This window comes from Rhinoderma darwinii, chromosome 1 (assembly GCF_050947455.1).
Source record: "Rhinoderma darwinii isolate aRhiDar2 chromosome 1, aRhiDar2.hap1, whole genome shotgun sequence".
NCBI lineage: Eukaryota > Metazoa > Chordata > Amphibia > Anura > Rhinodermatidae > Rhinoderma > Rhinoderma darwinii.
This window is the reverse complement of record NC_134687.1, coordinates 84,278,448-84,350,536: the sequence shown is the minus strand read 5'-3', so window position 1 is coordinate 84,350,536 and position 72,089 is coordinate 84,278,448. Positions and strand designations below refer to the sequence as shown.

Here is a 72,089-nt window from a genome sequence, read left to right as displayed (position 1 = left end):
ACAGACTCTCTATGGGAGGTCACTATATACAGGGGGCTATGGGGGCACTATCTACAGGAGGCACGGAGTGTGTGTGTGTGTGTGTGTGTGTGTGTGTGTGTGTGTGTGTGTGTGTGTTTGTGTGTGACAGTGTATGATACTATTATAATCATGGACACAGTGTATGGCGCTGTTATAGTTAGAGGTGCAGTGTATGGTGCTTTATTATATTTAGAGGTGTTGAGAATTTTAACTTCGTTTATAGGTGCATATATGTTTTAAAAGTGAGCAGCTGAAGACATCTGAGCGGAAAACTGCAGAAATGGGTCATGGCTGGTAGAAATTCATCATAGATGTCTGGACCGGAGGGAGAAGAAAATAACCAGAATCTGAGATGTCACCGGTGAGTCACTTAATGTAAATGTTTATTCTGCCTCTAATCAGTATTGTAGTCACTGTGGGATCTGCAAGGAGATGATGGGTGGTATGATTTTTTTTTCAGAAACAGCATCTCCCAGCATATCCTCGCCATTGTTTGGGCCATGCTGGGAGCTGTAGTTTTACGCCATACAAACCTATATGGCAGGGGGTGCACTAAATTGAGCTGTATTGGTGTTGTATATATGTACTGATCTTGGTTCTGATGCAGTATGTAAGTACTGAGCTTGGTTCTGGTGCTGTATATACGTATGAGATTGGTTTTGGTGCTGTGTATATAATATGTAATGAGTTTGGTTCTGGTGCTGTATATATGTACTGAGCATGGTTGTAGTGCTGTATTTATGTTATGAGGTTTGTTCTGGTGCTGTATTTATGTACTGAGGTTGGTTCTGGTGCTGTATATATGTATGGGCTTGGTTCTAGTGCTATATATGTACTGAGCTTTGTTCTGGTGCTGTATATATGTCAGAGCTTGGTTCTAGTGCTGTATTTATGTACTGAGTTTGGTTCTGGTGTTGTATATATGTACTTAGCCTGGTTCTAGCGCTGTATTTATGTACTGTGCTTGATTGTGGTACTGTATGTATATCAGAGCTTGCTTCTGGATCTGTAGTTATATAGGATATAGTTATAATAACAAAATTGCAGGGCAGATGGAATTGTTCTCAATTCATTGTATATTTAATAGGAACCTGTCTGGTAATTTTAACCCTTTGAACCGCCACCATGCGGTGATACATGACCTGACAATATTTCCAAACATTCCCTTGTAAAATCCACTTTTAAAAAGGCGCACTTTCTACTAAGGGGGCTGTGTGGCACTATATACAAGGGAGGAGGGCTGTGTGGCACTATATACAGTGGGAGCTGTATAGTGCTATATACAGTGGGGGCTTTATGGCGATATGTACAGGGGGCTGTATGGCACTATCTACCAGGGGGAGGTGGGGGCGCTATTTACAAATGGGGTGTGACACTGTCTATAGGCGGGGCTATATAGCACTGTCTACAGGGGGGCTGTATGGCACATTCTACAGGGGCACTATTTATAAGGGGGGCTGCTTGTGGCACCCGGTCAAGAGTTTGCTATAGGGCCCAGTCTTTCCTAGTTACGCCCCTGATTAAAACTCTTCAACTGAAAATACAGCTAGAGTATAGCTGTGATCCTCCTTCATTCTCTGACTTCCTTTAGGGATATTTATAAAATTAATCTTTCCATTCTTTAATCATTCATTCTTTGACAATAAAACAATCCTGGGATATATTATTCTGTAATAGACACACCATCTTTTAAAATTCCGGTTCCTGGAAGCAGCAAAGAACTGCCAAAAAGTAATGTTTCATTCCAATTATAACTTCACTACAAACAATGAGTAAAAGGACAAGGAAGGTGAGAAGCTGCATACCAAAATGACAGCGCAAATGTTATTTATCTTTATTATAGTGCAGAATATCCCTTGCTTGTGCTGCTGGTTGTAAATAATTTATAACCTCCAGCCAGAACACCTGTATGTTGCCTTGGAACAGCTATAAACTTCCATCTTAAGAGTCTAAAATGTGCGTTATTTGAAGCATCATTGTATTTTGTTTATTATTACAAAACAGATGTAGGACATCTTGAATAAAAAAATCAACTTTTTCCCATGTTTATGGTGTTGTAAAATAAATTTGAGATTTTACCAAATTGTAAACTTGAAGGCATTTTTGTATTGCTGAAATGTTCTTATTGTCAAAGATATGTAGGTGAACAAACACTGAAGAAAACAATTAAATCTACACTTTATATAGTCTGCAGGTCAAATAATAAATCAATACCTCAAGACCGCATTGTACAAACAGCAGCGACTCCACAGACTGAACTGACTTTGTGTTTGAACATACATAGAGTTTTAGTGACGCATAAAAACAACATAAATAGGGATAAAATAGAGTAATAATAATAGACAACTTAAAAAGTACTATTGGAAATCAATTGATAGAGCTGGATCCGTCACTTACAAACATTTTGTTGCCGTGGAAACCAAGTACATTTAATGGTACAGAAAACATAAATTACATACCATTGTCAACATGAGCAACCTGACCTGGTGATTTATGTTATTGACTTGAACGGAAAATATATTGTTAGGTGAGAATGCAGTATGTGTCATTTTGTGGTCTCTTGAGATTTGTTTAGATGAGATAAACTTTCAGCTGGACTTTTCGATTGATACGTCAATAAACTTTCATCTTTGAACTAATAAAATCTCTTTTAATCATGTCCCATGTGTACTCCATTGCGTGTAGAGCATTGATTTCTAACTATAGGCTGCAATGGCAAGCCTTTTGCAACAAACTGGCAAACGTATTTATTTTATAAAGATAACGGGCAGTTAAACGGGCCAACATGTTAAAGGACAGCCATAAATAATAGCATCTAACAAGCGAAGTGGGACCAAGCACCACTATAGATGTAGCATAATGACAATATAAACTGTATACTGACAGTCCATATCATATCATGTTAGGTGATAAGTAAGCAATAGTGGGAGTAACTAGCAGGTAAGTCTTTCTGGATTATTTCTAATTCTAATATATGTAATTTCACAAAACGCATGCAAAGGCTGGTGAGTTTTTTAAAAGCTTATGCCAACAAGTTTTATTAATTAATTTTTTCCAGTTTTAGGACCCACTCATAACACATTGTAGCCTTCCTTCTGAGGTATATGTTGGGAGGACGTCGTACACCTATGACCTGCATACTCCACTCTCTTCCTCCTGCTATAAACAGGCGCTTTGTCTTGTTTCCCCATCGTTTTCCCCCACCGTCGCTGCACGAAAGCGTCACCTTACCGTCGTCTGTCTCCTGATAACCTCCGCAGCATTCAATCAGAAGCCGGGTTTTAGGAGGAATGTCACCAGCCTACTACGCTATTCCATAACTCTTATTTGTCAATATACTGACATATACCAATCAGACAGAGGTCGAAAGGATACTCTTTTGGCCTCCGTCTACCAATGGAAGCTTATGGACATGTTTAGCGTGTACACTGGGAGCTTTCCTGGCTTACACGCTAAACTTTCATGAAAAACATGCTGTGAACAGGGTCTAAATGAATGGAGGCCTAAAAGAGAAAAGATTGGAAACTTTGAATAGCAGGTAAGCACTAGCCAAAAGGAAAGTAACCCAAATATTCTATACTTTTTAAGACCAAACGTAAACTTCCTCTTTTAATTCAGATAGAAGATGTATACAAGGACTATGTTACTAATACATCATTTCTAATCATGAAAGCCTACTGCCAACCCGAAAAACTGCGTTATTTTGACCTGCATTTGAATACCAAATTGTGGTGGCCTGAAGATAAAGCTCGTCTTAAAGCTCATTGCATGAAGAGATGCAATATTTTATCGTTTTTCCTTTCCATCCAGATGCCTAAAACTGCCTTTATGCAACAGTTGCGGAGGAAAAAACAATAAAATTGAACAAAACCCAAGGAGTGATCCTAGTGTATTGCTGCCATTTAACCCCTTAATGGGCAGAACTTTTTGCGCGTTATTGACCAAGGATTATTTTTTGTTTTTCCACGGTCGCATTCCAAGAGTCGTAACTTTTTTTTTATTCCGACGATATAGCCGTATAAGGGCTTGTTTTTTTTGTGAGAGGATTTGTATTTTTTAACTGCACCATTTTTAGATGCTTATAATATATCGATTAACTTTTATTAACTTTATTTTAGGAAAGAATTAAAAATAAGCAGCTATTCCAGTATTCATTTGCACGTTATAAATTTATGCCGTTTACTATGCAGCGTAAATAACATGTTAGCTTTATTCTATGGGTCGGCACGATTACGGGGATACCAATTATGTAAAGGTTTTATGTTTTCCTACGTTTGCACAATAAAAACCCTTTTAAAAAAATTTCTTGTTTTGGCATCGTCGCATTCCAAATGCTGTAACTTTTTTATTTTTCCGTCGATGTAGCTGTATATGGGCTTGATTTTTGCTGGGCAGGTGTAGTTTTCATTGGTACTATTTTGGGGTACATGGAACTTATTGATTAACTTTTATTTATTTTTTTATGGGGGGAATGGGAGAAAAATGCAATTTTGCTGTGTAAAACTGACAGGCAATCTATTAGGCCATGCCTCTGGCAGTTGCTGAAGGAGGACCTGGGGGCCTTTGCAAGGGTGTCATTGCCGTGCCAGAGGGAGCTCCCTGTGTCAAACACATTAGATGCCGCTGTCGCTATCTAATATCTAATAATAATATCTGTCGGCATCTAATGGGTTAAAATGCCAGAATCGGAGAGCGCTTTGATTCTGGTGGTCGGGGCAGGAGCCAGGCTGTGTATAACTGCCATGCTCCTGCCGCTGTTCACGGGGGTACACTGGCAGTGCCCGCGTGATCAGGGGATGGATATATCTGTCCTTATGCGGGAACTAGCTTCTATATGTATATCCATCCTTCGTCGTAAGGAGGATAAAGAAAGGCTTTATGTAATCTAGTTGGCAAAAAATCGTAACATTTAGTGTTGTACTATCGGTACAACACGATATTTCAGTAATCTCAACTTGTGTGAATCCTTTATTGCCATGAAGCGATAACAGGTTTCAAGGTGCACTCACCCCTTCTTCAGATCAACATGACATAGACAAACTCTGAGACATAATGGAGTATATATACATCCTCTTAAGGCCAGAGGGCAAAGGGTAAAATTAAGGGGTTATCATAATCAGATAAAAACATACAATTGTCAGTAATAAACATACTCAGATACAATTATAGACCACAACAAACATATATCTACAATTTTCACATTTAGATACAAGTTAGAATCGCTCCAGTCCCCCATGAAGGGCTATCGATCCTCTCCATCTATATGACGGGACAAAGCATGTCCCATTTCCATAGTGAAACCACGGTTCTATTTGCCATGCCGGAATTAACGTTCCGTTCTATTTAGATGCTGTCATGGAAACAGGGACTTTCTGGACCTGAACTTACGTACTGGTCCTAGCCTTCATGACTGAACGCCACATAGTTTTGAAGTTTGTTTCCATAGCAATGGTAATGCTAATTTATTGACTGGCTTATATGCTAAAAAGGACAATAATATAAAAGACAATATTATAAAACTAGGTTTACTACTAGGTGGATAGTAAACACTATATCCTAAATCAACCAGATAAAAAAAATATACAAAAAATATGTATAAAATATATATAGATATTGCTGGGGTTTATAATCATATCTATTTTTTTTAATCTTTCTAAATAATATCACATGTTATACAGATGTAGCCAAGTTTATCTTGACTTTAAGGGTATGTTCACACGGCAACGCCAATTACAGGCGAAAACAGCTCCTGAATTTCAGACGTTTTGACAAGTGCACGCGTTTTTCACGGCGTCTTTTACGTACGTAATTGGAGCTGGTTTTCATTGGAGTCAATGAAAAATGGCTCCAATTACGTCCCAAGAAGTGACATGCACTTCTTTGAGGCGGGCGTCTTTTTACGCACCGTCTTTTGACAGCGGCGCGTTAAAAAAAAGCCCGTCTGCACAGAACACTGTAAGACCCATTGAATTCAATAGGCAGAGGTTTGCAGACGGTTTGGAGCCGGTTTTTTTGGGCGTAATTCGAGGCATAAAACGCCTGAATTACGTCCGTAAATAGGGCGTGTGAACATACCCTAACTTGCTGCGGCGTGATATGACACAATAAAAGCCATTGAAAAAGTCAAGTTAAAATTTCTTGCCACTGTGTATTTAATGCATAAAGAGTCAAGATAAAGATTGCTACATTTTCAAATGCGTATATTTGTATTAATAATTACTATATATCTATAAAGAACCTCATAGCTGCCTACGGTTTATATGAGTGCATCAATAAATATTATCTATGCACTCATTCAAGCCATTAGGGGTCAGAGTTTCTGATTTATAAATCAAATAGGACTCTTTGCGTCTTAAAGCGTGAAACCTGTTCTCAATACTCACTGGTAAATGGACAATTGGTGTTACATGAAAGTCAGAGAAACTACACTGGTGGATGACTACTGCATGTCTCGAGACACTATTTTTCGTGTATCCTATTCCATCATTGTTTCTACGGATGTAGCCATCTTTAACTTGACTACGATAACTTGCTGCAGCGTGATATCACACAACAAAAGCCATTGAAAAGTCATTGAAAAGTCAAGATAAAGGATCTTGCCACTGTTTATTTAATGCGTTAAAAGTCAAAGTAAAGGGGCGTGGCTTGGATGCAGACCGAGACGGACGCTTCTGAGTGAGCTCCGTCTTAAAACCTCAAGCGACTGACTATTAAAGCTTACCCGAGGCCAGGGTTCGACTGTTCTTCGACGCCTAGTCTGGTGGCAACGATGATGACACGGAAGAGGGGGAATAAGTCCGGCCCGAAGCGGCTAACGGACTTCTTTTCCACCCACAGCACGAGGAAGGAGGACTCCCAAGGTGGCGCCGGCTGCAGCTTCTCTGGAGAGACGTGCGACAGAGGATCGGGACTGGCGTCGCCCTCGGATTCTCCCGGTGAGTCTGCACACTCCCCGGAATGCCCGATGGTGGCCGGCCCGAGACGCAGGGACAACCAGCTGCTCTTTTCCCCTAGCTCCCCACTGACACCGGCGGGACGCCACGTGCACATGGCGGCTGGGAGACAGCAACAAGAGGAGGACGATCTCCCCCCTGATAACCAGGTTTCCCAAAGGGACCAGCTCTCATCTGGCATTTCCTTGCAAGAGGATATTTTACTTGCGCAGGGTGACCCGATTTCTAGCCTCCCCACTACAGATCGGAATACGGCATCGGAATCTTTTATTAAAGGCCTAGTGATGGCCCTCAGGGGGTCCCTGAAAAAGGATTTAGCAAAGATTACTGCTACACTACACACTAACATAGAGGAGTTAGGCTCCAGAGTGGATCATGTGGAAAGGAAAATGGGGGACTTCACTCAGGCACATAATGATCTAGTGGATGCACACTATACTTTAGAAGAAGAGGTGGAAAGTATGAAATCTAAGATGGCGGATATGGAGGATAGGAACAGGAGGAACAACGTTTCATTTCAGGGCATTCCTGAATCCGTGTCTCCGGCTGACCTCCCATTGTTCTTGCAAAAGCTGATTAAATCTCTCCTACCACATTCTTCGCCTCAGGATCTGATCACAGACCGGGCACACCGTTTGCCTAAACCTAAAGCTTTACCATCAGAAGTAACAAGAGATGTACTTTCTCGCATACATTTTTTCCATGTCAAGGAAGCCTTAATGTTTGCAGCGCGAAAAGCCCAGAAACTCCCAGACCCATATGAAGGGGTACATCTTTATGCGGATCTCTCACAAGTCACACTTCAAGCTAGAAGGAATTTCCTGCCTGTTACCCTCTCGCTACGGAACAACAAGATACCGTATAAGTGGGGGTTCCCTACGAAGCTTTTGGTCCGGAGAGAGGATCGTACGCATGTTCTTCATAAGCCTGCAGATGGTATTCAATTGCTGAAGGAAAGGGGGGTCCCGATGTCCGACCTACCTGTGAAACCCTCACCTAGAGGCCCGTCCAAAATTTTTCCGGATTGGCGGGGTCAGGCTGACTCTCGCTGAAGGTACTTTGTGCTTGAGATTATGAGGTTGAGTCTCTTCAGGTCGAACTTTCGTCCCCAGATATCTTTACAGGATCGTTGAGATCTTCTAGATCCTGTTGTTTTCATATTTCTTCAGGGACTGTTATATCCCTGACACATGTGGTTAATTTTGTGGTTCAACTGTTCCCTGTTCTCCTCCCATGCATGTTACACCAAGTGTATATTCTCCGGTACGCCTACAGATGGTGATAAGTCGGGGTTAATGCAGATTGCATATGGTATAACGCTCCTTAGAAATTTTGATAATGGCGGTTAAAATAGTTTCATTGAATGTAAAGGGCTTGAATAGTCCATTTAAAAGATCCTCCGCCTGGAAAGAAGCCCGAAGTTCTAGAGCAGATATTCTGTGTTTACAGGAGACACATTTCCAGAAGGAGCAGTGCCCTTCTTTTGTCAGTCCGAATTTCCCTCATGTTTTTATGGCTAATTCTGATAGGAAAAAAGCAGGGGTTTTGATTGCATTCAGAGATACTCTGGATTTCAAGCTGGTGGATTCTTTGATTGATGTGGGGGGGAGATTTCTTGCTCTGGTGTGTTCTATCAATGACTCTCTGATAACGTTAGTCAATATCTATGCTCCTAATGCTTCACAGATCCGCTTTATGAACAAAACCATGCGGAAAATTCGCAAGATCCAAAAGGGTCAACTCATCCTTTGTGGGGATTTTAATGTTGTTCCAGATAGAGTTATGGACACCACCAGATGGAGCAAGAGGTCTCTCCCTACACTCTCACCGTGGGCTCAGAAAGAAGACCTTTATGGTGTATTTAGATGCCATAATATTTTGTCCAAGGAATTCACTTTCTACTCTTCCTGCCACCACACTTTCTCTCGGATCGATGTATTCCTAGTGGATAAATGGTTGCTTCAAGCAGTACATAAGGCAGAGATAGGGGTGATCACGTGGTCAGACCACGCTCCTATTTCCATGCAGATAGCGTTGGCTCCCTGGTCTCGTCCCTTTAGAAATTGGCGCAACAACACCTTCCTGATGGCCCTTACTAAATATAAATGGCATATTTCCTCTCAATTACAGGAATATTTTGATCTCAATGACTCCCCAGAGGTTGACCCCTTTATCCTGTGGAATGCTCATAAGGCAGTTATGCGAGGACTCCTGATCCAGCAGAGCTCGCACTATTATAAACAGAAACAGGTTAATACGGACAAGGTCCTGGAACAGATCAAAGCTCTGTAGACCCAACAAAAATCCTCCCCTTCGACACACTAAATGATGCGCTGACAAAACTTAGACAGGAGCTTAGGAGGCTGCTTATAGCGGACTTTGATAAACATTTAACCTCGCTTCGTATGACCTACTACACCTCACATAACAAGGCGGGCAAATATATGGCGACAAGGGTTAAACTGAAACAACAAAAGAGCAGGATTCCATTCTTAGTGGCGGAAGTTGGGGATCCTAAGATTTCGAACCCTCAAGACATTGCAGACAGATTTAGTTTGTTTTACTCTAAACTTTATAATTTAAAAGAAGACCCTGCCACGTCTCACCCTACTTCAGAGACCATAGATGGGTTTTTGGACAAGTTACAGCTGCCCAAGATAACCCCTCTACAGCTGGACTAACTTAATGCCCCTATTCTGACAGAAGAGGTGACCAGAGTAATTCGGATGGGTAAGCAACATAAGTCCCCGGGACCGGATGGGTTCTCCTACGAATATTATAAACTAAATGAAAAGGTCTTAGCCCCTTACATGGCGCAAATTTTTACAGCTGCAATGGCCAAGGGCAGCCTTCCCGAGGAAATGCTGCAAGCGACCATAGTAACCATCCCTAAGCAGGGGAAATCTCCTACGCTGCCAGCTAATTTTAGGCCCATCTCCTTGCTGAACTGCGACACCAAACTTTATGCAAAGATACTGGCCCAACGCCTTTTGACCATACTCCCTACCATAATACATAATGACCAGGTGGTTCACTGAGTATATAAATGTCATGTAGTTCTCCCTAGTACAATACTGAAATTCACTGGTTTATGTCTTTAGGGATATATATATTTTTAATTCATAATGACCAGGTGGGGTTTACGAAAGCCCGACAAGCCCCAGATGGTACCAGACGCATTATCAATCTGATCTCCAAGGCAGAGATTTGCCGGACGCCTTCTCTTCTCCTCACACTGGATGCGGAGAAGGCGTTCAATAGGATTCATTGGGACTTTGCCTTTGCAACCATGCGAAGGTTTGGTTTCTCTGGTTCCATTCTCACAGCGATAGGAGCTCTATATTCCTCACCCTCGGCTAGGGTCTTGGCTAACAGGATGATGTCCAGACCATTTAGTATCTCCAATGGCACCAGACAAGGATGCCCTCTCTCGCCCTTACTGTTCACTATGGTTATGGAACCAATGGCGGAAATGATCCGAATGGACTTGGGGGTGCGAGGGATTTCAGTAGGGCATAGACAGCATAAAATAGGCTTATTCGCTGATGACGTAATTTTGACCCTCACAGACCCATTGACATCTCTTAGAAGAGTATCGGAAATTCTGGAATGGTTCAGTAGGGTCTCGTATTATAAAATTAATGTGTCCAAGTCTCAGATATTGGGCTTATCAATCTCCACAAGATTGCGCCAGGACATTCAGAAAGAATTCTCGTATGGTTGGGAAGACGGGTCGATCCCTTATGTAGGTATTAAATTATGTTCCAATACCTCTAAACTGGCACATATTAATCTTCTTCCTTTATATGATAAATTGCAGGGTGAACTACAGCGTTGTCAGACACAGAACCGTCTTGGATGGGGCGCATGGTCCTATATAAAATGTTAATTCTGCCCAAGATACTATATATTTTTAGAACAGTTATGGTCCCTATGCCTAGGCCCCTTCTTCGTAAGTTACAAAATCAGTTGATGGGATTTATTTGGAACAAGAGGAAACCGCGGGTGGCTCGGCAACGTCTCTATGTCCATAGACGGAGGGGGGGCATGGGGGTCCCGAACCTTGAAGCGTATCATGCAGCTATAGTGGTACGTCAATTGAGACACTGGTGTCTTCCATTCACAGGCTCTAGTTGGCCTACGATTGAACGCCATCTGATTGGAGATATCCCTCTCTTCTCGCTACTGTTAGCTCAGGCGAAGTTCCCTAAAAGCTTGATTCCGCTATTTCCTACGGTGACAGTTTCTATCCAGGCATGGAAAGCAGCCCTAAAAGCAATACCTCCCGCCGCTCCTACCCGCACGATCCCTCTACCGGTGGATACCCTGGAACTTCTGGTTCCTAACCTAAAACTGGAAAACTGGGACGCCCGGGGGATTGCGACACTACCCGATTTGTTTAGTAATGATACTATAAAACCTTTCTCAGAGCTATGTGTGGAATTTGGAATCTCACAGACAGATCTTTTTAAATACAGACAGGCTAGACATCTCCTTCCATCTAGATCGCAGGCGCAGGTACAGATCCCATCTGGGCTATATGACTTGATCTTCAAGACCGTCACGGGGGAATCTAAGTTAACTCGAGCTTTATATGATATAATTCTGGGAGACGTGGCAGCCTCCAAAACCCCACAAATGGCAAAGTGGGAAGAGGATTTGGGGTCCACATATGGCATTGAGGCATGGGAAAAAGCGATTAAGTGGACGTTGAGGTCCACTATGAACTCGAATCTCCTGGAAGTTTACCAAAAAATACTTTTAAGATGGTACTATACTCCATTCAAATTGTCCAGAATATACACGACCTCTAGCCCCTTGTGTTGGAGAGGATGCGAGAAGGTGGGGTCATTATTTCATATTTTTTGGGAATGCCCAGTTATTGCTCCACTGTGGAAAGCGGTGTTTGATTTAATGTCCACATTAGTGGGTACCCAGATGGAACTCAGTGCAGCCTTAGCCCTTCTCTCCTTGGACATGGATTCTGTTGTGCCGCCCCAAAGAGTTATCGTGTCCCACATATGTCTCTCGGTAAAACTTTTATTGGCTAAACGTTGGAAAACTAATGTAGCTCCCTCTATGCAGGAAGTGATTGATAGTGTTTCATCTCATTGTGGGTATGAGAGGCTCTTTGCACTTCGTCTTAACAAAATGGAGCGCTTCAAATCCCAATGGCGATCGTGGATAGACAGGTTCCCTTGCTGAGCAATATAGTTCACAGGAGATGGTGATTCATGGGAGAGGTATTGTTAAAGGTACTACAACGTTGTACTAATCAATGTATACTTGGTGTGTATCCTGGTTTCCCCCACCCTTCCCGTTTTATTTTTTCCTTCTGTCTTCCCTTCCCCCCTCCACAGGTCACTTCTCAACTGTTGATCTGCATTACATAGGTACTTCCTTGCAAGGAAATTCTGTACCACTTGTATTATTTGTAACCTGTGGTTTCTTTGATAAACTAATAAAAAAAAACAATGTTTTAAATAAAAAAGTCAAAGTAAAGACGGCTAAATCTGTATGTTTATTTATTCTTTGCCTTACACTTTGGATCATTCTCCCAATGTACTGCACATTGCATGCACGTTCCAAAAGATAAATCACATATTCCGTACTACAGTTCAGAAAAAACTTAATCTGGAATATTTGGACTGTCCTATTATTTTTAAAAGACGTCCTATTGTTACGAATGGGTGAGCAAAACTTACATCTGCTCACACCACACCTATAGCTTACTAGTACACATGGTAAAAAGTTCTACAAATTATTCTGGGGCTTACTATATTTTATTTTATTTTATTTACTAGGTGCCAGGATATTTTATCAATGTCCTGGCCCTACGGTAAAAAAAATATTTGGATGTTCTGGAATAATGTCTTTCAGATATTGATCATTCTTTAAAAGGAACCAATTTCTGTTTAGAACTTCTCTTATTTTAATCCCGTTCCAATTAAAAGCGGTAATAAAATTACAGTCAAATTTCCCTTCATCAAAAAGTGTTTTTTCCTGATTGTAGACATTCTGTTTGTTTTAGTTTTATAGCTTTCTTATATGAACTCTTTATTGTTGTCTTAGGATACCCCTTTGCAACAAAACGGTTTTCCAGAACCTTGCATTGTGTCTGAAAATAAGAATCAAAGGTACAATTCCTACGTAACCATTTGAACTGATAAAAGGGACGTTTGTCATCCAATTGTTGTTGTGGCAGCTTTTGACATTTAAAAACGATTGCTATCCACCTGCTTAAATAAACGTTTTGGTGGCTATTTTGTTCTCTTTAATAAATATTAATAGATCTAAAAATTCCAAACTGGTTTCAGAAACGGTAGATGTAAAATCAGGTTTAAAGAGGCTCTGTCACCAGATTATAAGTGACCTCTCTCCTACATATTGTGATCGGCTCTGTAATTAGATAACAGCAGTGGTTTTTATTTTGAAAAACGATCATTTTTGACCAAGTTATAAACAATTTTAGATTTATGCTAATTCGTTTCTTGATAGACAACTGGGCGTGTTTTAACTTTTTACCAACTGGGCGTTGTACAGAGGAGTGTATGACGCTGACCAATCAATGACCAATCAGTGTCATACATTTCTCATTGTTCCAGCCCAGGTTCTTTCACTGCACAATCACACTGTAACAATGGGCTGGAACAATGAGAAGTGTATGACGCTGATTGGTCACTGATTGGTCAGCGTCATACACTTCTCTTCACAACGCCCAGTTGGTAAAAAATAAAAACACGCCCAGTTGTCTATTAAGAAACTAATTAGCATAAATCTAAACTAGCTCATAACTTTCTGAAAAATTATCATTCAAAATAAAAACCACTGTTATCTACATTACAGCGCCGATCAGATTATGTAAGAGATAGGGCACTTATAATCTGGTGACAGAGCCTCTTTAAGACCCCAATTTATGCAACAGTGGCTCATATACTGCATACTGAACTTTTCAAAAGACGCATGAACAACGTAAAACCAAATTGCAATTTGGCATCATACATTAAAAAAAAACAATGTGATGGCATACTTTTCTGAATTTTTGGCTAATAGCCTATTTATTATTGTGACACATAAACATGTCAGTTAGGGTATGTGCACACACACTAATTACGTCCGTAATTGACGGACGTATTTCGGCCGCAAGTACCGGACCGAACACAGTTCAGGGAGCCGGGCTCCTAGCATCGTACATAAGTTTGATGCTAGGAGCCCAGCTCCCTGCACTGTGTTCGGTCTGGTACTTGCGGCCTAAATACGTCCGTCAATTACGGACGTAATTAGTGTGTGTGCACATACCCTAACTTGTGCCATTTATTAAAGATTATCTTTGTTTTCTTTCTTACTATTTTCACCCAATGATAAATGGAAATGATGAGCATAGTTCAGGTTCTAATGCTTTGTCTTCTTAACAAACCATTTAGGAACAAGGCATTTCCATTATTGTAAAGTAAATTAATATAGTTATTTCATCCCCTAAAACGCGACGCAATCAATAAATATGTAACATCCTTTACAGGTACTCCCTAAAACGTGATGTGCATTTAATGTTTTCATAGTTGTAGATTGCAATGGAAGATAGAGGACGGTGTTCTTCTGAGTTCCTTTGACTTCTTTGAGTTACATACTTATTTTTGGATTGAAAATTTAGAGAACAAAAGACAAAGAACATCCTTTAATATGCAAAGTCCCTTCCAGAATTTCAGAGATTCTTTGGAGCTTGCTTTTTCTGTGTTTTACCTTGGGATTTATGCAAGTCATTAAAGATTTCTGTCACCGTTTTTTGTGCTTGAAGTGGCTTACAAGATTCTTTTGTTCCGAGGTTTGGTGTGCCATGCTCCTTCCATGTCTGATTTAAATAATACATTTTAGTTCGAAGGGTTTCCCGACAAGAAGCTAATCATATAGTATACGCAATAGTGTATCAAATAAACAAATACTGTATTCATTGACAAACATCATGACATTTTGTTAGCTCATGACTTTGATTTCTGCCATTTTACAGTATTATCTGTCAAATCATTTGCCGGGTCTGTTAAAGTTGCCTAGACCTAAGGTAACTGTCATCCTCCCTTCTTAAGGCCCTTTTACACTGGCCAATTGTTGGGAAAATGAGTGTTCACAGAATGCTCATTCTTGATAATTGCCCTGTGTAAACATGGCAACGATCAGCTAATGAACGAGCACATGCTCGTCCATTAGCTGATCGTATCATTTTAAATACTGAAAATATTATCGTTGTCGTATGCGCTGCCGACATGATACTAATGTATGGGGACGAGCGATCGGAGTAAAGAGCACTCGTCCCCATACTAGCTCCTTGTTAAAGGAGCAAACGATCGCCGATAAACTAACTGTCTCGTTGATCGGTGCTCGTTTACACAGCCCAGTTCGGGCCATGTAGAAGTACCTTTGAGCATGAAAGCTTCAAAAAACTCCTCTGGCTCTGTTTATCTCCTGAGATAACAAATGATAAGGCTAGTTAAAATTCAATCTGTCTAATCATTCCTTTCAGATCTCAAGTCTATGGGCATCTTTCGAGTCCAATTCTTTTTTTTTTTTTGTGTATCCAGTATTTTTTACATTGCGCCGACACACACTTTGTTTTATTTATTCATGATGCACTCTCTTTTATGTTTATATGTTATTTTATCACAATAGAAAGCAGACTAGAAATACACACTTGATTATTTAGTTTATGATGCACTCTATTGTGCCATCATAATTGCTTTATTTATTTAGGTTGTGCACTCTTGTGATATTACAATAGATAATGTTCTATAAATACAAATGCACCAACACACAGCACATCATTGTTACCAACTGTTACAATTTTTTGGGGATTGCACCAATTTTTTCATCAAAATCTCGCTACTGTCATTTACTGAGAACTAAAGAGGACTCTTTCCTTGATTTTCATATCTTTTGAGGCTGTGGCTCTCACAGTTTCCTCCAAACCATCCTCTGCCTCTGCTTTCCCCTCTCGCTCTTTTTAGATCATACTTTAACCATTGAGGTGTACTGCACTATTTAGATAATTTTCCGTATATAAAAAAATATATATGTAAACATTATGTGGGAACTCTATAGCAAAATTATTTTACCACTGTACACCAAGTATCAGATTATGCAGCTGGTCTTATGGGGCATTGCTCATGTAGAAAGAGGAGGACCAACACTTTGAAGACTTTCTTCAAAGTTTTTATGGGCAGGACTCGTACCTTCATCTAGCTAAACGGATACTAAGCCTGCCCTGAAATTTATTTAACTGAGCACTATTGTATTAATAAACCCTTTGGAGAAGCCATTTGAAGTGTTGGTCCTCTTGTTTCTATACCAGCAGTACCCTATGAGAGTAGCTTTTAAACAATCCTGCATCCCGCTCACTGGACCGGATGGAGCATCTGGAAACTATTGCATTCAGCAGCTTGACATTTTAATACCTTCTTTGGTGTTGTGCCCAGAGCACTGTAAGCGGGTGGTATAGACCCTTTAAATTGTTACATACATTCCTCACCTTGTGTGTAGTGAAAGTGAGTGCCTTCTGTGGTTCTCATTTACCATTTGTCCTGGTGGAGCCTGTTTGCATGTGTATGTTACCTCCTGTGTGTTTGGGCCGGGCTGTCCTCCTTCTCTTCTTGTGTCCGTGCTCCTTGTTATCATCGGTGGAACTACTGCCACAGCGTCCAATAAAACGTTGCACTGGCAGCTAGGGAGAGGAGAGCAGAAAGGTAAAGCTGATGGCAAGTGCAGGGACAGCTGACAGTTAATGTGGCACCATTGCAGAAAAGAGACGGAGAGACTGTATGTCTAGATCTAAGGTTGGAAGTGGCTGTGCCTGTTGTCAGGTTGTACCAAGAGAGGAAGACTGGCTGACTTGAGGCCTGCTGAGAGATCTAATCCTCCAGACGTAAAGAGTGAGTGGACTATCGGGACATAAAGCAAACCAGTGACTAGTCCTACTATATCTGCAAGTTCAAGTAACAAGTCTCCTCTTGTATATCTGAGAGTTGATATAGAGAAGCAAGTTGTTCTTGTATCACAGTTTAATTTGAATAATATATTTGAATACAGGTGCGTAAAGAGTAGCCATAGGGCTCCATAGCAAAATTTTAAATGGGGAGTCACTCCAGCAGCAAGGAAATTCAGGGTATGAAATACCTCTTACCTTTTAGATTAAGCCGGCCTCCATTAGCTGCTGGGCCCCACAGCAGCTGCTATACCTGCTATAGTAGTAGTTACACTCATGTTTCACTATATATAGTATATAAATTATATAACTGGTGTGATTTCGGAGGTATGGTCTGTTAATATTTGTGGTTGCTTAAACCAGTTTTATGATTTTTGCAAATTATGTAACATCTCTTTAAACTGGGATAATCGGCCCATAAGCTCAAATAGAGCATATGAACATCATAGAGATGGGTCACCCACTCAGGACCCTCTATTATCCAGAGAAGAGAGATGCCACAGTAAGGGATTTCAGCTCTTGCGGACTCAGCACGACCATTTATTTCATGGTTGACCATTCATTTGAACAGGCGCTGTGTAATGCTACATCCAACATACAAAGGAAAAATGTGTGGTGCCCGCACTGGCTACCTGGATTTCAGTAGCCTGACCAGTGATCAGCAAATCGCTAGGGTGGCCTAATTTTGAGGGGGTATTCAAGGTAGGGGTAGAAAACTCCTTTATTTAGTCAAGTTTGATTTTTTTTTTCCTGTTTATTACTATTGATATGCATTAGGATAAATTGAATGTCAGTGGTGGTGTCTATGAGTTTCTATTCCCTTTCACCTACGCACCCAGCATGTTTTGCTTGATGTATTATTGGGGGGAGGGGGGATTTAATTCTCAGACAAAAGATCTTTCAGTGGAGATTTACTTTATATCGATAGTCAGTTTTATACTCTGCAGTATTAGCTGTACAAACAGGAGTCCACATTATCGTTATCCATATTAAGTGTGACCATGTAGAGAGAGGCTGATGAGATGTAATGTTTCATTGGCTTTACTTATTCAGGAGGAAATTTCTAGAACTTTAGTGATTTTCTCAGTACTTACAGAAACTGAGTTAGACAGCACAGTTTAAAATTTTGCAGGTGTCCTTCCATCCGAATGAAAACTTCTTCTTATATTCCTAGATATATTCCTATTACATGGCATATTGTATATCATAAAAAAAATTAAAAAAATGAATCTTTCAGAAGAACTTTTTGAAAGTCTTGAGTACTTCTAAAAAAAAATATAAGTAGATCTTTACAGTTCAGTAACCTATTAATATTAAAAAGAAAATGTTTTTGTGTTCATATCCAAATATTGAAAAGAAAAGTAAAGAAAAGTGCACAGAATTTTCTAAAAGTCCCATAGCACTGTCATTTCAATTACCCTTGAAGGACCTTATTTCGCAGAAACACACAACTAAGTTGAGGAAAGTGATGTAGAACAATAGTAACATCTATAGGTGAGCTAAAGCCCTTGAAGGATAAGCATTCTTGGCTGTGCTTCAGGCACTTTATTGCCTTTGCCGATGATTATCTTCCTTCTAATGATCCTCTGCACTGGTTACTGCTGCTTTAGTAATTCCCCAAGCGCTAACAAAATGTCTTTTCAACCAATATTTTAGGAGAAACAGAAAAGCAATCATCTCACTTAGACAGAGCCATTAACTCCTTGGTTGCAGATATTTTAAATATACAAGAAATGCCTCATTATTTGCACATAAGCTTCTAGAACTTACAGCTTTTATACATTCAGTCTCATCTAATGCGCACACATTCTCATATAGATTATATAAAAATTCTGTCCCCAGAAATTAACTCATGGACCATGGCGGCATGCAGCAAACTGTTTATTTGCATGCATATGTCGATACAGGCTGCTTTGTATAGACATGATAAGTACAGGTATAGCTTTTTTAGATGATAAAAAGGGACATGTTTATTTAAGCAGCTATGCCCCCATAGTCAGTCTTATTGCCATCCACTGGGCCCCTAGTATAAGTTACAGTGTCCCCAGTGTCAGCTACAGTGGTCCCATATTGAGCCATAGTGGTGCAAGTGTTTGCCAGAGTAACCCCTGTTAAGATACAATGTAAGGGGTCTAGCTAACCTTTCCACACAAATACGGTCAGAAGGTTTGCCTGGTTTCCCGGGACAGTAGCCATAATTTAGAAGTACCCCGCTAAATCAGGAATGCTTGGGGGGTCTGTATAAATGCATCACGTCCACAGAGCCGCCTATACGAACATGAGGCATGTAAATAAAAAAGATCTTCTGTAAAAGTGCTCCCTAATATTGAGAGCTGTGTGTTTAGACAATGGGGCAGATATATTGCTGTGTGTATACATCTACAATGTCGAAAAATGTGCCAAATGTTGGCACATTTTGGCGCATTTCATTTTAGACTAATTTAAGAACAGATGTTTGTGCCTGACTTGAAACTTTTAAAACGTGTCTAGAAATGGGGTGTTGCTTAGCAGGGAAAGTCTGTGGCTTGAAATGTGCTAAAATGTGCAAGATTGTGCCAAATGAAAACTAAGCCAACCAAGAGTAGAGAGGAGAATAGTGTCTTACATTTCTCATACAGCATGCGCAACTGTGATAATTTGTCACATCTTCAGACTGCTTGGTCTAAGTTTATGCTATCTAAGGCTCCATGCACATGACTGTAAAGGTTGCCCGTAATTGCAGACCGTAATACGGTCCGCAATTACGGACCCATTCAGTTCTATTGGCCGCAGACACCTTTCCGTATCACTATGGATGGGTGTCCGTGCATTAGAACTCTGCTGGGAATTATGGAGCATGTCCATTTTTTTGTGTTTTACGGGCCGTGCTTCCATACTTTGTATGGGAGCATGGCCTGAAAATGCGGGCCGTGATTACGGGCACGGCCATGTACATGGGGCCTAAATCTTTGACAGCTTAGTAAATCTGGCCCAATATGTATCTGGAAGGGGTCTGAAACAATTGAACCCTCTTAAAGCCTACCACTACTGCCCGAATTATTGTCCGTAATTAAATAACATGTTTAGAATCAATAATAAATGTGACTGTGGATACTCCTTCTGTGTGTACCGATGCCTCCAACTTTGCTCGTTTCAGTGACTTCTTGTATCAATGAACACACATGTAAGTCACAATATCTGTGGTCATCAGTATTTTTTCTGTGCCACACAGAAAACCTCCCATAATACAGACATAAGTAACAAGATGGTGCCTGGTCATTGCATAAGCTGGGAGAAAACACCAACAACAGAAATAAGAAGGATCAAATGAGAAAAATAATGCAAAGTGGAATAGGTAGTGGGGGCAGCATCCATGAAGCGGGGGGGGGGCTTCAGGGGGTGGGGGTGGGTTTTCTCAACTATTCCATCCAGTCCTTTTTACCTAGCACAAAGGCAAGACTCACCACTGGGTATAGGGGATTTGGTAAAAACTCAGTGTCTAAGTCAGGGGTCTCAATCTCGGCCAGGTAAGTGGGCCACATGTAGAAAAAATGTGAAGTGGTCGGGCCGCATTTACTTTCAAAATTGATACAATACAAAATTATTGCTAATCAATTAGTTATTTGAACTACTATAACACTATATTACTATAATACTAATACTACATTACTATAATAATACCGCTAGGTTTAAAATTTGAGATATTTCTCCACATGCTTATTTCAACAATCCAGTTTTCCAGTTTAAGTGTCGCTAAATGCAGTCCGGCGGCTCAGTTAGCAGCATTCGGCAGACACACATGTCAAGATATTAGATAGTGCCACAGTGCCCTCCGTGGATGCTGCCGCAGTGCCCTCCGCGGATGCTGCCGCAGTGCCCTCCGCGGATGCTGCCGCAGTGCCCTCCGCGGATGCTGCCGCAGTGCCCTCCACGGATGCTGCCACAGTGATGTTAGGGCCTTGCCCAGAGCTGGGGTCCCGGAGCAGAGCCACTTCTAGCACTCTGCCTGTGATTCCAGCTCTGCTCCTGACATCACTGTCCATATATGGACAGAGATGTCAGGGGCAACACCAGAGCTGGAGTCCCGGGCAGAGCGCTAGTAGGCTCTTCCTGGGACTCCAGCTGTGCTCCTGACATCACTGGGAGCCCCTGACATCATTGTCGATGTATGGACAGCGATGTCAGAGGCTTCCCCAGAGTCCCGGAGCAGAGCCGATACTAGCGCTCTGCCCGAGACTCCGCTCTGGGGAAGACCCTGACACACTGTCCATATATGGGCAGCGATGTCAGGGAATTCCACAGAGTCCCGGAGCAGAGCCGATACTAGCGCTCTGCCCGGGACTCCGCTCTGGGGAAGACCCTGACACACTGTCCATATATGGGCAGCGATGTCAGGGAATTCGACAGAGTCCCGGAGCAGAGCCGATACTAGCGCTCTGCCCGGGACTCCGCTCTGGGGAAGACCCTGACACACTGTCCATATATGGACAGCAATGTCAGGGAATTCCACGGAGTCTCAGAGCAGAGCCTATACTAGCGCTCTGCCCGGGACTCCGCTCTGGGGAAGACCCTGACACACTGTCCATATATGAACAGCGATGTCAGGGAATTCCACAGAGTCCTGGAGCAGAGCCTGTACTAGCGCTCTGCACGGGACTACGGCTCTGGGGAAGCCCCAGACATCGCTGTTCATATATGGACAGCGATGTCAGGGAATTCCTAGTATACTAGCGGCTCTGTGTCCCGCGGGCCGCAGATGACAGCCACAGGGGCCGCATGCGGCCCGCGGGCCGCGTGCTTGAGACCCCTGGTCTAAGTGAAGTTAAGACATATTAAAATGAAGCCAGCTAAAAAAAAATCCATGTTTTGAATAAAAGCTGCAGGGCTTGAAACATGTGAACAGAATGAATATTTTACATTGTTAAGAAAAAAGTTTTGCCCTTTTTTAGCCCAGCTCCTGCCTGATGTAGCATGACATTTGACCAATCATTATTTCCAGGTATCACCGATAAAATTCCACTGGAAAACCATCAAGGCCTAGTGACATTATTTGGGAATTGTGCCATAATGGTTTTAAAATGTGGGATATCTTGGTGTCCAATAATTATGTTTGAGAAATAGATAATTTAGGGAATTTTATGTTTTTTAAATTGGTCCCTAATTCACTCTCCCTATATTGGACTTGCTAATACTCCCCCAAACCTTCAATATCTCTTCATTTATTTCTTGTTATTTCCTTCGATAGTTTTAATTACCCCTATGAATGAATTATGGCCTTGGTTCTTTAACATAGAGAAGAGTAACTTTTCTGATCTACCCTATTCCAAGTACTATCTTTGCCCTATATACTATAGTGACTACTAACATATGCTTTTTAAACATATAGTATACTAATCATATGCCCTTTATCTATTCCATTAAATTGCTTTCTGTGCGGTTACTTACATTTTGTAACATAGTTGCCAAAATACTAGTAGGCACTTGCCTGAGGAAGACACCTGTTACGTGTTGAAACGTGTAGCCCTATGAAATATTTATTTTTTTAAAACTCTTCTTAACGGATTCCAGTCTAAGCCCTTATTCACACGACATGGTTTCCCGGCCGGGAGGCGGCTGTTCATAAATCGGCCGTCACCCGGCTGCAGTAGGAACAATAGACCCCTAATGGGGATAATCACACGACCGATTTTTTGACGGCCCGGGAAACCAGCCATCAACGGAATGTGTCAAGAAGAAATGGCCATGTATTCCGTCGCTCGCGCTCTCTCTCCTCCTCCTCCTCACAGTGCAGAGTGCATGTGAGGAGGAGGAGGGTCTTTTTTGCTCCCTGTAAGAGTCGGAATCCCCAATCCCTGGCCGGGGATTGGGGATTCCGCTACAGGGGAAGTGAGTGACTACACTGTCCATATATGGACACTGCGACGTCACTCACTTCTGAAGCGGAATCCCAGACTCTATGGCCGGGGATTCCGCTACAGGAGAAGTGAGTGACTACTCTTTTTTTGTGAGATTCCGGGAAGTGAAACCAAATCTCGTTTAGCTCCGTGATCTCGTGAGATTTGGTTTCACTTGCCGGAATCTCACAAAAAAAGAGTCAGAAGTGTCAGGATTCTGAGTACACATGACGTCCAGGCTGGATGGTCATGTGTATTCATTATCAGGACACTGTAGTAATGTTAGGGCTTGTGTATGAGGCTGCACATAGCGATATATCTATATCGCTAGTGCAGTGTAAATGAATGGAGAGTAGTGCATGATGCCGATTGGTCAGCGTCATGCACCCCTCTGTACAACGCCCACTTGGTCTAAAGTAAAAGTACGCCCACTTGGGCATTAAGAAAGCTCATTAGCATAAACCAAAATCGCTCCTAACGTTGTGAAAAAAGATTGTTTTTTTTAAATAAAAAGCATTACTGTCACCTACATTACAGCGCCCATCTCCTTATATAGGAGATAGGACACTTATAATGTGGTGACAGAGCCTCTTTAATACTGCTAACAGTGTGTAAAGTTGTGATGTAAATTGAGCATAACAAAAAGAGGTTCTTTAGCACCTAAAGTGTGTGTTATAAAGCTCTCTAAACAAAGATGTCAAAGGGAAATTCCAAAAACTCTTTAAAAGTACAGCCTGTAGCATTTTGTTTTTATATGATTACATCTTTTGCAATAGGAGAAATCACAAGCATTTTTTTATTTAAAATTGAAATATTTTTATATTTTTTATTCTATTTTTACTCTTTTTTTCTTAAAAAAACATAATTCCACTTATGGAGCCACTTATACCAGTTTTCAAGTACGATGTCAAGTAATGGGAGTATGAAAAAAAGGAAACGTGTTAATTTGGTTGGGGAAAGTAAGGTTTAGTTGACTTAAACAGGTTTTCCAGGAGTTAAAAAAATTATCCTGACAGTAGGAAATGTGCTAAATTAATGGAAAAAATAAACAATACTTAAATTCCCTGACGCTACAGGTCTGATGCTCTGGTCTTTTCTCCAGTCTTTTCTTAATTTGCTGTAGCGGTGACGGGCCGTACATTCAAGTGACTGATGCAGCCAATCACTGGCCTCAGTGGTGATGCTTGCATGTACAGCATGAGACAGCTGAAGCAGTGACTGGCTATAGTGATCATATGAATGTACGAGATGTTATCACTGGACAACAGGTATACAAGGACCAACGGAGACTACCGACACATGAGAATTGGTTATTTTTTTTATTTTATTCTATGTCCTACAGTCAGGAAAAAAATTTAGACTCCAGGAAAACCCCTTTAAATATTAAAACCTATGTAGGCTTATTTTACTAGAGCAGAATGCAGATAAGGAAAGAAAAAAATGTGTTGCTATGCTTTTGTAGTATATTATACCATAATGCAAAACTTGTGTATCATCCCTTAACTTCCAGAATAAAAAAGGGAGCAAGCTGAGATTATGATTCATTGTATACCGAATAGCACTATTATCTTTACAGACAGCTATCAATTTGGGCACTAAACATCGATCTGCTACATGAAACACATTTATTCACTGAGGCTTCAGACTTCAGCCATATAAAATCCACAAATTATAGCCCTGTGTGGCTTTAGAACATTGATTACTCAAAAAGGCCAACAAACCATCACTTAATAGAGTCCTACATGTGTATTAAGCTTCATTAAGTGATCCGTTTAAGTGCTTAGATTTTCCACTTTCCACTTGAAATCTTTAGTTTTCTAGTTGCAGAACAAGAACTGTGTAATTTCAAATTGTTAAGATTACAGGTAGACAATTTTCCACTCAAATTCATAAAATGTGACAGCATCTTTTATCCTTGCTTGTACAATATATGTGACGGTAGCACCTGTAAATGATATCCATATAGATATGACAATTTCATAGCATTGTACTGTATAGTAAAAAAAGTAACCAAACACGATATAAATGGCATTTATATAAGAAACAGAGCAACCTAACCTATATCCTGCATGTGAAAAAGTAGCAGTACCCTAACTGGGTTTACCACCTATCGCGGCAACAATTAAAACCAAAGGGTTTTTATCGTTTGATACTGTTTTTCACTTTGCCATTTCTAGCCCAGATATATAATATATCATAGTATTTATATAATTGCAGTACTCAAATAATATGATCCATACTGCATGCATCAAGCTGCCATAGAGGTCAATTAATATATGCAATACTGACAATATAGTATAATTGTCTGTACATATTTTTTTTCTGTAATATGTGGGTTGTAAAAACACCATTCACTTGTATTGCACTGTAGTTTGAAATGTAGTTTGCTGGGTAATCTGCCTATTATAAACATGCTCTAATGCAGGGGTCTCAAGCACGCGGCCCGCGGGCCGCATGTGTCCCCTGGGGTTGTCATCTGCGGCCCGCGGGACACATAGCCGCTAGTATCGGCTCTGCTCCCAGATTTTGGAATTCCCTGACATCGCTGTCCACATATGAACAGCGATGTCAGAGTCTTCCACAGAGAGGAGTCCTGGGCAGAGCGCTAGTATCGGCTCTGCTCCGGGACCCTGTGGAATTCCCTGACATCGCTGTCCATATATGGACAGTGTGTCAGGGTCTTCCCCAGAGCGGAGTCCCGGGCAGAGCGCTAGTATCGGCTCTGCTCCGGGACTCTGTGGAATTCCCTGACATCGCTGCCCATATATGGACAGTGTGTCAGGGTCTTCCCCAGAGCGGAGTCTCGGGCAGAGCGCTAGTATCGGCTCTGCTCCGGGACTCTGGGGAATTCACTGACATCGGTGTCCATGTTTGGACACACGATGTCTGGGGCTTCCCCAGAGCCAGAGTCCCGGGCTTCCCCAGAGCCAGAATCCTGGGCAGAGCGCTAGTATAGGCTCTGCTCTGGGACTCTAGGGAAGCCTCTGACATCGCTGTCCATACATCGACAATGATGTCAGGGGCTTCCCCAGTGCAGGAGTCTCAGTGATGTCAGGAGCACAGCTGGAGTCCCAGGAAGAGCCTACTAGCGCTCTGCCCGGGACCCCAGCTCTGGGGTTGCCCCTGACATCTCTGTCTATATATGGACAGTGATGTCAGGAGCAGAGCTGGAATCCCCGGCAGGGTGCTAGAAGCGGCTCTGCTCCAGGACTCCAGCTCTGGGCAAGCCCCTGACCACTGGCGTAGCTATAGGGGTCGCAGCGGTCGCAATTGCGACCGGGCCCCGAAGCCAGGGGGGCCCACAGCCCCCCCGCACCACATCAATAAAAATTTACTATAGTAACTCGGGCCGCGGGCCCCTGTTACTATAGTAACAGACTTTACTTACCTTCCTGGTTCCGGATCGCAGCGGAGGTCCTGACGTCAAGCGCTGTGCGCAGCGCATAACGTCACAGCGCTACGCGCCGCGCACAGCATCGAGACGACAGAACTCCCGCCATGGCCGAAGAGGAAGGTAAGATTAGCCCTGACTGGCGGGGTCCGATTCCCGGGACCCGCCAATCAGCTGTTTTGAAGGGGCCGCAGCACTCGTACGAGAGCTGCTCCCCTTCATTCCGGTCACTTCATTCCGGTCATGCTGTGAATCGGTGTCGGCTTAGATACATGGCCCATGCGTGATCCTGTCTGATGGGCCCTGTATATAAGCCTACCACACTGTAGGTTTAGATACAGGGCCCCAGCACACAGTAATCTTATACTGTATAAGATTACTGTCTGCTGGACCCTGTATCTAAGCCTACGTTGTGGTAGGCTTAGATACAGGGTCCCACAGACAGTATCACACATGGGCCCTGTATCTAAGCCTAACACATGTGTTACTAATCGGTTTTTTGTGTGTTTTCTTACAGGTTCGGTAGTTGGACTACGTCGGATTCCAGGACTACTTCGATGACGGCTTTTTTTTTATTATCAATAAGATGGTTAATGAGGGCTGTGTGGGTTTTTTTTTTATTTCAATAAAATATTTTTTCTATGTGTTTGTGTTTTTTTTGAAACTATATTACTACCGCTTTAGTAATGGCCGCTGGCTGATTGACAGTATCCATTGCTAAGGCGGGGCTTAGTGTTAGCCGATGCAGAGGCTAACACTAACCCCCATTATTACCCCGGTACCCACCGCCACCAGGGGTGCTGGGAAGAGCCGGGTACCATCCAGTACTTGACCATCTGTAGTGATGGTCGGGCACTGGAGTGGCCGCAGGCTGGTATTATCAGGAGGGGAAAGGCCACCCTGGTAATGCTAGGCTGCTGCTGCTTTATTGTATCTGGCTGGTTATGAAAAATGGGGGGGACCCCACGTCATTTTAAAAAAGAATAAATAAAAAATAATTGGAAAGAACGATGTCGGGTCCCCCCCAATTTTCGTAACCAGCCAGATACAACACAGCAGCAGCAGGCAGCATTACCAGGGTGGTAGGTGCCACTGTTTTTGGCCTTCCCCAGCCTAATACTACCAGCCTGCGGCCGCAACGGTGCCTGCCCGTCACTACAGATGGTCGGGTACTGGTTCGTACCCGGCTCTTCCCAGTACCCCTGGTGGCGGTGGGTATCGGTGTAATAATGGGGGTTAGTGTTGGCCTCTGCACCTGCTAACATTAAGCCCCGCCTTAGTAATGGAGGTAAAGCACATAGAAAAAATATTTTATTGAAATAAAAAAACACAACCCTCATTAACCATTTTATTGAGAATAAAAAAAACGCCGTCATTGAAGTCCTCGAATCCAAAGTCCAACAACCGAACCTGTAAAAAAACACAAACACACAAAAATAAACAGTAACACATAAAGAAGCAAAATTATTATTCTTACCTTTCCTGGTTCCAGCGCTGGAGCCGCAATGTCAGCGAGCTGGGCCCTGTATCTAATCCAATCATGTGTGATACTGTCTGCTCAGCCACTGTATCTAATCCTATCATGTGTGATACTGTCTGCTGAGCCACTGTATCTAATCCTATCTTGTGTGATACTGTCTGCTGAGCTGCTGTATCTAATCCAATCATGTGTGATACTGTCTGCTGGGCCCTATATCTAATCCTATCATGTGTGATACTGTCTGCTGAGCCCTGTATCTAATCCAATCATGTGTGATACTGTCTGCTGGGCCCTATATCTAATCCTATCATGTGTGATACTGTCTGCTGAGCCCTGTATCTAATCCTATCATGTGTGATACTGTCTGCTGAGCCACTGTATCTAATCCTATCATGTGTGATACTGTCTGCTGGGCCCTATCTCTAATCCTATCATGTGTGATACTGTCTACTGAGCCGTGTATCTAATCCTATCATGTGTGATACTGTCTGCTGAGCCCTGTATCTAATCCAATCATGTGTGATACTGTCTGCTGGGCCCCATATCTAATCCTATCATGTGTGATACTGTCTGCTGAGCCCTGTATCTAATCCTATCATGTGTGATACTGTCTGCTGAGCCACTGTATCTAATCCTATCATGTGTGATACTGTCTGCTGGGCCCTATATCTAATCCAATCATGTGTGATACTGTCTGCTGGGCCGCTGTATCTAATCCTATCATGTGTGATACTGCCTTCCGAGCCACTGTATCTAATCCGATCATGTGTGATACGGTCTGCTCAGCCACTGTATCTAATCCTATCATGTGTGATACTGTCTGCTGAGCCACTGTATCTAATCCTATCATGTGTGGTACTGTCTGCTAAGCCACTGTATTTAATCCTATCATGTGTGATACTGTCTGCTGAGCCACTGTATCTAATCCTATCATGTGTGATACTGTCTGCTGAGCCGCTGTATCTAATCCTATCATGTGTAATACTGCCTTCCGAGCCACTGTATCTAATCCGATCATGTGTGATACGGTCTGCTCAGCCACTGTATCTAATCCTATCATGTGTGATACTGTCTGCTGAGCCACTGTATCTAATCCTATCATGTGTGGTACTGTCTGCTAAGCCACTGTATCTAATCCTATCATGTGTGATACTGTCTGCTGAGCCACTGTATCTAATCCTATCATGTGTGATACTGTCTGCTCAGCCACTGTATCTAATCTGATCATGTGTGATACTGTCTGCTGAGCCAATGTATCTAATCCTATCCATGGTTTATAGGGTCGTAGTGCTATAGATATGCTATGCTGTCTCCTATACACACACATTTTTTTGGGGCGGACACATATATGTATTGGGGCTATTTCCCCTGACATTTTAAGCCCTGAGGGAATGTTCACATGGCAGCGTCCGTTAGGGCTGAAATTACTGAGCTGTTTTCAGGAGAAAACAGCTCAGTAATTTCAGCCGTAAAGGCATGTGCAGGCGTCTTTCGCTGCGTCCATTACGGACCTAATTGGAGCTGTTTTTCCATGGAGTAAATGGAAAACGGCTCCATTTACGTCTGAAGAACTGACAGGCACTTCTTTTTACACGCCGCCTTTTGACAGAAAAAAAATGACCGTCGGCACAAAACATCGTAAGACACATTCAAATGAATGGGCAGATGTTTGCCAACGCTTTTGAGCCACATTTTCGGACGTAATTCAATGCTAAAACGCCCGAATTACGTCGGCCATGAGGAGTTTGCGGGGGGGGCCCAATAAGAACTTTTACATCGGGGCCCATGAGCCTTTAGCTACGCCCCTGCCCCTGACATCACTGTGGCAGCATCTGCGAAGGGCACTGTGGCAGCATCTGCGGAGGGCACTGTGGCAGCATCTGTGGAGGGCACTGTGGCAGCATCTGCGGAGGGCACTGTGGCAGCACCTGCGGAGGGCACTGTGGCAGCATCTATGGAGGGCACTGTGGCAGCATCTGCGGAGGGTACTGTGGCAGCATCTACAGAGGGCAATGTGGCAGCATCTACAGAGGGCACTGTGGCAGCATCCACAGAGGGCACTGTGGCAGCATCTACAGAGGGCACTGTGGCAGCATCTACAGAGGGCACTGTGGCAGTATGTACAGAGGACACTCTAGCATTATCTAGGGGTGTGTTGCATTATCTACAGAGGGCACTGTGGCATTATCTAGGGGTGTGTTGCATTATCTACAGAGGGCACTGTGGCAGCATCTACAGAGGAGTCTGTGGCAGCATCTACAGAGGACTCTGTGGCAGCATCCACAGAGGGCACTGTGGCAGCATCCACAGAGGGCACTGCGGCAGCATCCACAGAAGTTACTGCGGCAGCATCCACAGAGGGCACAGCGGCAGCATCCACAGAGGGCACTGCGGCAGCATCCACAGAGGGCACAGCGGCAGCATCCACAGAGGGCACTGCGGCAGCATCCACAGAGGGCACTGCGGCAGCATCCATAGAGGGCACTGTGGCACTATCTAAAAAGGGGCTGCCCAATCTTGACATGTGTGTATGCCAAATGCTGCTAAATGAGCCACTGGACTGCATTTAGCGACACTCAAACTGGAAAACTGGATTGTTGAAATAAGCTTGTGGAGAAATATCTCAAATTTTAAACCTAGCGCTATTATTATAGTAATGTAGTATTATTATTATAGTAATGTAGTATTGTTGTAGTAGTTCAAATAACTAACTGATTAACAATAATTTTGTATTGTATCAAATTTGAGAGTAATGCGGCCCGTCAACCAGGGGCGTAGCTAGGGGGGGGCAGGCGGGGCATTTGCCCTGGCCGCAACCCGGAGGATAGGGAAGGGGGGCGCCGAAGAGCAGCTGATCGCTGCTGACAGGCGCCCCATATGTGGGACACCTGCAGCAGCTTAGGAACAGCCAGGACATTACGGCGTTCTGACTGGGGTCTGTGACGGCCAGGGAGTGGACCAGTCCAGTCACCTGACCTCACGTCAGTGACATGAGGTCAGATGACTAAGGTCAGGGGACAGGTCCACTCCCATGCTGCAGCCTCCCTGCATCTGCCTGTGCTCTGTCGAGAAGCAGAGAGGAAGCTCCGCCCACACACAGCCCGTCCTGACCTGTCAGCAAGAAGACATGGTGAGTGTCTCTCTGCGTGTGTTTGTGTGTCTCTGCGTGTGTGTCTCTGCATGTGTGTGTCTCTGCATGTGTGTGTCTCTGCATGTGTTTGTCTCTGCATGTGTTTGTCTCTGCCATCTACTACATTATCTGTACTCAGAGAGTTATCACTGTGTTATCTGTGGTGCTACATAGGACTGCAGGTAACACTACTACATTATCTGTACTCAGAGAGACATGACTGTGTTATCTGTGGTGTTACATAGGACTGCAGGTAACATCTACTACATTATCTGTACTGTGTGCTAAATTACAATCTCAGCTCTGCTACACAGTACAGATAATGTAGTAGATGTTACCTACAGTCCTATGTAACACCACAGATAACACAGTCATATCTCTCTGAGTACAGATAATGTAGTAGTGTTGCCTGCAGTCCTATGTAACACCACAGATAAGGGTATGTTCACACGGCCTATTTACGGATGTAATTCGGGCGTTTTTGCCCCGAATTACGTCCGAAAATAGCGCCTCAATAGCGCTGAAAAACATCTGCCCAATGAATAGCAGCGCCAATTACGTCCGTAATTGACGCAGCGTTCTAGCGCCTGCACATGCCGTTACGGCTGAAATTACGGGGATGTTTTCAGGCTGAAACATCCCCGTAATTTCAGCCGTTACGGACACCCTCGTGTGAACATACCCTAACACAGTGATAACGCTCTGAGTATAGATAATGTAGTAGATGTTATCTGCAGTCCTATGTAACACCACAGATAACACAGTGATATCTCTCTGAGTACAGATAATGTAGTAGTGTTACCTGCAGTCCTATGTAACACCACAGATAACACAGTGATAACTCTGATTAAAGATAATGTAGTAGCTGTTGCCTGCAGTCCTATGTAACACCACAGATAACACATTGTGCTAAATTACAATCTCAGCTCTGTTAAAATGTGTTATCTGTGGTGTTACATAGGACTGCAGGCAACACTACTATCTGTACTCAGAGAGTTATCACTGTGTGTTATCTGTGGTGCTACATAGGACTGCAGGTAACACTACTATCTGTAATTAGAGAGTTATCGCTGTGTTATCTGTGTTGTTACATAGGACTGCAGGCAGCAGTTACCACATTATCTGTACTCAGAGAGTTATCACTGTGTTATCTGTGGTGTTACATAGGACTGCAGGTAACATCTACTACATTATCTGTGTTGTGTACATATGTGCCTGTGTGCCTATATATGGGTCTGTTTGTGAATGTGTCTTTGTGCTTGTATATATGTGCCTTTTATGTATTTGTATATGATCCTGTCTGTGTATTTATGTGTGTGTGTGTGTGTGTGTGTGTGTGTGTGTGTGTGTGTGTGTGTGTGTGTGTGTGTGTGTGTGTGTGTGTGTATATGTGTTTGTACGTCTATATATTTACCTGTTTGTATATATTCCTGATGTGTCTATGTATATTTGCCTATATGTCTAAATATCTGTCTTTATGTATGTACAGTATATATGTTCCAGCGTGTCTATATATGTGGTTAATTTTTGGTTTGTGTAGGGAGCGGCAATAGAGAGTCCCGCACAGGGCGCCATCCAAGTGAAGGCCGGCCCTGGCTGTCACCAACCCTAGTCAGAAGGAACTCCGCCGCTGCCTGCACCGCATGACCTCCTCGGCTTCTCCGGTAAGTCACACCAGGCAGAGCGGAGAGTGGTAGAGGTAGGCTACTGCTCACCGGTCTGTTCACAGTGTAGCGCTAAGTACAAGGGGGGAGGAGTGTGGCGCTAAGTACAAGGGGGGCTGTGGGGCGCTATCTACAGGGGGGAAGCGGGCTGTGTGTGGCGCTATCTACAGGGGGGGGCTCTGTGTGGCGCTATCTACAGGGGGCTGTGTGTGGCCTCTTTAATTTATTTTCTTTTAATTTATTTTTATGTTAATTACATTATAGAACTATATCGCTTGTAAAATGTAGAAATGCTTTTATACTCGCGTTACATTAAAAAAATCGTGAAAAAAAATTACACCTCATTGATAGGTAGGGAAAGAAAACATGGCGAGGGGGAAGGAGATGTCGGGAAATAAGTTGGGGGGGGCGCCAATCTGAATCTTTGCCCCGGGTGCAGAAGAACCTAGCTACGCCTCTGCGTCAACTTCCCATTTTTTCTATATGTGGCCCACCTACCCTTTTCAGTTCTAGGGCTTCACAGTTTGCTGTTTTGTTAATTTATTTGCCTCCTTGTGAAAAAATATAGTGTATGTGGTGGGAATAGGGAGGGAATTCTTCTTACTCGACGGGGCAGCTTGTCCCTAGGCCCCTAAGCCCATTGGCCCATAGCAGCTGTGGGGTCCGGCCAGGCATGAACCTAGCCCCTCTGCTGCCTGAGGCAAACTATAAAAAGACGCCCCCCCCAATCTATCCGAGTTTTCTCATAGGAAAACATTTGTTGTTTATTTGCTAAAGTGCTGTTTGAGGTATAGAAAAGATTTAAAGAATTCTTCTACTGTATTACTTTAGTATCATACATCAACAACGCAGCATTAACACTGAAAATGGTTTAACACATCTTCTATGCCCCCTTTTTATTACCTAATTGACTTATGATTTTTAACTGGATTCAGTGGCCCAGCGTGGACAGCATGATGCAGTGACGTCATCGTGCCGGGCAGTTGACGTCATGAGCGTGCTCCCGATCTCTTGTAGGCCTCAGGCCTAAACCAGGCTGGTACCTACAAGAGCAAACGGCGGAGCAGGGGTTTCTATTGTGGCAAATTTTAATTTTTTTTACATTTTATACTGGTAACTTTTTTTCGGTAGGTTCCGTCGTAGATTCATTTGACTACCTAAATGATCTACTTTTAAAAAAAAATAAAAATTGTGAAGGAGGGTTGCATGTGGGAGTTTTGATTTCAATAAAAAATAAATTTGTATGTCTGTTTTTTTTAATACTTTATTATGGCCTTAGGGCTGAGGTCTGATTGACAGTAAAAATGCTATCACTAACCCCTATTATTACCCCGGTTCCCACTGCCCCAGGGATACTGGGAAGAGTCGAGTACGATTCAGTACCTGGCCATCTGAAATGACGGTTAGGCAGCGGAGCGACCGCAGGCTGGTATTATCAGGCTGGGAAGGGCCAAAAAAAGTGGCCCTTCCCACCCTGGTGATGCAAGGCTGCAGCTGCTTTATTGTATCTGGCTAGTTATTAAAAATAGGGGGAACCCCACGTCATTTTTTTTTTAAATTGAAAAAAAAATTACGTGAGATCCCCTCCATTTTTCATAACCAGCCAGATACAATAAAGCAGCAGCCTAGCATCACCAGGGTGGGAAGGGCCATGGTTTTTGTGCCTTCCTGGCCTGATAGTACCAGCCTGCGGCCACCCCAGTACCTTTCACTTCAGATGGTCGGGTACTGGATCGTACCCAGCTCTTCCCGGTACTCCTGGTGGTGGTGGTGGGTACCATGGTAATAATAGGGGGTTAGTGCTAGCCTTTTTACTGGCTAACACTAAGCCCCTTCTTAGTAATGGATGCTCTCAATCAGACAGCTGCCATTACTAAAGCGGTAATGAAGTATTCAAAAACAGAGACATAAAAAAAAAGTTTTATTGAAATAACTCTTCCACACAATCCACTTTAACCATTTTATTGAAAAAAAGCTTAAAGTGTAGCTAAATGTTAGACAAACTTCTGACATGTCATAGTGACATGTCAGAAGTTTGGATTGGTGGGGGTCCGAGCTGAAGCAGCTGAAGCACTCATGTGAACGCTCAGCTGCTTCGTGTCTGTTCGGCTTTTTCCGGAAATAAATGTATCGGAGTACGGGCTCATAGACTTTCTACTGAGTCCGTACACCGATAAGTTTTTTTCCGGAAATAGCCGAACAGACACGATTACTTTTTATTGAAAATGATTTGTACTTTTTGAGATACAGCTGCTTTGTATCCTGTATACAGAGCAGCTGTATCTAGTGCTGAGACCTGAATCCATTATGTCACCTATTATCGATCACATCTAAGTTATGAACTTAGATGTGATCGGTAACAGCTCGATCCTGCCCCTTCTAATTTAAAAGGGGTCGGCTGACGCTGGGGGGCCGGGAGTATACACCAAGGGGGGTCTGGGCATTTTACTGACAGCAGAGGTCTCGGGAATAATCCCCCCCATAGAGCCCTCACTAGTTACTATACTGAAAGGTTAGGGGGGTCTGAGCATCCGACTGACTGCTCTAAAAGGGGAGCAGAATATTCCCCCCTATATAGCCCTCTCCAGTAAGTCAGACTCTCAGACCACCCCTCCCCTGCATCCCCCTATCCTTCAATTATAGTAACGTGAGGGCTCTATGGGGTGGTTTATTCCCCCTTCATAGAGCCCTTGGCTGTCAGTAAAACGGCCAGACCTCCCTTGCAGTATACTCCCAGGTCCCGGCCCCCCAGCTATGGCCGGCCAACACCTTTTAAATCAGTGAAGGCAGGAGCGTGAGCGCTGTAAGTGGCGCTCAATTTTTAATACAGGCCACCACTCACCTCGTGCATCGTGCATCTCGTCACTCCACTTCTTATAGAGAGAACACTTGACCGCTCCTTCTGCAGACCTGCTCCTCTCTGGCGGCGCGTGATGCGTACAGCATCAAAGAGGAGGAGTGTTCTTATAGATGGTCACCATCATGCGGCACGTCAGGTAAGTAAAATAAGGCATGCCCCCTCCCCCCGGTCCAGTCCGTCCCTGGTTCAATATGCCGCCCAGGGGCGTAAATAGGAAAGACTGGGCCCCATAGCAGGCAGACAAAAACACCCCACTTGTAGATAGCGACCCCCACCTCCCCCTTCTAGATACAGCCCCCTGTAGATATCGCCATAAAGCCTCCCTGGTATATAACGATATACAGCTCCCACTGTATATAGTGCTACACAGCCCCCCCCTTAGTAGATAGTGCCACGCACAGACCCCTGTAGTTTGCGCCACACACAGCCCCCTGTAGATAGAGCCACAGCCCTCCACCTTGTAAATAGTGCCACACAGCCCCCCCCCCTTAGTAGTGCCACACAGCTCCCCCATGTGTAAAGTGTCACACAGCTCCCCTTGTATATAGTGCCATGCAGTCCCCCTTTGTGTATAGTGCCACAAGGCAATGGCGCATCCGAGAAAGTTGTATCAGCCAGGGGATGTCAATCAAACATGGAAAGTGGGTTTGGAGGCAGGACTGTGTGACTCGTCAGGATATCGTCACCGTCCCATGTCCCTTTAATGAGTAATTAGCATACAGTGTGCGCTGTTTTAAAAGTGGATTTTAAAGATTTTGCTGTATCTGAGAAAAAACATACAGAGGAAGTATTGTCAGGTCATGTATTACCGCATGGTGGCGGTTCAAGGGGTTAAAACTACCAGACCGGTTCCCATGAAATATACAATGAATTGAGAACAATTCCATCTGCCCTGCAATTTTGTTATTATAGATATATCCTATTTAACTACAGATCCAGAACCAAGCTCTGACATACATACAGTACCACAACCAAGCTCAGTACATAAATACAGCACTAGAAACAAGCTCTGACATATATACAGCACCAGAACAAATCTCAGTACATAAATACAGCACCAGAACAAACCTCAGTACAAAAATACAGCACTAGAACAAAGCCCATAAATATATACAGCACCAGAACAAGGTTCATGCATAAATACAACACCAGAACCAAGCTCAGTACATATATAATACACCAGAACCAAGCTCATACAGTGAAGGAAATAAGTATTTGATCCCTTGCTGATTTTGTAAGTTTGCCCACTGTCAAAGTCATGAACAGTCTAGAATTTTTAGGCTAGGTTAATTTTACCAGTGAGAGATAGATTATATTTAAAAAAAAAAAGAAAATCACATTGTCAAAATTATATATATTTATTTGCATTGTGCACAGAGAAATAAGTATTTGATCCCTTTGGCAAACAAGACTTAATACTTGGTGGCAAAACCCTTGTTGGCAAGCACATCAGTCCGACGTTTTTTGTAGTTGATGATGAGGTTTGTACACATGTTAGATGGAATTTTGGCCCACTCCTCTTTGCAGATCATCTGTAAATCATTAAGATTTCGAGGCTGTCGCTTGGCAACTCGGATCTTCAGTTCCCTCCATAAGTTTTTGATGGGATTAAGGTCTGGAGACTGGCTAGGCCACTCCGTGACCTTAATGTGATTCTTTTTGAGCCACTCCTTTGTTGCCTTGGCTGTATGTTTTGGGTCATTGTCGTGCTGGAAGACCCAGCCACAAGCCATTTTTAATGTCCTGGTGGAGGGAAGGAGGTTGTCACTCAGGATTTGATGGTACATGGCTCCATCCATTCTCCCATTGATGCGGTGAAGTAGTCCTGTGCCCTTAGCAGAGAAACACCCCCAAAACATAATGTTTCCACCTCCATGCTTGACAGTGGGGACGGTGTTCTTTGGGTCATAGGCAGCATTTCTCTTCCTCCAAACACGGCGAGTTGAGTTAATGCCAAAGAGCTCAATTTTAGTCTCATCTGACCACAGCACCTTCTCCCAATCACTCTCAGAATCATCCAGATGTTCATTTGCAAACTTCAGACGGGCCTGTACATGTGCCTTCTTGAGCAGGGGGACCTTGCGGGCACTGCAGGATTTTAATCCATTACGGCGTAATGTGTTACTAATGGTTTTCTTGGTGACTGTGGTCCCAGCTGCCTTGAGATCATTAACAAGTTCCCCCCGTGTAGTTTTCGGCTGAGCTCTCACCTTCCTCAGGATCAAGGATACCCCACGAGGTGAGATTTTGCATGGAGCCCCAGATCGATGTTGAGTGACAGTCATTTTGTATGTCTTCCATTTTCTTACTATTGCACCAACAGTTGTCTCCTTCTCACCCAGCGTCTTACTTATGGTTTTGTAGCCCATTCCAGCCTTGTGCAGGTCTATGATCTTGTCCCTGACATCCTTAGAAAGCTCTTTGGTCTTGCCCATGTTGTAGAGGTTAGAGTCAGACTGATTAATTGAGTCTGTGGACAGGAGTCTTTTATACAGGTGACCATTTAAGACATCTGTCTTTAATGCAGGCACCAAGTTGATTTGGAGCGTGTAACGGGTCTGGAGGAGGCTGAACTCTTAATGGTTGGTAGGGGATCAAATACTTATTTCTCTGTGCACAATGCAAATAAATATATATAATTTTGACTATGTGATTTTCTTTTTTTTTAATATAATCTATCTCTCACTGGTAAAATTAACCTAGCCTAAAAATTCTAGACTGTTCATGACTTTGACAGTGGGCAAACTTACAAAATCAGCAAGGGATCAAATACTTATTTCCTTCACTGTACATATATACAGCACCAGAACAAATACAGCTCAATTTAGTGCAACCCCTGCCGTATAGGTTTGTACGGCGTAAAACTACAGCTGCCATCATGGCCCAAACAATGGGGAGGATATGCTGGGAGTTGCTGTTTCACAAAAAAAAAATCATACCACCCATCATCTCGCTGCAGATCATACAGTGACTACATTACTGATTAGAGGCAGAATAAACATTTAGATTAAGTGACTCACCGGTGACGTCTCAGATTCTAGTTCTTTTCTTCTCCCTCCGGTCCAGACCTCTATGATGGATTTCTCCCGGCCATGACCCATTTATGCAGTTTTCCGCTCAGTTGTCTTCAGCTTCTCACTTTTAAAACATTTCTGCACCTATAAACGAAGTTAGAATTCTCAAAACCTCAAAATATAATAGCACCATACACTGTGTCCCTGATTATAATAGTACCATACACTGTGTCTGTAGATAGTACCTCACATATAGCTCTCCCTGTATATAGTGTCCCACATATAGCTCCCCCTGTATATAGTGCCCCACATATAGCTTCCCATGTATATAGTGCCCCACATCCCCACATATAGCTCCCCCTGTATATAGTGCCCCACATATAGCTCCCCCTGTATATAGTGCCCCACATCCCCACATATAGCTCCCCCTGTATATAGTGCCCCACATCCCTATATATAGACCCCCTGTAGATAGTGCCCCACATCCCCACATATATACCCCCCTGTACATAGTGCCCCACATCCCCATATAGACCCCTCCTGTATATAGTGGCCCACATCCCCACATATAAATGACCCCCCCCCCCCCTGTAGATAGAACCCCCGCTGTAGATAATGCCACTCAGTTTTAGTAGAGAAAAAAATAAAACTTTACATACTCACATAATCCCGTCCGGTGGCAATGCAGATCTGCTCTCTTCTGAGCAGGTCTGCTGGAGCGGAACGACGCGTCGTTCAAAGGCGCTGATTGGCGGTGCAAAATGACTTGCCCCGTCAATCAGAGCATTTCAAGCACGGAAGCGGCGCGAATTGCGAAGCTAGCGTTGTTGAAAGGCGCTGATTGATGGGCCAATCAGCATCATTGTAAGGTGTTGAATGGCCGGGCACGGAACATGCCCGGCTATTCAGCACTAATGCATGTATTTGTACCTGCGTGCTATAGACGCAAGTACAATTACTGCAAGACGGGGTGGCTGTCGCTAGCAGCGGGGCCCCCTCCAGTGCTAGCGACACCCCTGGACATGAGGGGTCCCGTGTCGCCCTGTCCATAAATGTTAGAATCTCGGCGGTGCGGGCCCGTAGTAGCGTCACTACAGCAGTAGCAGCCATAACGGCTGCTGGCGGCGCCACCGGGCATATGGGGGGACGTGTCGGCTAGCGGCACGGGCCCCCTCAAGCCACGGGCCCCGTAGCAACCGCTACGGCTGCTACCACGGTAGTTACGCCACTGATGCCGCCTCCCATTTTCAGCTAGGTGGCGCTGCCTGAGGCTGTCGGCTCACCTCGCCTCATGGCAGGTGCGGCACTGGGTCTGGCTTCATTGCAGGTATACCACTGAGTCTTATTGCCCCTACTCCAAGCTACAATGCCCTCAGTATCATCCACAATTTGCCCACAACAATAGTAGCCACAGTGCCTTTAGTTTAAGTCACAGTGGAACCAGTCAGCCATAATGCCCATAGTTGCTGTCACAGTGCCCCCAGTATCAACCACAGTTTTCCCCAGTGTCTACCACAGTGGCCTTTTTGTCAGTCACAGTGATCCAGTGCCATCAGGATATATAGGTATACGTTTAACCAAACTCTGTATGTCTGTCTTCAACCTGTTCATTATTAACATAGCCATTTGAATGCCAATTAAATATCAACAGTATTTTAAGAAATAATTTTTGGCATTCGGAAGAGTACGTCAACACAAAATTAGCACAAATATATTTTCCCAGATATGTTAAATGTTGACATGACTGTGAATGTTCACTTTCAAACACCAATTTACATATAAATTGAACTTATATAAAATGTGTTAATACATTGATTTACCTGCACTGATCCGGAGTTACATTGTTTATTATAATTTAGAGCTAAATTCTCAATTCTGCAGTCTTCAAAGCTGAAATCTCCGAGCATTCCTTGCTGACTCAATATCTACACAGCTTGCTCCAGTGATTCGCATTCTATGAAAAGTTATCATCACACCAGGCACCACACAGTAATCTGAAAAATCGAATTCCCACTTCATTACAAGACGCCATTGTGAATATTATGATTATTGTGAATACTACTCTCCATTATAATACAAGCTATAACTGGATGTGTGTAAGATACAGAGCACAATGTATTTTACAAAGTTACTTTACTTTTTATATAGATTATTTCTACAGAGATAAAATAATTGTCTTTTTCAGGAAATATGCATAGTTTGGGAAAATATCCCAAATTGGATTGTTTAATCCAATTTATGTTGATTTACACATGTGTGGTGTATATAAGCTTTGCACCCCTACTTTAGTCAGCTTTTTAGTAAAGCACTTGAACTTTCATGCAAATTATGCAAAAAAAATCACTCCATTGCAAAGTTGCATGAAGGCGGTCATGACTGTACTAGAGATGAGCGAACCGGGACAACCGAACCCGGTTTCGGTCCGAACTTCCGGTAAAGTTCGGTTCGCAGCGAATCCGAACTTCACCGGGTTCGGCCGAACCCGTTTTGACCGAACCCGGTCAAAAACATTATACAAATCGGCAGCCACTTATCTCTATCAATCACTGATAGAGAAAAGAGGCTGCTGATTAAAAATAAAATAAAAAGCATTTCATACGTACCCGGTCGTTGTCTTGGTGACGAGTCCCTCTTCTTCCTCCAGTCCGACCTTTTCCGACGCGGCAGCCTGTGATTGGCTGCAGAGGCCTCTGCAGCCTGTGATTGGCTGCAGAGCCCGCGGCAGCCTGTGATTGGCTGCAGCGCTCACATGGGCTGCATCGTCATCAAGGAATGTCGGGCCGGATGTCGAGAGGGACGCGTCACCAAGGCAACGGCCAGGAGACCGGACTGGAGGAAACAGAAAGTTCTCGGTAAGTATGAACGTCTTTTTTTTTACAGGTACTGTGATCGGTAGTCACTGTCCAGGGTACTGAAACAGTTACTGCCGATCAGTTAACTCTTTCAACACCCTGGACAGTGACTATTTAGGGTATGTGCACACACACTAATTACGTCCGTAAATGACGGACGTATTTCGGCCGCAAGTACCGGACCGAACACAGTGCAGGGAGCCGGGCTCCTAGCATCATAGTTATGTACGATGCTAGGAGTCCCTGCCTCTCTGCAGGACAACTGTCCCGTACTGTAATCATGTTTTCAGTACGGGACAGTAGTTCCACGGAGAGGCAGGGACTCCTAGCATCGTACATAAATATGATGCTAGGAGCCCGGCTCCCTGCAGGGTGTTCGGTCCGGTACTTGCGGCCGAAATACGTCCGTCAATTACGGACGTAATTAGTGTGTGTGCACATACCCTTACTGACGTCGCCTAGCAACGCTGCCGTAATGACGGGTGCACACATGTAGCCACCCGTCATTACGGGGCCTCATGCACACGACCATTAAAACACCCGTTATCACGGGTTGTAATTACGACCCGAAATAGCGGGCCCATAGACTTCTGTTAGCCACGGGTACCTTCCCGTTTTCTCACGGGAAGGTGCCCGTGCCGTTAAAAAGATAGAACATGTTCTATTTTTTTATTTTACGGGCCGTGCTCGTAATTACGACTCGTAACTACGAGCACGGCCGGCCGGCCACGGGCAGCCGGCCGCTTTTGTGAACCGTGCTGTCATTATAATTATAGCAGCACGGCCCGTAAAATAGAAAAATAGAACATGTTCTATTTTTTTAACGGCACGGGCACCTTCCCGTGAGAATACGGAAAGGTACCCGTGGGTAACAGAAGTCTATGAGCCCGTTATTGCGGGTCGTAATTACGACCCGCAATAACAGGTGTTTTTACGGTCGTGTGCATGATGGGAGCACGGCTCGGAAAAACGAACGGCTGCCCGTGCTCATCTCCTGAAATACTCTGTGCTGCCTTAAACTCTGTGGACAGGTCAGGATCCTGTTTCTTTTAAATGCTGCTAGGGAACCCGCTCGATCCACTATATAAGGCTACGCTACAGTGCAGCATTTAAAAGAAACAGGATCCTGACCTGTCCACAGAGTTTAAGGCAGCACAGAGTATTTCAGGAGATGAGCGTGCAGATTCAGTGCTGTTGTGAACTCTGCTCTTACCATTACGTAGCTCTCAGTCTGTTATCTCTCCTCCACTCCTGTCCTCAAGAACACCTTCACATGATTGGCAAGTCACCACGTAATGGTAAGAGCAGAGTTCACAGCAGCACAGAGTATTTCAGGAGATGAGCGTGCGGATCTTGTGCGTGGTGGTGACTTGCCAATCATGTGAACGTGTTATAGAGGACAGGAGTGGAGGAGATGTAACAGACTGAGCTACGTAATGGTAAGAACAGAGTTCACAGCAGCACAGAGTATTTCAGGAGAGGAGCGTGCAGATTCAGTGCTGCTGTGAACTCTGCTCTTACCATTACGTAGCTCAGTCTGTTACCTCTCCTCCACTCCTGTCCTCAATAACACCTTCACATGATTGGCAAGTCACCACCCCGCACAAGATCCGCACGCTCATCTCCTGAAATACTCTGTGCTGCTGTGAACTCTGCTCTTACCATTACGTGGTGACTTGCCAATCATGTGAAGGTGTTCTGGAGGACAGGAGTGGAGGAGAGGTAACAGACTGAGAGCTACGTAATGGTAAGAGCAGAGTTCGCAGCAGCACTGAATCTGCACGCTCATCTCCTGAAATACTCTGTGCTGCCTTAAACTCTATGGACAGGTCAGGATCCTGTTTCTTTTAAATGCTGCACTGTAGCGCAGCCTTATATAGTGGATCGAGCGGGTTCCCCAGCAGCATTTAAAAGAAACCGTGTTTGTGTATGTGTGTGTTTGTGTATATATGTGTGTTTGGGTATGTGACTTTGTCTGTTTTTGTTTTTATATGTGTGTTTGTGTATATATGGGTGTGTTTGTGTATATGTGTTTTGTGTATATGTTTGTGTATATATGGGTGTATTTGTGTATATGTTTGTGTGTAGATGTTTGTGTGTGTTTTTGTATGTGTGTATATGGGTGTGTGTTTGTGTATATGTGTTTGTGTATATGTGTGTTTGGGTATGTGTGTTTTTGTTTGTATATGTGTTTGTGTATATGTGTTCGTGTATGTGTGTATAACTGTGTGTGTGCGTGTGTTTGGATATGTGTGTTTTTGTTTGTATATGTGTGAGTTCGTGTATATGTGTGTGTTTGTCTGTTTATGTGTGTGTGTATATCTTGTTGTGTTTGTGTATATATGTGTGTGTCTGTGTATGGTTGTTTGTTTGTGTGTGCGTGTATATATGTGTGTAGGTGAGTAGAAGTATTGGTATTGTTCACATTGATAACTGTTTTTTTTTATGTTGTTGCAGATTTTGATGTACCGATTGGACTACATCTTCGATTCGTTGGACTACTGCGTAGATCTGCGTTTTTTCAAATTTTAATAAAATGGTTAACGAGGGTTTTGTTGGGGATTTCTTATTTCAATAAAAAAGAATTGTCTTTGTGTTTTTTTTTTCAAACTTTATTAGTGCCTAGATAATGGCAGTTGGCTGATTGACAGCGTTCATTATTAAGGCGGTACTTAGTGTTAGCCGGTGCAGAGGCTAGCACTAACCACCCATTATTACCCCGGTACCCACCACCACCAGGGGTGCCGGGAAGAGCTTGGTACGATCCAGTACCCGACCATCTGTTGTGATGGTCGGGTACTGGGGCGGCCGTAGGCTGGTATTATGAGGCTGGGAAGGGCCCAAATCAGTGGACCTTCCCACCCTTGTAATGCTAGGCTGCTGCTGCTGTGTTGTATCGGGCTGGTTATAAAAATGGGGGGGGACCCCCACGTCGTTTTTTTTTTGGAATTTAACAAATTTAGCAATAGACGGGTCCCCCACATTTTTAATAACCAGCCATATACAAGGCCGCAGCAGTCTGGCATTACATGGGTGGGAAGGGCCACTGGTTTTATCCATTCCCAGGCTAATAACACTGTGTTGTATGTGGCTGGTTATGATAAATTGGGTGGAACCCCATGTCTTTTTAAAAAAAAAAATGTAAATAAATAAATAATTTAAAAAAATGACGTGGGGTCCCCCCCACTTTTATAACCAGCCAGATACAACACAGCAGCAGCAGCCTAGCATTACAAGGGTGGGAAGGTCCACTGTTTTTGGCCCTTCCCAGCCTCATAATACCAGCCTGCGGCCGCCCCAGGGCCCGACCATCACAACAGATGGTCGGGTACTGGATCGTACCTGGCTCTTCCCGGCACCCCTGGTGGTTTTGGGTACCGGGGTAATAATGGTGGTTAGTGTTAGCCTCTGCACCGGCTAACACTAAGCCTCGCATTAGTAATGGATGTTGTCACTCAGACAGCGGCCATTACTAAAGTGGTAATAATAAAATTTGAAAAGAAAAAGACAAAGATATAGATAAAATATTTTATTGAAATAAAGCACCCCCAACACAACCCTCATTAACCATTTTATTGTAGAAAAAAAAAACGTCATCTAAGTAGTCCTCGAAACCGACGTAGTCCAAACACCAAACCTGTAAAAAAAAATAATTATGAAATAAAACATGTCGTAGGCTTAGATTCAGTTTAATGTGTGATACTGACTGTTATACCATGTATAGAAGCCTGCCGTGAAGTTGACTTAGATACAGGGCGCCAGCAGACAGTATCATACATGGCCATACATACATATATACAAATATACATACATACATATATACAAACATACATACATATATACAAGCATGCACATATATACATGCAAATATACATACATGCAAACATACACACATATATACATGCAAACTATCATACATACATGCATACACACACACATGAAAACATACATACATACAAACAAACAAACATGCAAAGATACATATATACAAGCATGCACAAATATACATGCAAACATAAATACATGCAAACATAATTACATACATGCACATATATATAAACATACATGCAAACATACATGCAAAAATAAAAACATGCAAACATACATACATGCACATATATACATACATACATGACAACATACATACAAACATACATGACAACATACATACATACATGCAAACATACATACATACATGCAAACATACATACATGCAAACATAGATACACACATGCAAACATATATACATGCAAATATACATACAAACATGCACATGTATACATACATGCCAACATACATGCAAACATACATGCACATATATACATACATACATGACAACATACATACATGCAAATATACATACATACACACATGCACATATATACATACATGCACATATATACATACATGACAACATACATACATACATGACAACATACATACATATATATATATATATACACACATGCAAATATACATACAAACATGCATACATACATGCAAACATACATTCATGCAAACACACATACATGCAAACATACATACATACAAATATACATACACACATGCACATATATACATACATGACAACATACATACATACATGACAACATACATGCAAAAATACATACATGCAAACATACATACATACATGCAAATATATACATGCAAATATACATACAAACATGCACATATATACATACATGCCAACATACATGCACAGATATACATACATACATACATGACAACATACATACATGCCAACATACATACATGCCAACATACATACATACATACATACATACATACATACATACATGCCAACATACATACATGCCCCAAAAAAATAATAATACGTTCATACTTACTTTCCTCCTGTCCGGCCTCCAGCGATGACGTTTCATTCATGTCGCCGCTGCAGCCTGTGATTGGCTGCAGAGGCGGTCACGTGGGATGAAGCGTCATCCTGACGTGCGTGACCGCCACTACAGCCTGTGATTGGCTGCAGCGGCGAAAGGGATGAAACGTCATCGCTGGAGGCCGGACAGGAGGAAAGTAAGTACGAACGTATAATTTTTATTTTTTTATTACATTTATGGTATTTTCCGCGCGCCGAGCATGTACTGTGAAGGTTGCTGAAAGAGTTAGTGCAGCCCATTAACTCTATCAGCACCCTGGACAGTAGCATGCTCGGCGCACGTAAGTGACAGGTTCGGTCAGAACTAGTTCGGTCCGAACCGAACTTTTTTGTGAAATTCGGCGAACTAGCCGAACCGAACTTTTGATAAGTTCGCTCATCTCTAGACTGTACACTAGTAGGTAGGACTTTTACATTCTTTCTAACTTTTCAAGATATTTAATCCATGTTTTTTTCATAGTGTTATTTAATTTAACTTTTGCGGCATAAAATCAGACTTTAAGTCTCTTTGTTTTGGCGATAGGCCTAAGTAACATGTATGAACTCTGCACAATTTTTCTTTTTAGGATGTTTTGTGTCTAAAGCTTTTCTTAGGTTAGATGTTTAGTCACATATATGAATTTTAATGCATTTTAGAAAATGACAGTTGGATGCAAAACTGCATTAAGCGAGGTTGGGAGAGTAAAGTGCTATATAATATTTTGACAATGTGCCGGGTGCCTACCTTCAGAAAATATATGGTTCTGGGGGTATATTTTAATATTTTTTTAAATCTATAATTCGGTTTTTATTTGTACATATCAGATGTGTGGTAATTGTCCCAGCCACTAGAGGTGTAAGGCCTCCTTCACATCTGTGTTAGAGGCTCCATCAGGGGCCTCCATCGCAGATCCGGCCGAGATTACCAGAGACAATAGCGCAGCATGCTGCGCTATTGTCTCTGGTACAATCATGGAGACCCCTATGGAAAGCCAAAGGAACCTATTAAAGTCAATGGGTCCATCGGTCGCCGGCGGTGTCCGTTGTCCAACGGAACCATTACTTCCGTTATTCCCTTGTTCTGCTCCTCTGATGGACCAGAGCAACGGAACACACAGACGCAGGTGTGAACCAAGCTTAAATTGTTCTGAAACCCCCTGTCAACTTAAGGAATAGAGTAAATATTCTCATTGACAATAATTAGACGGGGAATTATACTATTATTAACTAATCATTTCAATGCAAACATACTATTTTAGGACACAGAACTTATGTATTTGACAATTCAATAATAACCTGCATTATTTTGTGTCTACTAGCCTAGTCTGAAATAGATTTGTTTCCTCTATACCAGGTTTTACTTACGAGGCATTTTACCTTATTGGTATTTCCTGATGCTATGTTACACAACAAGTATAAAGCATATAAAATAAAAACATTTATTTTTCCAATCAATCATATAAAGTACCTACTTGCCATAAAGAAGATATACCTAGGGTGTTGTTATAGAGCTAATGCTCTGTATCACAGTTCACAAACAATAACTAGGAAATAAATTAGCCAGGCATTACAAAGATGGAATCCACAGGACGAGTGAGCTCTTTTGTGTGTTCTGGAACAGCTGCTAATGTTGGATAGAAAAGTACCTGGGAGACAGAATCTCTGTCTAATTATAACAAATATTGTCTAGAGGTCTAAAGCAAATGCAAGGAAAAAAGAGAACAATAGAAGCAAACATTATAAAAATCATTGAACAAACACATGTTCGCAATTCCCACCAGCAAAGATACACCAGTACCATTAACGTAAATTAACTTATAAACCGCTAGTTTTGTAGTTCAGAAAAAACAGCTGCTATATTATACTAAATGAGATCACTGCACCCCACTAAAAACATTAGAGACCATATACAGTGAAGGAAATAAGTATTTGATCCCTTGCTGATTTTGTAAGTTTGCCCACTGTCAAAGACATGAACAGTCTAGAATTTTTAGGCTAGGTTAATTTTACCAGTGAGAGATAGATTATATAAAAAAAAAAAAGAAAATCACATTGTCAAAATTATATATATTTATTTGCATTGTGCAGAGAGAAATAAGTATTTGATCCCCTACCAACCATTAAGAGTTCAGCCTCCTCCAGACCCGTTACACGCTCCAAATCAACTTGGTGCCTGCATTAAAGAAAGATGTCTTAAATGGTCACCTGTATAAAAGACTCCTGTCCACAGACTCAATTAATCAGTCTGACTCTAACCTCTACAACATGGGCAAGACCAAAGAGCTTTCTAAGGATGTCAGGGACAAGATCATAGACCTGCACAAGGCTGGAATGGGCTACAAAACCATAAGTAAGACGCTGGGTGAGAAGGAGACAACTGTTGGTGCAATAGTAAGAAAATGGAAGACATACAAAATGACTGTTAATCGACATCGATCTGGGGCTCCATGCAAAATCTCACCTCATGGGGTATCCTTGATCCTGAGGAAGGTGAGAGCTCAGCCGAAAACTACACGGGGGGAACTTGTTAATGATCTCAAGGCAGCTGGGACCACAGTCACCAAGAAAACCATTGGTAACAAATTACGCCGTAATGAATTAAAATCCTGCAGTGCCCGGAAGGGCCCCCTGCTCAAGAAGGCACATGTACAGGCCCGCCTGAAGTTTGCAAATGAACATCTGGATGATTCTGAGAGTGATTGGGAGAAGGTGCTGTGGTCAGATGAGACTAAAATTGAGCTCTTTGGCATTAACTCTACTCGCCGTGTTTGGAGGAAGAGAAATGCTGCCTATGACCCAAAGAACACCGTCCCCACTGTCAAGCATGGAGGTGGAAACATTATGTTTTGTTTTTTTTTTCTCTGCTAAGGCCACAGGACTACTTCACCGCATCAATGGGAGAATGGATGGAGCCATGTACCGTCAAATCCTGAATGACAACCTCCTTCCCTCCACCAGGACATTAAAAATGGCTCGTGGCTGGGTCTTCCAGCACGACAATGACCCGAAACATACAGCCAAGGCAACAAAGGAGTGGCTCAAAAAGAAGCACATTAAGATCATGGAGTGGCCTAGACAGTCTCCAGACCTTAATCCCATCGAAAACTTATGGAGGGAGCTGAGGATCCGAGTTGCCAAGCGACAGCCTCGAAATCTTAATGATTTACAGATGATCTGCAAAGAGGAGTGGGCCAAAATTCCATCTAACATGTGTGCAAACCTCATCATCAACTCCAAAAAAAGTCTGACCGCTGTGCTTGCCAACAAGGGTTTTTCCACCAAGTATTAAGTCTTGTTTGCTGGTAAAATTAACCTAGCCTAAAAATTCTAGACTGTTCATGTCTTTGACAGTGGGCAAACTTACAAAATCAGCAAGGGATCAAATACTTATTTCCTTCACTGTATGGTACCACTAGGCTTAACATGACGCTCCTTGGTACGGAACTAAAGTAAAAATGTCCTTTGTGTATTTAACATTTAAAGTTTTCCCTATTCAAAATCTTCCAAAATTGGGAATAAAAGAAGGTTATGTACATCTTTGAAATAGATATTTCTATTGAAGAAGAAAAAACTATCAGTGTGTTTTGTGCAACTTTCTAAATACTTTTTATTAAAATCTATTTTTACTTTTTGAGATACAGCTGCTTTGTATTCTTTATACAGAGCATCTGTACTGTGCGCTAAGACCTAATTCTGTCAGGTCAGCGGCACTGATGGGTTCAGTGTCAGCGGGTCGTGTGTGTCTGACACGCAGGATCCACCTGATATTGGTCACATCTAAGTTATGAACTTAGATGTGATCGGTAACAGCTCGATCCTGCGTGTCAGAGACACGCAAGACCTGCTGACAATGAACCCATCAGTGCCGCTGACCTGACGGATACAGGTTTCAGCACTAGATACAGCTGCTCTGTATACAGTATACAAAGCAGCTGTATCTCAAAAAGTAAAAATAATTTTTAATAAAATGTAATTACAAAGGTGAACAAAACACACTGATAGACATTTTTATTTAAAAAAAAATAAAAAATAAAAAAATGATTTCAAAAGTGTACATAACCTTTTTAGGGAACCTGTCACTACATTTTAGGGCATTAAACCACCAGCATGTTGTTAAACTGGTAGGAATTAGCATCCTAAACATGTCCCAATCGAAACAGTAAATTTTTGAATTTTCCCTGAAAAAAGTTTATAATACATTGTGCGCTGTATGAAAATTACCAGAGAAGACTCTTGAGATGAGTTCATCGGCATCCTGCACATGCTCAGTGCTCAGAAGAAGCCGAGGCCGGTACACCTGGACTCATCTTGGGACTTTTCTCTGGTACTTTACATACAGCGCACAATGTATTAAGACTTGTTTTTAGGCAAAATGCTGAGACGGACAGTTTTGAGAGGGACATGTTTAGGGTGCTAAACCCCAACAGTATAACGACTTGCTTGTGGTTTAGTGCCCTAATATCTAGTAACACTCACGCTTTAACTATTGTAAGATTTTCCCATATTTTAATGCGACTATGCCCCTTTTTTTTTTTACAATTCTAATGCTATTTAGCATCTGTTCCAAGCAAATAGACACCGCTGGTAGAACTAGATGGGCTAAGTATTTGTAGTTGTTCTGCTTTTCACATGTATTTCCAGGAGTGGGAATCCAATTTTTAATTACGGGTTTCCTACATCGCCGAAAATGGTACATGAAGTAAAACTATTAAAATATCCAAATTTGTTACAAATATTGGGCGACCTTAAATAAATATTTGTATGTAAGACTGTGTCCCAGCAATGCCCCAGAAAATGCAGGCTGGTGCTTCAGGATTCCTATGAAGAGTACCCTCTAGTCTAAGGAATTTGAACCGATTTTGATTTTTAGTAACATATAATACAACAATGTGGCCATTACAACCAACAATATTTAATTAATACCCAATTACAGTACTCAATCACATCATTTATTAATACCCTCATATTCTACTGAATTAATGGCACAATGCAGTACTGATTTAAAGAGAACCTTTCACTAGCCCATACATGTGCAGCTAAGTGCACCATGTTATAGGCAAGTGAGAGAACACACAGCACAATCCGCTCTGACACTGTCCGTAGCTAATTAAACAGTGTCAGAGCGCTAAGTATTGCGCCCACCTGCCCTTTCCATGAAAAGAAACGCCCCATTGACAGTAAAGGGAGTAATTTACATATCGGGTGCCAAATATAATGGCACCGATATCTCAAAAACAGAGGAGGCTAGACAGGTAGTTTAAAGTGACCCAGGGTGTATGCAACAGTGACTATAACATAGTACACTCAGCTGCACATGTATGGGCTAGTGAAAGGTTCTCTTTAACATACCTGTAACCCATAAGGATGGTAATGTCTATGCTGAATGTGCAGTATTCAGAACAGTAAACAGAGGGCGGTGGTACACTGGTCAAGAGTGCTGGAATAGCAGAGGAGACCTGAGGAGGAATTGGTGTGCACCGTTAGTTCCAGTGAGAAGGCGGGAGTATGGTTCGGGTGCGGTGAGAGAGAGTCTGGCAATAAAGTGAGCAGGAAGTTGCTGCGGAAAGGAAACATAGAGATACATTTGAGAGTCTATCAGAAGAATTGCGCTGGAGAGGAAGCCGGCCTACTTGCAAGAAGCCAACAGAGGGATCATTCGGAGTGAGTACAAGAATACTGTATGAACAGGGAGTTAAAGCAAAAGCTCCAAAAATATATATAAAAAGAAAGGCCCCCCCAGCGTGGAGTAATTGAGGAGTCACCAGGGGGTTGAATATATCAGAGTGAAGACTGTAGTGCATTGTAACAGGACTGGGATAGTGTACAATACCACAGCTTTCGAAGACTTATAAGAGACATTTATGCTTGTTCTAGAGCAATACCGCATGTTTGTTGTTATCATACTACCAGTCAAATCCCACCCCTGTGTATTTCTACTCTGTGCCTCCCAGAAACTGTTTCAAACTGGCCATAGTTATCAGCTATTTGTCGGTGGATCCTGTCAAATTCATTGAAAACGATCCATCAATAATCTCAAGACCCCTCCTTCCCCAAGATAAACAGCACAAGTAAAGTCTGGTAGGTTCTCCTTTCACACCCCGGCTACCTTCATAGAATATACATTCACTAGACAAACACATATATTGACATAAATATTGAAGTTGGGGTTAACAACCTTTGAGGCCTCCTTGTTTCTTCTCTGCTCCCCATTCAGTGGCAAGTCTGCCTTGGGCTGAAAACCTGATTTATCTGAGACAGACAGGTTGCTATGGATAAATGGGCCCAGAGGCGTAGCTAGGTTCTCCTGCACCCGGGGCAAAGATTCTGTTTGGCTTCCCATCCTCAAAACCTCTTTCCCGACATCTCCTTTCCCCTCACCATGTTTGCTTTCTCTACCAATCAATGAGGTGTAATATTTTTGTTCACATTTTTTAATGTAACTCTCGCATAAAACCATTGGTACATTTTACAAGCAAAACGCCCGAATTATGTCTGAAAACAGTGCATGTGAACATACCCTAACAGTTAATTAAAAGGAAATAAATTAGAAGTCAGTGTGACTGACTAAAACAGATTGTATAACTGAGGCTAGTGTGCTATATGATGGCATAATGAACTCTTGTAGATATTGCCACACACACCCTTGTAAATAGTGCCACACAGCCCCCCTGTAGATAGTGCCTCACACCCCCTTGTAGATACTGCCACACAGACCCCCCTTGTAGATAGTGCCACACAGACACCCCTGTAGATATTGCCACACAGCCCCCCTCTTGTAGAATGTGCAACACGCCCCCCTTGTAGATGGTGCCACACACAAACACACACACACACACACACACCACTTGTAAATAGTGCCACACACCCCATTTTGATACTGCCATAATCCTCCCCTAGTAGATAGGGCCAGACACCCCTCCTGTAGATAGTGCCACAGACACACATCCCTTTTTGATACTGCCATAATCCTCCCCTAGTAGATAGTGCCAGACACCCCTCCTGTAGATAGTGCCACAGACACACATCCCTGTATATAGTGCCACACCCCCCTTGTAGATAAAGCGACACACACCCTTGTAGATAGTGCCACACAGCCCCCCTGTAGATATTGCCACACTCACCCCCACTAGATAGTGCCACACCTCCCCCAGTAGATACTGCCACACTCCCCCCCCTAGTAGATAGCGCCACATACCCCCCTCCCTGTAAATAGTACCATTAGGGCTCCCTTTAGGAGTGGAATCCCCAGCCAGAGCGCTTCCGACCCTCTGGCCAGGGATTCCGTTCCACACGTCACTGTCCATATATGGACAGTGACCTCAGGGGCTACCTCTAGGAGCGAAATCCCTGGCCAGAACGTCGGTGGCCGCCCCTACCTTCCCTCATAGTTGCGCCTGCTGCACATGCCCCGCCTGCCCCCCTAGCTACGCCCCTGACTGGGTCTCATGTCTGTATCAGTCAAACTGAGCGAATGTCAGGATCAATAGCAGGGCTCTTGGTATTCTGTTAAGCTGTGGGTGGGGTAGACAGCAGGCACACTGACTCTGACAGCCAAAGGTTTACATACATCTGGAGATGTGGTCTTTTCGTAGTGTATCTCTAGCAACCAGGCTTACAGACATTATTCAGCCAGTCAACTCAAAACTGGATTAAGACAAGAGCCCAAAAGGAAAAAAATCAGCTGGGCAGCAGTCAGGTCAAGTCAATCTCCCTCTCAGACTGCGATACTGATCAGATCAGAGGCGTAACTAGGAAAGGCTGGGCCAACTTTTGACTGGGCCCCCATCCCCTGGGTGCCACACAAAGACCCCCCCCTTGTAGATAGTACCCCCCTGTAGATTGTGCCATACAGCCCCCCCTGTAGATTCTGCCATACAGCCCGACTGTAGATAGCACCATACAGCCTCCCTGTAGGCTGTGCCATACAGCCCCCCATAGATTATGCCATACAGCCCCCCTGTACATTGTGACATACAGCCCTCTCTGTAGATTGTGCCATTTAGTCCCCCTTGTAAACAGTGCTATACAGCCCCCCTTGTAGATAGTGTCACCCACTTCCCCCTTATAGATAGTGCCATACTGCCCCCTGTAGATAGTGCCCTCCACCTCCCTCTTGTAGATAGTGCCATACAGCCCCCACCTCCCACTTGTAGACAGTGCCCCTCACCTCCCCTTGTAGATGGTGCCATACAGCCCCCACCTCCCCCTTGTAGATAGTGCGATCCAGACCCGCTTCCCCTTTGTAGGTAGTGCCATACAGCTCTCCACCTCCCCTTGTAAACAATGCCCCTGAACCAACAGTAGCGGATTATCATATGGGCGGTTTGGGCGGCCGCCCAGGGCCCAAGGCTCCCAGGGGGCCCATGTCCGCCCAAACTGCACATAATTTAAAAAATCACTTCTGAGTTTCATGCAGCTATGCAGCGTGCTAGCGCCACTAATGGCAGCTGCTGATAGGGCGGGAGGGGCGGAATGGGACGTACACCGCCCCGAGGAATGCCAATCAGAAACGAAGCGATACAGCATTCAATCGTGCTCTTCTGCTGCTTCACTTTAGCGATCGGTGGGGGTCTCAGTGCTCGAACCCCCAACCGATTAAAAGTTCTGACATATCAGTATGACATGTTAAAACTTTTTTTAAAGTTTAGTTACACTTTAAAGAGAGGTGTTACAATTGTTGTTTTTTTTTTTTATTATTATTATTATTATTATTATTATTATTATTATTGTTATTATTATTGTATCAGTGTCTGGTGTAACTTTCTAAATACTTTTTATTAAAAATTATTTTAACTTTTTAAGATACAGCTGCTTTATATCCTGAATACAGAGCAGCTGTATCTAGTGCTAAAACCTGTATCCGTCAGGTCAGTGGCACTGACGGGTACAGTGTCAGCAGGTTGTGAGGGGGAAGGAGGGGGCCCAAATTGTGTCAACAGCCCAGGGCCCATGGTACACTTAATCCGCCACTGCGAACAAATAAAACAAAAAAAATTATGCTCACCTAGGACCCGTTCCCACGATGAACGGATCTGCTCCACAACGCCGACAGGATCCTTGCATAGGTTGGCGTGATCCAGTGACATCATCACGCCAGCCTGCACAGGGATCCTGATAGGCAGGCCTGTAGCCTAGTAGATGGCAGAGCAGGGACGTACCTCCCTGTTCTGCCATAGTGTTCAATAGTATCTGCATCCTAGGGTCGCAGATACTATTGAATGTGGTGTTGCTACCGCTGTAGCAGGCTTAGCGGCTGATAGCGGCGTCCACCGATCATGCCGAGGCACGGGTCCCAGGGCCGGATTATCATTGGAGCTCTTGGAGCTCCAGCTCCAGGCCCTGTGTTTCCCCTCATTCAAGGGGGGCCCCGGCTTCTATATTCAATTGCATCTGCGGCTACAGGCCACATTAGGCCTGCAGCCTATAGAACACAGGGATTTGATTCTTACGAAGGCGCGATGACGTCATCGTGCTGGCGGAAAGATGTCATCGTGCCACCGTACACATCAGGCCTAATGTGGCTGAGTAGGCTGGAGCTCTGTTCATCACGGGAACAGCCCGGACTAGGTGAGTACAGGTGTTTTTTGTTTTTTTTATTTCTATGGGCGCTATATGCAGGGAGGGTTGTGTGGCACTATCTAGAAGGGGGTATGTGTTGCACTAGGGGTGTGTGGCACTATAGAGGGTGTGTGGCAACATCTACAAATGAGCATATGGCACTATCTACAAAGGGCACTATTGACATGGGAGTGGTGTGGCACTAGCTATAAGGGGTGTGTGGCACTAGCTACAAGGGGTGTGTGGCACTAGCTACCATGGGTGTATGGCATTAGGTACAAGGGGTGTATGGCACTAGCTACAGTGGAGGGCTGTGTGCGACACCAGCAACAGAGGGCTGTGTGTGGCACTAGCTACAGAGGGCTGTGTGTGGCACTAGCTACAGAGGGCTGTGTGTGACACTAGCTATAGAGGGCTGTGTGTGACACTAGCTACAGAGGGCTGTGTGTGGCACTACCTAGAGCGAGATGTGTGTGGCACTACCTAGAGAGGGATGCATGTGGCACTACCTAGAGAGGGATGTGTGTGGCACTACCTAGAGAGGGATGTGTGGCACTACCTAGAGAGGGATATGTGTGGCTCTACCTACAGATGGATGTGTGTGGCACCACCTACAGTGGGGGTATGTCTCTACCTCTAGGGTGTGTGTGTGTGTGTGTGTGTGTGTGTGTGTGTGTGTGTTGCAATGTTACAATCTATAGGGGGCAATGTAAGTCTATCATGTGTGAAACGGTCTGCTGATCCGCTGAATCTAAGCCTATCGTGTGATATTGTCTGCTGAGCTGTTGTATCTAATCTTGTCATGATACTATTTTCTGAACCACTGTATCTAAACTTAGTGTGATACTGTCTGCTGAACTGTTGTATCTAATACTATCATGTCTGATACTGTCAGCTGTGTCTAATTCTATCCAGTGGTGTAGCTATAGTGGGTCGCAGTCTTTTAGATATAGATGTCTTTTTTTGGGTGGGGGCATGTTTTGGACCCTGTGCCCTTGATCCTATAAGACCCTAACAACGCCCCTGGTATAGATACATATTAGGTTCCTATACATATTCTCCTGGCCAGGCCACGTCACATGCCGCAAATTCTAATTTGACATTGCCCCATACCAGTGGCGTAACTACCGCGGTAGCAGCAGTAGCGGCTGCTACGGGGCCCGGGGCTTGAGGGGGCCCGTGCCGCCAGCCGACACGCCCACCCAAATGCCCGGTGGCGCCGCTAGCAGCCGTTATGGCCCGCGACGCCGAGCCTTACACAGGCCCTCTCATGCCTGTATTTGTCGCTAGCACCGGAGGGGGCCCCAGTGCTAGCGGCAGCCAAATACATGTATTAGCACTGAATGGCCGGGCATGTTCCGTGCCTGACCATCCAGTGCCTTACAATGACACTGATTGGTTAGCGGCGCGATGACATCATCGCGCCGCTTCCATGCTTGGAAGGTGCTGATTGGCGGGGCAAGTCATTCTGCCCCGCCAATCAGCGTCATTGGAGGATGCTCGTTCAGCTCCTGCAGACATGCTCAGAAGAGAGCATGTCTGCATCGCCAGTGAACAGCGTGGGAACGGGATCATGTGAGTATGTCAATTCTTTTTTTTTTTTCCTCATAAAAATGTGAATGGCATTATCTATAGTGGGGGGTCTATCTACAGGGGGGGGTCTATCTACAGGGGGGGTCGTCTTTATGTGGGCTATTATATATAGGGGGTCTATATGTGGGGCAGTAGCTACAGGGGGGTCTATATGTGGGGCAGTAGCTACAGGGGGTCTATATGTGGGGGTGTGGGCCATTATATACAGGGGGCTCTATATGTGGGCCATTATATACAGGGGGGTCTATATGTGGGGGTGGGGGCCACTATATACAGGGGGCTCTATATGTGGGCCATTATATACAGGGGGCTCTATATGTGGGCCACTATATACAGGGGGGGGTCTATATGTGGGCCACTATATACAGGGGTGGGCTATATGTAGAGCACTATCTATAGGGGAGCTATTTTTTTAGGGTACTTTCTATAGGGGTGGGCTATGTGTGGGACACTATATACAGGGGTGGGTTACCTGTGGGGCACTAGCAACAGGGTGGCTATATGTAGTGCACAGTCTAAAGGGGTGGGCTATATGTGGGACACTATATACAGGGGGAGCTATATGTGAGACACTATATACAGAGGTGGGCTATACGTGGAGCACTAACTATAGGGGAAGCTATATGTAGGGCAGCACGGTGGCTCAGTGGTTAGCACTATTGCCTTGCAGCTCTGGAGTCCATATGTGGGCACTATCTACAGGGGTTTCTATGTAGGTCACGATCTACAGGGGGCATGATGTGTGTGTGTGTGTGTGTGTGTGTGTGTGTGTGTGTGTGTGTGTGTGTGTGTGTGACAGTTATATTTAGATGTGTTGAGAATTTTAACTTTGTTTATAGGTGCAGAAATGAGAAGCTGAAGACATCTAAACGGAAAACTGCAGAAATGGGTCATGGCCGGGAGAAATCCATCATAGATGTCTGAACCGGAGGGAGAAGAAAAGAACTAGAATCTGAGACGTCACCGGTGAGTCACTTAATGTAAATGTTTATTCTGCCTCTAATCAGTATTGTAGTCACTGTATGATCTGCAGCGAGATGATGGTGATAGGATTTTTATTGTGAAACCGCATCTCCCAGCATATCCTTACCATTGTTCCGGCCATGCTGGGTGGCATAACTACCGCTATAGCAGCCGTAGCGACTTCTACAGGGCCTGCAGCATGAGGGGGCTCGTGGCACCCGCCGGCACGGCCCCCTCCCATGGCCGCAGGCTCCGCTAGCAGCCGCTATGGCTGCTACAGCGCGACGCCACTGAAGGGGTTGTTCCTACAAAAGACATGCATCCCCTATCCACAGGATAGGGGATACATGTGGGATCGCTGGGACGCCCAGCTATGAGAACGGGGGACCGAAAGTCCCCCCTAAGTTCTCCATGACAAAGCTCGGACTTCCGGGGTTTGTGTCGGCAGCTCCGTAGAAATGAATGGAGCACCGGTCGCGCTTATGCGCATGCGTGACCAGCGCTCCTTTCATTTTTATTGAACTGCGCAGACACCGGAATTCCGAGGTTAGTCATGGAGAACTTCGGGGGACTTTCGGTCCCCCGTTCTCCTTATCGCTGCCAGCGATCACACATGTATCCCCTATCCTGTGGATAGGGGATGCATGTCTTTTGTAGGACAAACTATAGGCCGTTTTTTTTTTTGGGGGGGGGACGACTATATGGCGTTATCTACAGAGGGGTTATGTATGGTGTTATCTACAGAGGGGGCTGTATGGTGTTATCTACAGGGGGGGCTGTATGGCGTTATCTACAGAGGGGGTCTGTATGGTGTTATCTACAGGGGGGCTGTATGGCGTTATCTACAGGGTGGACTGTATGGCGTTATCTACAGGGGGCTGTATGGCGTCATCTACAGGCCGCTGTGTATGGTGCTATCTATAGGGGGGCGCTGTGTGGTGGAATCTATAGGGAGGCACTATCTACAAGGGGGGGGTTGTGTGATACCCAGCAGAGGGGGGGCCCCAGTCAAAAGTTTGCTATGGGGCCCAGTCTTTCCTAGTTACGCCCCTGCCCCATACCCAGTTGACGCTTGCCCTGCCGTCACCAGTAGGCATAAAATTGAACTTGTCCCTTTGGTGTAGGCTACAATTGGTAAGTAGATGATGAACCTATGTGTAGACAGTGTAGTATTGAACAGGGTGGGGTAGGTGAAGATCACTTTTATTAATTGGAAAGTGATTTTGGGGGATGGGCTCATACTTGATTGGCAAGGTGCAATGGAAGAGGATGCTGCTATGTAAGTAAATCATGAAGTAGGGCAGGTTAGGAATTGACTAATGTGTTGAGGAGTAGCTGTATTAACATATTAACTTTTTTATTTAGATGACGTGAAGAACCAAACCACTACTTGGTGCGTAAAGATTTCAGGCTCCTTCTACCTGTATTTTCTGTGTACTGGCTACCTAGCGGGCATAGAATTGAACTTGTCTCTTCGGTGTAGTTTACAATTGGTGAGTAGTCAATTGGCTTATTTATAAGACTGTACTACATAGGAAGGGGATGATTTATAAATTTTGTTCGGCTGATGTCACTTTTTTTTCTGGCAGTTTTTGAAGCCATTTATTTTAGCCAAACACAGGAGTGCATAAAAAAGAGAGACATATCAGGTTTGTCTTTATACATTTCCATCTTTCAGTATACACTTCTGTGTTTGGCTAAAAAAAACTGTGACACCAGCCTCAAAGAAATATGCTAACAGCCCTCTGTCTATGAGCTGTCTCATATTTCAGTTCATCCTCATTTAAATTAATGGAACTGAACTGCAATACCATACACAACCTATAGACCGACGTGATGTTGTTTAAAAAAGTGTTGTTGTTTTTTAGAGTCCTGAACAATCCGTTTTAACATCTTAAAGAGGCTCTGTCACCAGATTTTGCAACCCCTATCTGCTATTGCAGCAGATAGGCGCTGCAATGTAGATTACAGTAAAGTTTTTATTTTTAAAAAAACGAGCATTTTTGGCCAAGTTATGACCATTTTTGTATTTATGTAAATGAGGCTTGCAAAAGTACAACTGGGCGTGTTTACAGTAAAAGTACAACTGGGCGTGTATTATGTGTGTACACCGGGGCGTTTTTACTACTTTTACTAGCTGGGCGTTCTGACGAGAAGTATCATCCACTTCTCTTCAGAACGCCCAGCTTCTGGCAGTGCAGACACAGAGCGTGTTCTCGAGAGATCACGCTGTGACGTCACTCACAGGTCCTGCATCCTGTCGGACGAGCGAGGACACATCGGCACCAGAGGCTACAGTTGATTCTGCAGCAGCATCGGCGTTTGCAGGTAAGTCGATGTAGCTACTTACCTGCAAACGCTGATGCTGCTGCAGAATCAACTGTAGCCTCTGGTGCCGATGTGTCCTCGCTCGTCCAACACAATGCAGGACCTGTGAGTGACGTCACAGCGTGATCTCTCGAGAACACGCTCTGTGTCTGCACTGCCAGAAGCTGGGCGTTCTGAAGAGAAGTGGATGATACTTCTCGTCAGAACGCCCAGCTAGTAAAAGTAGTAAAAACGCCCCGATGTACGCACATAATACACGCCCAGTTGGACTTTTACTTTAAACACGCCCACTTGTACTTTTGCAAGCCTCATTTACATAAATACAAAAATGGTCATAACTTGGCCAAAAATGCTCGTTTTTTAAAAATAAAAACGTTACTGTAATCTACATTGCAGCGCCTATCTGCTGCAATAGCAGATAGGGGTTGTAAAATCTGGTGACAGAGCCTCTTTAATGACCAGGCATGTTTGTACCTTAAAGAGGCTCTGTCACCAGATTTTGCAACCCCTATCTGCTATTGCAGCAGATAGGCGCTGCAATGTAGATTACAGTAACGTTTTTATTTTTTAAAAACAAGCATTTTTGGCCAAGTTATGACCATTTTTGTAGTTATGCAAATGAGGCTTGCAAAAGTCCAAGTGGGTGTGTTTAAAAGTAAAAGTCCAAGTGGGCGTGTATTATGTGCGTACATCGGGGCGTTTTTAATACTTTTACTAGCTGGGCGCTCTGACGAGAAGTATCATCCACTTCTCTTCAGAACACCCAGCTTCTGCCAGATCATGCTGTGACGTCACTCACAGGTCCTGCATCGTGTCAGATGAGCGAGGACACATCGGCACCAGAGGCTACAGATGATTCTGCAGCAGCATCGGCGTTTGCAGGTAAGTCGATATAGCTACTTACCTGCAAACGCTGATGCTGCTGCAGAATCAACTGTAGCCTCTGGTGCCGATGTGTCCGACACGATGCAGGACCTGTGAGTGACGTCACAGATCTGCACTGTCAGAAGCTGGGCGTTCTGAAGAGAAGTGGATGATAATTCTCATCAGAACGCCCAGCTAGTAAAAGTATTAAAAACGCCCCGATGTACGCACATAATACACGCCCACTTGGACTTTTACTTTTAAACACACCCACTTGGACTTTTGCAAGCCTCATTTGCATAACTACAAAAATGGTCATAACGTGGCCAAGAATGCTCGTTTTTTAAAAATAAAAACGTTACTGTAATCTACATTGCAGCGCCTATCTGCTGCAATAGCAGATAGGGGTTGCAAAATCTGGTGACAGAGCCTCTTTAATGACAAAGCCAGATTTGTCAAATCTGGTATGTCTGACTTTATCAGAGAATAACTCTGTGAAAGTTTTGAATATCCAAGTAATTCTGACATTGTTTTTTCGTCACATGTTGTACTTTATTTTAGTGGTAAAAGTAGACTGATACAAATAAAAAAATAGAAAAATCGAAGAAATTTTGTAAAAATTACAATTTTTCCCTATTTTTAACTGCAATATGTCACATATGTACACACATACTGTACAATTTTTTTTAATTAAATATATATTTCCATCTCTTTACTCTATTTTGGCAGCACTTTTGAAAAAATAAAATAAATCTTCAGCAATTTAGAGGACTTACAAATTGAATAGTAATTTTATAAATTTTGAAGTACATTTTGTTTTCCTGCACCAAGCCAGGTTTTCAGAGGCTCATAGGTCTCAGAGTGATGGAAACCCCCACAAATGACCCCATTTAGAAAACTAGACCCCTTAAGGTATTTACCTAGGGGTATAGTAAGTATTTTGACCCCACAGTTTTTTGTTAAATTGAATACATAGCAGGTGAAAAAAAAAATAACTTTTTTTCATAAAAGTATCAGTTTGAAGACCAATTTCTTTGTAAAGCGACCATGAGAATGAAGAAACACACCACAAAATCTATCACCCTGTTTCTCCTGTTTTCAAAAATACCCACATTGTGGCCCTAATGCGCTGCCTGGACACACGGCAGGGCCCAAAATGAAGGGAGCACCCGGAGGCTTTCAGGACTCATATTTTGCTTGAAAATGTTTTAGGCCCCACTGTACATTTGGAGAAGCTTTGAGCTGCCAGAACGATAGAAACTCCCCATAAACGACCCCATTTCGAAAACTAGACCCCTTAAGGTATTTATCTAGGGGTATAGTTAGCATTTTGAGCACACAGGTTTATCGCTAAATATATTGGAATTAGTCTGTAAAAATGAAAATGTACTTTTTTTCTGAAACAACATAGAAATTTTTATTATTTACAAGGAATAACGAAGAAAATGCACCCCAACATTTGTAAAGCAATGTCTCCCGATTACGACAATACCCCATATGTGGTAATAAACTGCTGTTTGGACTCACAGCAGGGCTCAGAAGGGAAGGAGCGCGATTTGGATTTATGATTTTGCCGGAATGGTTTTCGGTGCCATGTCGCATTTGCAATGCACTGGAGGGACCAAAGGTTTTTGGAAAAACCTTCAAGGAATTTTTCTAGGGGTATAGTGAGCATTTACACCCCACGGGTCTTTTGCAGAGTTTATTAGAATTAGGGCGCGAAAATTAATATCAACATTTTTTCCACTAAAATGTTGAATTTTCTCATTTTCACAAGGGATAAAGGAGGAAAAAAACAAACATTTTTTATAAAGTAATTTCTCCCGAGTACGGAAATACCCCATATGTGGTCATACGTTTTTTCATTAGAAATGAATTAACCCTTTCAGGACTGATCCATTTTTTGCTTTCATATTTTAGATTTTCACTCCCCGCTTTCCAAGAGCCATAACTTTTTTATTTTTCCATCAATAGAGCAGTGTGAGGGCTTATTTCTTGCGGGAGGACTGCAGTTTTTATTGGTACCATTTTTTGGTACATAAAAAGTGATTAAAAAGTTGTATAAATTTTTTTATTTAGAGCGAAGGTGACAAAAAAAAAACAGCGATTTTGGTGGTTTCAATTATTCAATTGTTTTAAGGTGTGCACTGTGCAAATTAAATAATGGTATATTGTAATAGTTTGGACTTTTACGGACGTAGCGATACAAATTTTGTTAATTTTTTTACATTACTTTTGAAGAAAAATGCGAAAAGGTGTTTTATTTTTTACGTTTTAAAAAAAAAAAATCTCACTACTAATAACTATAATTCTTCTACACATTTTATTAATCAATCCCCTTAGGGGACTTGATCCAGCGATCATTGGATCACTGGTACAATACACTGCAATACTAATGTATTGCAGTATATTGTTATTCTTACAGGCTTCTGTAACAGAGCGATCGCTGTACCTGTCCGTTAGTACCGAGGGGGCCTGCTGTAATACACAGCCGACACCCGCAGCGTATGGGGCGGGCTCAGCACGTGAGCCGGCTCCATACATCAACCGCCGCACCATGACGGGCAATTAAGTCATAGTGCGCAAAGGGGTTAATGCGCAGCGGATGGTTCAAAGTGAAAATTGCAATTTTCCACTGATATGCAATTTTAGTGCATAATATGTTGTGCCCAGTTTGTGCCACAGAAGACAAATACCTCATAAAACGTTAAGCGGGTTCTCTCGGGTATGGCGATGCCATATGTGTGGGCGCAAACTGCTGCTTGGGCACGCTGCAGGGCTCAGAAGGGAGGGACGCCATTTTGCTTTTGGAGTGCAGATTTTGCTTGGCAGTAGTTTTGTTTGGGGTTTTGTTGGTATTTCAGTTTATAATTTGGGGGTATGTGTAATCTGTGCGGAGTACATCAGGGCATAATAAGAGGGTATAATAATGGGGTAAATAAATAATATTTCATAGATATGTGCCCGGTGTCGCACTGATAAATGGCGCCCGATCTTATCCACTTTTGGACACTCTGCACATTTTGCATCGTTATATTCTGAAAGCCAGAACTTTTTTATTTTTTCACCACCGGAGCCCTGTGAGGGTTTATTTGTTGCCGGACAATCTGTCGTTTTCATTGGTACCATTTTGGGGTACGTGCGATTTTTTTTTTATCACTTTTTATTCAATTTTTTTGCAATCCTGAGCAAAAAAGAGGAATTCTGACACAGTTTTTTAGGTTTTCTTTTTGCGGCGCTCACCGTACGCTTTAAGTGACATTTTAACTTTATTCTGCGAGTTGGTACGGTTACGCCGATACCATATGTATATAGGTTTGGTCCTTTTTTTTAGCGTTTGCACAATAAAATGACTTATTTCTATAAAAAAAAAACTCTGTGTCACCATATTCAGAGAGCCATAATTTTATTTTTTAGTCAAAAAAGCTGTGTAAGGGCTTGTTTTTTGCAGGATGGATAGAAGTTTTTATTGGTACTATTTTTGGGTACATGCAACTTTTTGATCACTTTTTATTCTTTATATAGGGAGCGTTGGTGACCAAAAAAATTGTGATTCTGTCGTAGTTTTTTATTGATTTTTTTTGGGGTGTTCATCGTGCGGGAAAAATAACATTACAGTTTTATAGTTGGGGTCGTTACGAACGCGGTGATACCAAATATGTGTACTTTTTTAATGTGTTCATTTTTTTTCTATAATAAAAGACTTATTATAGGAAAAAAAAAAGCAGTTCATGTTTATGTCACTTCTAACTATTATTTTTACACTTTTTTTAAAACATTTTTATTATCTTTTTTTTACTTTTTTACTTGTCCCACTAGGGGGACAATTAGTCTTGCAGCTTTGATCGCTGCTAGAGTACATTACACTACACACGTAGTGTAATGTACTCCAACTGTCATTGTGACGTAACTATCACTCTGACAGGAAGCCGAGGAGGACCGGCAGGAGGCTGCTCCTCTGAGGCTTCCGTACATGGCAACCCGGAGGTCATTGTCTGACCTCCGATTGCCACGACAAGCATCGGTAGCCCCCACGATCACTTCGTGGGGGCTGCCGATGTGCTTCAAACCACTTAAATGCGGCAACGGCAATCCATCGCCGCACTTAAGGGGTTAATTGCCGAAATCAGCGGTGATGGTCCGCTGTCCGGCTAGACTGATATGTCAGCTGTCTAGGACAGCTGTCAGCGCGCGCCTGTCACTCTGTGTTTACACAGAGTGACAGTTTGAAATACTGATGAAAATTAACGTCCTGGTGCGGGAACTAGCAGCCGACCATGACGTTCATTTTCGTCCTTGGTCGTGAAAGGGTTAAAATAGAAATACACTGCCTAAAGTACATTAATTTTGTAAAAACATGGCTTTTCTTTAACTAAGTCATGCAAAGTTCCCCGGAGTGTATCCAGAAGAAAGAGAGGCAGCACACCAGCATAAGTACGAAATAAAGGTGTTTATTCACCTAGTGCAAAAGACGACATTTCACCTTCACAATGAAGGCATTATCAAGGCTCGATCATGCCCTCATTGATACACTTATATTGATACACTTCATTGATACACCAGATATTCTTCTGGATACACTCCGAGGGAACTTTGCATGGCTTTGTCTGGTGGGATCCAGATCCTTGAGGTTCAGCACCCAATACCCTTCTTGCTGTGCAGCTCATATCTTGCTCTATTTGGGATTATCTTTAACTGATGTTGAGTTACTTTGTATTGGAGTTCAGAGCTGTTTAAAATTGGTTGTCCGGGGAATCATCAATACTCGCCTACTTCACATCCTGCCACTTTTATGCCGCGTAGGTGAGTACTGATGCGTTCGTTATTTTAGCATTCCTCCTGCTGATGGTTACTTTATTTTTTATTTAATATCTTGGACAACCCCTTTAAAATCTGAGTTTGGATCTGAAGTTTCCCAACATTCATTTGAGTCTAAATGTCTGAGCTTGCTTTGGTGATTTGCATTCCAACCAGTTTGGTGTTTATTTGAATTACTGATTATTAATTTAATGTATCCCGCATAATTATAGTAGCTCTTTTACACTGTTGGTTTGGTGGCTTTTAGCCAGCATGCAAACTGACCTTTAGAATTGTGAATGCAGCTTTGGACTAGAATACAGGCTGTACAAATTCAGCATCAGTGCAAGATTTGACCATGCCAAGTTTAATATATATAATAAATATATGTTTAAAGAGGCTCTGTCACCAGATTTTGCAACCCCTATCTGCTATTGCAGCAGATAGGCGCTGCAATGTAGATTACAGTAACGTTTTTATTTTTAAAAAACGAGCATTTTTGGCCAAGTTATGACCATTTTTGTATTTATGCAAATGAGGCTTGCAAAAGTACAACTGGGCGTGTTGAAAAGTAAAAGTACAACTGGGCGTGTATTATGTGCGTACATCGGGGCGTTTTTACTACTTTTACTAGCTGGGCTTTCTGACGAGAAGTATCATCCACTTCTCTTCAGAACACCCAGCTTCTGGCAGTGCAGACACACAGCGTGTTCTCGAGAGATCACGCTGTGTCGTCACTCACTTCCTGCCCCAGGTCCTGCATCGTGTCAGATGAGCGAGGACACATCGGCACCAGAGGACAGTTGATTCTGCAGCAGCATCAGCATTTGCAGGTAAGTCGATGTAGCTACTTACCTGCAAACGCTGATGCTGCTGCAGAATCAACTGTAGCCTCTGGTGCCGATGTGTCCTCGCTCGTCTGACACGATGCAGGACCTGTGAGTGACGACACAGCGTGATCTCTCGAGAACACGGCTGTGTCTGCACTGCCAGAAGCTGGGCGTTCTGAAGAGAAGTGGATGATACTTCTCGTCAGAACGCCCAGCTAGTAAAAGTAGTAAACACGCCCCGATGTACGCACATAATACACGCCCAGTTGGACTTTTACTTTTCAACACGCCCAGTTGTACTTTTGCAAGCCTCATTTGCATAAATACAAAAATGGCCATAACTTGGCCAAAAATGCTCGTTTTTTAAAAATAAAAACGTTACTGTAATCTACATTGCAGCGCCGATCTGCTGCAATAGCAGATAGGGGTTGCAAAATCTGGTGACAGAGCCTCTTTAACATAAATAGACAAAGTGCCCTATACACTTAAAAGGGTTGTCCAGGAATACATTTTATTTATATTTTAACTTAATTGGACATATTTAAGTACATTTCTAATATAATGTCTGTTTACCTGTGGCAGCATTACTGTGTTCTGATCTGCGGTCACGTGACTGCACCCAGGGTAAATTTTTCATTTCCTCTGACGTTCTGTGTCTTTGCTCGGCGCGTCATGAACTACATTTACAGGCAGTGTGCAGGGCGGATATTTCATGAGCTCTACCTCCTCTGGTCCTGCCGCCTGTAAACATAGTTGATGACGCGCCGTGTCTCTACACACCAGGAAGTACTGGCTGAGCAGAGACACGGGTCGTCTATGCTTGTACACGCCCCCTCCTCCTCCTATCTCGGAGTTCCCGCACTGCCTGCCCGTCTCCTCTCATCTCCCACGCCGCCTCACATGGCCCCCCCACCCTCCCGAAGCACCCACCCACGCCCCCCCCCCCTCACGGAGCAGTCCCCCGGCGGCGGCACACCCCTTGATGGTATATACAGTTGTTACAGGGGTTATATAAATACAGGGATGATGGGGGTTATATACAGTAATGATGGGGCCGTTATCCCTGAATATAACTCCCATCATCCCTGTGCATAACCCCCATCATGATGAGGCAATACAATGATAATGAGGTAATACACAGGGATGATGGGGGTTATACACAGGGATGATTGGGGTTATATACAGGGATGATGTAGTAATACACAGGGATGATGGGGGTTACATATACGTTGTATACAGGTATGATGGAGTTATATCATCCCTGTGTATAACCTAATCATCCCTGTGTATAACCCCCATCATCCCTGTGTATTACCTCATCATCCCTGTGTATAACCCCCATCATCCCCGTGTATGACATCATCATCCCTGTATATAATGCTGATCATCCCTGTGTATTATATCACCATCCCTGTATATAACCCCCATCATCCCTGTCTATTACCTCATCATCCTTGTATTACCCCATCATCCCTGTGGATGATGAGGTACTACACGGATGATGGGGGTTATATACAGGGATGATGAGGTAATACACAGGGATGATGCAGGTTTTATACAGGGATGATGGGGGATATACACAGGGATGATGAGGTAATACACAGGGATGATCGGGGTTATATACAGGGAGGATGAAGTAATACATAGGGATGATGGTGGTTATACACAGGGATGATGAGGTAATACACAGGGATGATGGGGTTATACACAGGGATGATGAAGTAATACACAGGGATGGTGGGGGTTATATACAGGGATGATGGGGGTTATATACAGGGATGATGGGGGTTATATACAGGGATGATGAGGTAATAAACGGATGATGAGGTAATACACAGGTATGATGGGGGTTATATACAGGGATGATGAGGTAATACACAGGGATGATCGGGGTTATATACAGGGGTGATGAGGTAACACACATGGATGATGGGGGTTACATATAGGTTGTATACAGGTATGATGGAGTTATATCATCCATGTGTATAACCCCCATCATCCCTGTGTATTACAATATCATCCCTGTTTATAACCCCATCATTCATGTGTTTATAACCACAACATCCCTGTGTATAACCCCCAACATTCCTGTGTATTACCCCCACATTCCTGTATATAACCACCTCCCCTTGTGTGATTATTACTGGGTGTGTGACAGTGCAGGGAGCTGGGTGACTGTAATTAGAGCAGGGAATCACACCGTAAACATAGAGTGGCGTGGCAGTATGCAAATAGCGGAGATGCTGTGGAGGGAGGAAGGGGGGATGTAAGCGGTCTCCTCAGATGCAGCAGGGGATCATGGGTATGGTGGGTTACAAGACAGGAAACAGCCAGGACCAGAAGCAAAGGATGTAAACAAACACAAAGAGCAACAGTGAAGATGGAGATCAAACAGGGACTGATATGTATGTAGGGAGTTTTAGGGAACGCAAACCATGGCTGGAGGACACTTTTTAGAAAATATTTTTTTCCTGGCCAACCCCTTTAACTTTACAGGATATCATAATGCAAAGGAGATTTAAAAGTGGAGCTGTAAAAAGACGCAAAGAAAAGGAAGAAGCAGTGAAGGTGACTGAATTTCTACAAAAGGTCCCTAGACTGTCAGTATTTTTTTCTAGGTCTAGCCCACATTCTATCAGTGATCAAAACAGAAAAGAATCTTAATCTCATAAGGAGGCAAGCATAAGTACTGTTCATGTAGAAAATGTTGTAGAAGGTGTCCACAATGTAATGGATGATACCATTTCTGTGTTAGGTGAAGCCACATATGGCAAGGTCTTTGAGGACTATGCTGTTGATCTGTCTGCCATTTGTGGTGACGATGACACCAATGATGATCTTGCTGTTCATTTTGATTACCCTGCCGCCCATCATGACTCTGCCACTTGTGGCAACTCTGCCACCCATCACGATGACTCTGCTGCACATTATGACTCTGCCACTTGTAGTGACTCTGTCGCCCATCATAACTCTGCCGCCCATCATACCTCAAATGATTCAAAAGGTTCTGAACAAGAGAAGAAAAAAAACCTTAAATAAAGCCCGCCATTGCTCCTTGAGATTTTTTTACATTTAAATCTAAAAATGACAAAATCCGTAAAAGGGATTGATTATATTCCCCTTCTACTGACAACATTTTTGGGGGTTTTTTGTTAACTTTTTAGAGATAAATTTATTACAGGTTACTGTGATTGGGCACATGGGCATCGTGATCTTAAAAATCATGAAACTAGTGATGGTCATGTGCTATGTGCACAACACTGGATTTCAAGAATGAACATATCCAATAATGTAGCCACTCTTCTTAATTGTGAATATGAAAAACAGAAACAATATTGGAAGGAAGTTTTGAGAAGGGTGGTTGAAACTTTAAAATTCCTTTGTAGTAGAGGACTTGCTCTTAGACGAGATTCTGAAAACCTTTTTGATGATGTTAATGTAAAGGATCTGCCAGGCACAGCTTCTTTATCAACGCCCATAGGTAATCAGTCTGCACCTGCTTCTAGGTCTGTGAGACTGACTCCATCTTCCACCACTCAGGATGGCAGGCTTAGGAGTGGGAGAGCCTATCGCAGCCTGGCCAGACGGAGCTAGCTCCCGCCCTCTGTCTATTTATACCTGCCTTTCCTGTTCCTCCTTGCTTGTGATTCTTCTCTGTTGGTTTCCTGGCCCTGCTGCAGCTTCTTGTACTATTTGTCCCTGCTTCGTATTGACCCTGGCTTGTTGACTACTCTCCTTCTCTGAGTTTGGTACCTCGTGCTCTCCTGGTTTTACTCGGCTTGTTCACTACTCTCCTGCTCTGCGTTTGGCACCTCGTACTCTCCTGGTTTGACTCGGCTCGTTTACCACTCTTGTTGCTCAATGTGTTGCCGTGGGCAACTGCCCCGTTTCCCTTAGGTTCTGTGTTCCCTTGTCTGTTTGTCTGTCGTTCACTTATTGAGTGTAGGGACCGTCGCCCAGTTGTACCCCGTCGCCTAGGGCGGGTCGTTGCAAGTAGGCAGGGACTGAGTGGCGGGTAGATTAGGGCTCACTTGTCTGTTTCCCTACCCCCATCATTACAGTTAATGGTAATTTTCTGGCATCACTAGAGTATCTGTCGAAATTTGATCCCTTTCTTACCCATTATTTGAAAACAGATGCAAATCAGGGAAGAGGTCATATTTCCTACTTATCGTCTACAGTTTATAAGGAAATAATTGTGCTAATGAGTGGAAAAGTCCTTAGCACAATAACCGAAGATGTAAAAAACGCAAAATATTTTAGTTTGATTGTTGACTGCACGAGATTAATCAAATTCTGACCAACCAGCACTTATTTTGAGGTACGTTTCTACTAATACAGAGGTTCGGGACTTGTTAGTGAGTCAGGGAGAAAAGTAATCTGAGTGGAACACGATGGTCTGCAAGAGCCAGTTCTACAAAGGTTCTGTACAAAAATTAAAGTCACGAGACATCGCTTTCATGGCAGTATTCTGGAACAGAATATTAGATAGGTTAGATACAACAAGCAAAAAGTTGCAAGAAAAAGCACTAGACTTATCCGTTGCCGTAAAACTTTTAAACTCACTTGTTGAATACATAAAACATACACACAATTCATTTGATGATATTGAAACCAGCATTCAAAGCCTTTCACCTTCTACCGACCAACAGTACAAGAATGGAAAATCAAGGTCACATAAGTGCAAGATACCATTTGGTGAAAAGAGTGACCACCACATAACACTACATGGCCTAACAAAATTGCATGTAGAACTCTTTATACCCATTGTCGATCTCGATACCTGCCTGAAGAACCGCCTACAAGAGTATAAGAAAATTGACAGCATATTTGGATTTTTTTAATGTATTTCAGGTCTTTGCAAAACTCTCAACTCCTTCAAGCAGCAAAAACATTATGTGAATCATATTTTGATGATTTAGAAAAATCCTTCCCAGACGAAATGTTGCAGTACTCAAAATTTATTCAAAGTAATGTAACGCCACCAGCACTGGAATGCCTTAAAATAATCCGAAATAACAAATTAGAATCTGTGTTTCCAAATGTTGAGA

General features: G+C 43.3%; 1 long non-coding RNA gene across 1 annotated transcript; it reads right to left on the bottom strand.

Moving 5' to 3' along the window:
• Positions 1–14,698: 14,698 nt before the first annotated feature.
• On the bottom strand, positions 14,699–38,472 carry LOC142736214 (uncharacterized). Its single transcript, XR_012880554.1, has 3 exons — positions 38,363–38,472; positions 16,492–16,683; positions 14,699–14,823 (listed from the first exon to the last, which is right to left on the bottom strand). It is a non-coding gene; the product is annotated as an uncharacterized LOC142736214 (long non-coding RNA).
• Positions 38,473–72,089: the final 33,617 nt, after the last annotated feature.